Here is a 63424-nt window from a genome sequence, read left to right on the forward strand (position 1 = left end):
TAAGTGTACTTTAACATTTGAGATTCCGAGTCACTCTTGCTTAGATCATGTGAACTATATCATGAACCTTTTTTTGTATAATGCATCAAACGTGTTCAAATCAGTTTAGTTAAAATAAATTGAAAATAATCTAGAGACAAGCAACTCCTTTTTAGCTTCTGTTATGTATTTACCTCTCACACCTTAATCTAGATGTTAGTGTTCTCAGAGTTAACATGTCTCATGTTGCCATGTTGTATTTCTAATACCCAGCCTCAGTGTTCGCCCTGTTGACCCTCAAATCCAAACACCAATGATCTAGATATTCACAACATTCATAAGGAGATTCTTAAGGTCTTAAGTTTTGTTGTTTTTATGTTTTACAAAAAAAAAACTTCACATTTTTTATATTTTTAAATGAAAGTGACATGCAAGGATATTTTTCTTTAGTGATGTTGCTTCAGCAATCTCAAATACTAATTATTCTGGGAATTTTTATGGTCAAACTATGTGATTTTCCAAATGTGTGTGTGTGTGGAGTAAAATGACCTTGTTCTTATGATGTTGTCACCGTGAATCATTTAGGATTAACAACACAAATTGTATCGATAGCAGAAACAGTCTTATAACTTATAATTCTCACACGTTACCGCTAGTTTTACAAACGCAGTCTTCTTCAGCTCTGTTTATGTAGCTTTTATGAAACTGATTTTCCATAGTACAAGTAGAATTTAATTTTTCTTTGCTCTCCAGTATAAATGCAATAATTTGCAGGCTTTTTACTGAAACTCTCACAATGCAACACTCAATGCTCAGAGCTTCATATATCAACAGCTCTGAAAATATCTTCTTTTTTAAAGTAATGTAGGACAGGATCTCTCACTCTCTGTGTCTCAAAAAAACCCAACTAAACTGGCAATCACCACTAAACAAATGAAAGTAGTTTATGGCTTTTTTATCAGCTGCATTTCTTTCATTTATGTATTGATCCCATTGTTTATTGGTAATGCTTTTAGGTCACTGTTTTAGCATGTCTGCCTCACACTCCATTTAAACAGTTTAACAGATAGTGGGGTCTGGTAAGGAAGTTGGGGGGAAGCAGACAACTCCACAGGAAGAGTCTTTTTGTCTTTTCTCCACTGTAAAAGATAGCAAGGCAGTGTGAAACTTTCTTTGCGGGAAAGACAAAACTGAGAGCCATGCTAGGCTCAGTGAGAGACTCTGCTCACCCTCTGCCCCAGCGATGGCAGTCCCTCACCAAGCTCGATTTCTGTTCTTTGTCTTGATTAAAGAATGTTAGCTACCGCTCATCGCTTGTCTGCAGGCTTTATTAAACGGAAAACTTCCACAACAACCTCTAAACAGTGGTTTATGGCTTTTTGTCACCTGCAACACCATGTAACACTTGGATGTTAGATTCTTTTACCAGTCAGTGTTGTTAGCCCCAACCCCCAGGCTCCAGGTGTCTGAGCTCTAACCCTGGCTGCCAAATGTCCCCCTGAGGCCTTTGTGCCTTTTACCACCAGACTAAGTTTGTAGTCCTATCTACTAATATTATTTTATTGTTTTATTATAGCACAAGGTTCAGTTAGGTTACTACTTTGACTTCCTCAATTTGCGCACATTTCTGACCCGATACTTTATCAAGCTTTTACTCGAGTGTTTTTGACACTAGCAGCTGTACTTCTACTTAAGTGAAAATTGCCTGCAATTTTGCCACCTCAGTTGCCACTTTTCTGGAGTTTGTACACTTTTTATATTGAAACGTTCAACGTTTTACGTGTTATCCTTGATCACAGTTCTAAACAAGTTAACTTTCTTCACTTCAAAGTAACCCAAAAAAGAAACTATATGTCCAGTTCTCTTTACTCCAAACCTGGTTTAAGGCTATGCTGTTGTTGTGATATGGCCATACAAATAATATTAATAATAATATTTTATGGAAACTGTCACAATGTCACTCTCACTGTCAAAACAGGGTTGATCCATGTTTCTATGAACACTGATTAATATATCAACAACTCTGAAAATCCTTTTTTTTTTTTTAAGTAAAGCAGAACAGGATCTCTGTATCTCTAAAAATCCCAACAAAACTGGCAATCACCTCTAAACAAATGGAAGTAGTTTATGGATCTTTATCACCTGCAACACCATGTAACACCTAGATGTTAGACTCTTTTGCCATCACATTTGCAAGGGTTTATGTGTTATCCTTGATCACAGTTCTAAATAAGTTAACTTTCTTGACATAAAAGTAGCCCAAAGAAGACAAATATATGTCCAGTTCTTTTTTACTCCAAACCTACTGATCGGAAAACATTATGTGATGCTGGAAGTTTTCATCCTATCCACCTGCAAAACAAGTTTACCTGTAAGCCAACACATTAGACGTAAGCAAATTTGTGAAATTCCTGAACAATGTGCTTTGTGGAGTAGCAGTAGTACTAGAACTAGCACTAGTAGTCCTAGTATTCTGCAGCAACCAGGCTTCAAGAGTGATCACTCTTCTGGCTTTCAAATGGTGAAAACATGTCACAGTCTTAACCACAAATCAGAAATGTTGGTAAATTTAAAAAGGAATTTAAACGTCAGCTTTGACATAGACACAGACTTTATTAATGCCACACTCAGGAAATTCACATGTTACACATGATTTAGCTCACCTGCTAAATCCCCAGAGCAATAACCACATCAGCATCATTAGCCTGAGTGTTGATCCTCCAGGTGAGTGAGTGGAGTTGAGTGAGTGAGTGAGTGAGTGAGTGAGTGAGTGAGTGAGTGTGTGTGTGTGTGTGTGTGTGTGTGTGTGTGTGTGAGTGATCAGAGGTGAAGCTGCTTTCTGCAAAGTCTCATCAACAACATCTTTAGAAACAAACATCAACAACCAGGAAGAGTCTAAAAGCACTAAATATGAAACAGACCATTTACCATACCCAACACTGAGCTCCTGCACAGTCAGATGGAGTGAAACATAATGTCCCAGTGGTGTTCTGTTGGATTTAGCAGGTGAGCGTTGTTGCCAGTCAAAACCTTTTTGGAAACTCTTTACAAGAATCAATGTAATTATTTGTTTTACTTGAATCAAATGTATTGGTTTATATACCTGAAATAAAACTTTTTTTTGGAAACCCGTTACATCAAATAAAACTTTCTTGGAAAAGCATTGCAAGAATCAATCGAGTTATTTGTTTTACCCCATTCAAATCTATTGGTTTCATTACATCAAATTAAATAATTTTGGAAACCCGTTACATCAAATAAAACTTTCTTGGAAAAACTTTACAAGAATCAATGTAATTATTTGTTTTACTTGAATCAAATGTAATGGTTTATATACCTGAAATAAAACTTTTTTGGAAACCCTGTACATGAAGTAAAAGGTTTTTGATCTTGTAAGTTCTGGCTTTAATATTTTCAGCTGATAAAGTGAACTTCATACAAACTCTGTGTTAGAAAAATCAAACTGTGTCTCGTGCGGGTGTATTGTGACTGCTCCATCACAATGTATAATTTGACTTGTGAGGTACACACAACAAGGCCAACAAGAAAAAGTGAATTAGAGATTCATTACAAAATACAAAAAATAAAAATAAATAGTGCACAAATTTAAAACAAGCAAAACACCTATGCAAGAGTAACTACTAATGATTTACAAATACTTGTCATATACAACCAATACACTCAGAGAATTTTACCATATCAGTATAAAGCTCTCTGTAATTCCTGGACAGTTCGTGAAATAATTTAAAATTAAATCTGCACTTCAGTTAACTATTCTTTTTTAACAACAGGTTTATGTCTTAGATCTACGGATACAGCTAAAACACTCTGCTTGTATAATGCTGTATTCTCTCCCAGCTTATCCTTTTCTCACAACAGGGTGATTCCCAAAGTACGAGTCAATAAAACAATCACTCTAAAAACCAGAACAGAAAGATAAAGTTGCAAAATAAAAGATTAAGGATTGTGTTTTTATAGCATGTAGTAAACTATCCCCTTTTTCTAACACAGAGTTTGTATGAAGTTCACTTTATCAGCTGAAAATATTAAAGCCAGAACTTACAAGATCAAAAACCTTTTACTTCATGTACAGGGTTTCCAAAAAAGTTTTATTTCAGGTATATAAACCATTACATTTGATTCAAGTAAAACAAATAATTACATTGATTCTTGTAAAGTTTTTCCAAGAAAGTTTTATTTGATGTAACGGGTTTCCAAAATTATTTAATTTGATGTAATGAAACCAATAGATTTGAATGGGGTAAAACAAATAACTCGATTGATTCTTGCAATGCTTTTCCAAGAAAGTTTTATTTGATGTAACGGGTTTCCAAAAAAAAGTTTTATTTCAGGTATATAAACCAATACATTTGATTCAAGTAAAACAAATAATTACATTGATTCTTGTAAAGAGTTTCCAAAAAGGTTTTGACTGGCAACAACGCTCACCTGCTAAATCCAACAGAACACCACTGGGACATTATGTTTCACTCCATCTGACTGTGCAGGAGCTCAGTGTTGGGTATGGTAAATGGTCTGTTTCATATTTAGTGCTTTTAGACTCTTCCTGGTTGTTGATGTTTGTTTCTAAAGATGTTGTTGATGAGACTTTGCAGAAAGCAGCTTCACCTCTGATCACTCACACACACACACACACACACACACACACACACACACTCACTCACTCACTCACTCACTCACTCACTCACTCACTCAACTCCACTCACTCACCTGGAGGATCAACACTCAGGCTAATGATGCTGATGTGGTTATTGCTCTGGGGATTTAGCAGGTGAGCTAAATCATGTGTAACATGTGAATTTCCTGAGTGTGGCATTAATAAAGTCTGTGTCTATGTCAAAGCTGACGTTTAAATTCCTTTTTAAATTTACCAACATTTCTGATTTGTGGTTAAGACTGTGACATGTTTTCACCATTTGAAAGCCAGAAGAGTGATCACTCTTGAAGCCTGGTTGCTGCAGAATACTAGGACTACTAGTGCTAGTTCTAGTACTACTGCTACTCCACAAAGCACATTGTTCAGGAATTTCACAAATTTGCTTACGTCTAATGTGTTGGCTTACAGGTAAACTTGTTTTGCAGGTGGATAGGATGAAAACTTCCAGCATCACATAATGTTTTCCGATCAGTAGGTTTGGAGTAAAAAAGAACTGGACATATATTTGTCTTCTTTGGGCTACTTTTATGTCAAGAAAGTTAACTTATTTAGAACTGTGATCAAGGATAACACATAAACCCTTGCAAATGTGATGGCAAAAGAGTCTAACATCTAGGTGTTACATGGTGTTGCAGGTGATAAAGATCCATAAACTACTTCCATTTGTTTAGAGGTGATTGCCAGTTTTGTTGGGATTTTTAGAGATACAGAGATCCTGTTCTGCTTTACTTAAAAAAAAAAAAAGGATTTTCAGAGCTGTTGATATATTAATCAGTGTTCATAGAAACATGGATCAACCCTGTTTTGACAGTGAGAGTGTTACATTGTGACAATTTCCATAAATTGCAAATTCTCTGAACAGGTAGCCATGAAGCAGCCATTTTTTTTTAAGATTAATTAAACTTAATATTATTTGTATGGCCATATCACAAAAACAGCATAGCCTTAAACCAGGTTTGGAGTAAAGAGAACTGGACATATAGTTTCTTTTTTTGGGTTACTTTGAAGTGAAGAAAGTTAACTTGTTTAGAACTGTGATCAAGGATAACACGTAAAACGTTGAACGTTTCAATATAAAAAGTGTACAAACTCCAGAAAAGTGGCAACTGAGGTGGCAAAATTGCAGGCAATTTTCACTTAAGTAGAAGTACAGCTGCTAGTGCCAAAAACACTCGAGTAAAAGCTTGATAAAGTATCGGGTCAGAAATGTGCGCAAATTGAGGAAGTCAAAGTAGTAACCTAACTGAACCTTGTGCTATAATAAAACAATAAAATAATATTAGTAGATAGGACTACAAACTTAGTCTGGTGGTAAAAGGCACAAAGGCCTCAGGGGGTTGGGGCTAACAACACTGACTGGTAAAAGAATCTAACATCCAAGTGTTACATGGTGTTGCAGGTGACAAAAAGCCATAAACCACTGTTTAGAGGTTGTTGTGGAAGTTTTCCGTTTAATAAAGCCTGCAGACAAGCGATGAGCGGTAGCTAACATTCTTTAATCAAGACAAAGAACAGAAATCGAGCTTGGTGAGGGACTGCCATCGCTGGGGCAGAGGGTGAGCAGAGTCTCTCACTGAGCCTAGCATGGCTCTCAGTTTTGTCTTTCCCACAAAGAAAGTTTCACACTGCCTTGCTATCTTTTACAGTGGAGAAAAGACAAAAAGACTCTTCCTGTGGAGTTGTCTGCTTCCCCCCAACTTCCTTACCAGACCCCACTATCTGTTAAACTGTTTAAATGGAGTGTGAGGCAGACATGCTAAAACAGTGACCTAAAAGCATTACCAATAAACAATGGGATCAATACATAAATGAAAGAAATGCAGCTGATAAAAAAGCCATAAACTACTTTCATTTGTTTAGTGGTGATTGCCAGTTTAGTTGGGTTTTTTTGAGACACAGAGAGTGAGAGATCCTGTCCTACATTACTTTAAAAAAGAAGATATTTTCAGAGCTGTTGATATATGAAGCTCTGAGCATTGAGTGTTGCATTGTGAGAGTTTCAGTAAAAAGCCTGCAAATTATTGCATTTATACTGGAGAGCAAAGAAAAATTAAATTCTACTTGTACTATGGAAAATCAGTTTCATAAAAGCTACATAAACAGAGCTGAAGAAGACTGCGTTTGTAAAACTAGCGGTAACGTGTGAGAATTATAAGTTATAAGACTGTTTCTGCTATCGATACAATTTGTGTTGTTAATCCTAAATGATTCACGGTGACAACATCATAAGAACAAGGTCATTTTACTCCACACACACACACATTTGGAAAATCACATAGTTTGACCATAAAAATTCCCAGAATAATTAGTATTTGAGATTGCTGAAGCAACATCACTAAAGAAAAATATCCTTGCATGTCACTTTCATTTAAAAATATAAAAAATGTGAAGTTTTTTTTTTGTAAAACATAAAAACAACAAAACTTAAGACCTTAAGAATCTCCTTATGAATGTTGTGAATATCTAGATCATTGGTGTTTGGATTTGAGGGTCAACAGGGCGAACACTGAGGCTGGGTATTAGAAATACAACATGGCAACATGAGACATGTTAACTCTGAGAACACTAACATCTAGATTAAGGTGTGAGAGGTAAATACATAACAGAAGCTAAAAAGGAGTTGCTTGTCTCTAGATTATTTTCAATTTATTTTAACTAAACTGATTTGAACACGTTTAATGCATTATACAAAAAAAGGTTCATGATATAGTTCACATGATCTAAGCAAGAGTGACTCGGAATCTCAAATGTTAAAGTACACTTACTGATTGTACTTTTACTACATGAGCTAATGTAGATGCTCTAAAAGCACGCTGGCTGAAAAAGAACCACACGTTTGGAGAAACTGTGCTGTAACTTCTCATACTGTGAAGTTTTCTGACAAAAGTGAATTGAAAACTTATGCTGTACAGTTTACTAAGGGGTCCTTTGCTGGGCCATGTGCAATTACACAAAAGAACAAGTTAAATTTCACCATAACACTGACTGGAGAAAAGCCAAATTGGGATTCTAATTGAGATTACAACTGAAATCAGTGCTGTGATAGTTAGTTTAAGATCACAACCTGATTTAAAACACAGTCTAACATCAACATTCTTGCCCCTGAAAATAGGTCAGGGTGGCTGAAAAATGTACTTTAAAAATGAGATTTTCTTTTTGTTTCATTGGAACAGTAAAGTACCATTACAAAGAAATGAGTACACCTTTGTAGATATCACTGATATGGAGTTTTTCATGTTTTACATACAGACTTTCTCATTTAAACCATGGTGACTTAAAAGTTTAGCAGCAAGACACTTGTTTCCTTTGTTCCATCAAACATTTCTTTCAGCCATCTGTGTTTATCAGAGCGATATGTGACTAATTTTTTATTGAATCACCAGAAAGTACACAAATACAAGATTAAATATTTTATTTATTTATCAAAGATACATAATTACACATTGATACAATGAATAAGGTGTCTATAAAAATTACACATGGTGTAAGAAAAACATTATAACATACACATAAGTGTTTTAAGATAATCTGACATACTTTAAAAGCATAAGAATAAAAGTTTTTTTTTTTTTTTTAAAAAATCATGTTCTTTGATGATCACATTACATGTATCACATTTTTTAAAGCATAACGTAGGGTGTTCACAAAAACAGTTTTATGATTACTTTTTCCACAGTGCTTGTATGCCTCTTGCAAAACTATGTACTTATCACCATATGACATAATAACTCACGATTATGCAAGACCAGCCATGAAATGTCCGTCGCTTCATTACAATCATTTGTCCCCGCTGCTGCCCTCAGACCCAGTCTGTGGGGTAAAATTGCTTTTTTGGTGGTTCATAAAAAATATCTCAAAAAGCGATGTTAGTGAGGGGACCAGAAACACTGGGTTGCAGAGCAGTTGGTAAGGACTTGTATATTTCTGGAGAGTCTGCAAAAGCTGTCTTGCTCGTGCTCCTGATTGGATATGTGGAGCCCGGCTCTGATATCTCACTGGTGGCAGCTAAAGGTAGGCATGCCTTTGAGGCGGAGTTGGTCTCGGGCGCAATCTTTCAAACGAGCCTCACGGCATTTCAGGCAACCTCAGGCCGGAAACAACATCCGGTCACTCGCGGTCAAAATCCACGCAGAGCTGGTGTTTCGCAGGGATCAGGTTAACACATCTGGGTCTAAAAATATAAAGAAAAACAAAAAGAGTTTTAAAACACGCAAACTAGCAAAATATCAAAGGAGCATAACATAACAATAACAAGATGATATGAGATACCCGATGAGGCCATGATAGGTGATGTAGACATGTAATGTATAAACTTTTACGGGAGTTAAAAGTGGAGCTTATATATATTTTAAAGTGTATTGTACGTGGGATAGGCTCCAGCGCACCGCGCGAGCCTGAGAAAAGGATAAGTGGAGGCGAATGGATGGATGGATGGTGTATTGTACGTGTTACAAACCATTGTGATATTTATTTATTTTTTTAAATGAAAGGATTGACAGAATGGTAAAAAGGAAAATGCAAAAATGTAGTTAGAGAGGAAGATTAACACTTACCGAATGATATGCGGATAAGGAAAGAGACGCAAGTTGCTGTTGAAATCGGCCGCTCCCTATGCGAACTCGCAAGCAGTCTGAGCGGTTCCAGTTGTTGATACGTCTGAAGTCAGATGTGTTCTGGGGGTTCGAAGATAGTCTTAACCTGAGCGGGAGATCATAAAAATCGGACCTGGAGCGGATTGGCTAACCGGGGTGCGAAGGGAGCGGTGCAATAGTTATGTGATTGGCAGCGGGGCGCAGTGAGGCGGAGTTGGTCTAAGGGGGGAATTTTCAAACGAGGTAAGCAGCGCATTAGGGACCAGAGCGGGGAGCGAACAAGCAGGAAAAAATTGTGCTCTGCAAGAAGTTGTGGATCGGAGATTAAGAGCGAGGTAGAACTTAGAGTGTGGGTTGAATTTTAGAGCTTGCTAGTAAGAGGGAAGTTTTTGAAGGAAAAAAGAATAAGGATTTTCCCTGTTATCGAATATAAGGTTTTTGGGAATAGAGGGGTAGCTAACAAGTTATTCTAGGGGTTTTGGAGAAATCGCGGAGAAATTTTTAAAAAGAGTTTTGGCTTTGTTTGGCTGAGCATGAAGGGAGCCGCGGGGCGCTGAATTTGAGAAAAAAGACTAAGGATTTTTTCAGGATTTCCCCTGTTATCGAATATAAGGTTTTGGGAATAGAGGGGGTACCCTAACAAGTTATTGTAGGGTTTTGGAGAAATCGCGGAGGGTTTTTTAAGGAGTTTTCCCTGCTTATGTTTCTAAGGAGGGTTAGGGGATCGCGAGTTTTTTCTGAGTATGAGTTTTATTCTAAATCTACAAATGCATATAAATCGAAATAAAGTTTTCCCCCAAGGCATGCAGCATGTGTTTGTGGCCATACTGAACGTTACAAAAGCACAAGTTTAACTAAACAATTTTAATATGGTTTAATACATTTTTAAACACATGAGCACGGAGCCCGAGAGAGCACGGTCCGGAGACACGGGCGCGCCCCCGCGCGCCCAGACACACAGCCTCGGGCGCGCGCGGGCGCGTGCACACACACACACTCTGACCCGCCACCAGATGGCGTTTTTTGAGCATAAAAAAAAATAAAAATAAAAATTTAATTGCTTAAAGAAATAAAAGAATGCTATTTTGATATATAAGAAACTTTCTAAATAATCAATTATATTTTTATGAATATCATATTTTTATTACTTAATTACTTCCTACTTCCGGAGCTCATGAATAATTTAATTACTTCCGGACTTCCGGAGCTCATGAATAATTAATGAGCTCCGGAAGTAACCTGTCACTTTTTTTGACGAAAGGGGTATAATATCACTCTCTCCTGTCTCACTGATACTGATACCAGTACCAATACTTTTTAAGTATTAACTACATCATCAGATTGCTAATCCTGAATGAAGGAGTTTTCATGCCCATTAAGTTTTTTTCTTTTGTCCTTTGGATTTTTAATTAGTTAAAACCTGGGACCGAAATAAAAACAATAATCTAGCACATCTAATAGTATTTTAACTACAGTAATCAGACAGTATCTTTTTCACATTTAGCACAACAGGGTAATTATATTGAATCAAATCTGAGTCATACTATGTTTGGTATATTTGTTTCAATTCCTGTAATTGTTTTCATTTAAATGTTTCAGTCAGATAAATGTATTATATCAATGTTTTAGCATAAATGACACTTTATGAGTAAGAATCAGTCAGTTCCACTTTGAAAATTAAAGTAATATAACTGAAATATTACTATTACCACAGTTATCTACATAGATATTCTCTGCTTACTGCGTTGCTGGATGGTCCTGGTTAGCTGAGCACGTTTGCTTACTTGTTTGCCTGGCACTGCTGAGTCAGTGACAGTAAAACATAAAACACAAGAGAGGAGAAGCAAACTGTGGCTGCTCTGTGACACCTGAAAGCAGCAGCATTTACACAGACAGCCAGGTTGCCTCTTTGATGAAACTGCAGCGGTGCACACAGGAGAACAGAAACTGAAGCATCAAGCTCATTACACTCGTATTGATCAACATTGATACAAATGCTGGTATCAAAATGATCAATATTTGGATCGATCTGCCCATGATTACTATTTATTTGAGTCCAATAAAACTTTTTAAAATAAAACCGTATTTTTTAAAGTTTGTTAATGTAAATGCTTTGATCACTATGACATCCATCCAGGGCCTGATTATTTTCATGATAGGGTCCAAAGTCAATATCATTCCTCTGTTCTGTCTGTTCTTCAGTCATATCAACTCTTCTCACTCCTTACAATAAATTATAAATGAATTAATGTCTCCCTCTATTGGCCACCAGCTGTAAGCACGGTCCAGTGATTGGACTTGGAAGCTGTGTTCAGAGTTTGACATGGGAAATATGGGACAAGGAGCTATAACTTTATATCCACACTGACACTTAAAGCCCGTCACAGGACCGACCTTGAACACTGATGTCTCTCTGATGTGGAGAATAGATGACTTCAAATGTTCGGTTAGCAAGATTTTGGGTAGCAATGAAGTGAAAACAGAATAACTAAATGAACATATCATAAATAATGATAAGAACAGCTGTTAGGAAGCTGGAGTTCATGGAGGAAACCCACACAGATGCAAACTAAAATGAATGTGCATCTAAAAAGTAAAATATGAGAACTTACATTAAACAACGACTTGATGGTTCTTTGATAATAAATAAATAGCTTCAAATGTTCGAGTAACACATGTAGCAGTAAAGTGAACACAGAAGCACTAAATAAACAGATCAAACAGCTGCTCATGAAATTCCCGCTGTGCTCTTTGTCTGAACTCCTTGTTTCCTCTCTGCTGTGTGAAGTTTGATGAGAACATGAATCAATCATAAATCTGCTGAAAGGAAGACTTGTGGCTCAAACCACAGGCTGTGTTTCCTCTTCTCTATGTGGCTCAGTCAGAAATCAGGAGCTCCTTTAATTTCAGTGCATAAAAAAGTCATGAAGCAGGAGAGAAAGTTAGAAACTATATTTTAAGTAGTTTAAAAGCGATTTGATTTTGATTTATGTGTCACACACAGAGTTATCATGGTCTTGCTGAACATGTGATTGACACTGTCAAAATGAATCTGTATTACATGAAAGTACAGGCCGGAGAACCTCGAGAAAACTGGAAAAACTGCTACACAGTAAAAAGGCTGCTGAGCATCATCAGAGCAGTTGTTACTTCCCATCATGTTGATAGCTTTCGTTCATTTTGGAGGGTTTGAAGCTGTTTTAAATGACAATGAGTGCTTTTAAATAAATGAAAGCTCTCTTTCAGTGGATTCATGCACAACACTGAACAGCTGTAACATGTACTCTCAGTCTGACACACAACAACAACACACTTTATTAAATAAAAATTATTATCTAAGGGGAGAGAAACAAGTGAAACACACTAAACGATTCTTTCTGAAGGAAATATAAACTCAGGCATCAGGATCATTGCTTTGAATTCAAAACCTTCTCCTTTTCACTCAAAGTGACTTAAAGTATTTAAGAGACTTTAAAGAGAAAAAACAGCTAAAGAGCTGCTGTTAAGACTTTAGAGCTGTGGCTGAATTTGGATTTTGTCACAATCTGTGGCTGCAGACTCTGTGGCTCTTTGTAAGGATCCAAATGCAGACAATGAGAGACAAAATCAAAATTTTAACAAAGAAACGTTTTTCATGGCCAACAAACATGAACCAAATCAGGTTAACCAAAAATAAATAAAGAAAAAAAAACTAAGCTGGGAAAGCTAAAACTTAAACTAACAGAAAATGTGGAACACTGGGAATACCTTGAAACACCTTGGAAGGATTGAGAGATGATCAGTGAAGTGGAAACACATTGGAAAACAGCTCTGATGAACTGAATATAACGAGACAGGGAAGCCAAACCAAACACACTGAAAACAGGATGAAATGCTGTCAAACTAAAACAGGAAGTGTCATGGTCCTGAGTCTGAGGACTCAGTGGTTTGTGTTTCCTTATGCTTTTGTTCATTCCGAGTATGTATTCTGTTGTGATTTTGCCATTTGTTGGGTTTCTGTTCTTTGCCTGCCTGCTCCCACTTCTCTGTGTTCCCTCTGTCTGTCCATGGTGTTATTGTGTCTACTTATGAGTCCGCCTGTCAAGTTCAGTGTCCTGTCTGGTTCTCTGTCTGTTAGTTTCCTGTTTTATTGTGAAGGTCTCTGTCTGATGTGAGTGTGTTCAGTTTACGTTTCCCCTGTCCCGTCAGCTCTGATTCCTCCCAGCCGTGTTGCCCTCCTGTCTCTCATCCCCTGATTACTGGTGTGTGTATTTAAGCCCTGTGTGTTCTCCTGCCTGTTGCTGGTTCGTTTGTGTTACGCCGTGTCAGTCTGCGGTACCCTGTGGTCCACGGTGTCCTGTTCCTCGTCTGTGGCGCATCCCGTTGTCGTATGCTCCCAGGTCTGTTATTTTTTAGTTCTCCCTGTTTAGGTGTCTTCAGTTATTTGTCATGCCCCACTGCTTGTTTGCCACTACTGTTACGGTCGCTGACCTCTAGTGGCTCTCCCTCTGTAGAAGAGTTGTTTTTCTCCTTTTCTTGTGTTGCAGGTCTGCCTCATGAGCCGCAGCTGAGGTGTGTTCCAGCTCGTCAGCCACGGCATATAGGCTGCCATCCTAAACTGCCACACCCCCTGCCATTTTCCCCATGTTGCCAGAGCTGTGAGCTGTAGAGTTTTGGGCAGCGGGCCTTTGTGTGTATGTGTGTGAGAACTTACCCTCTGTGAACTTTGGTTTTTCTTTCTTTTATTGTGAGCGAAGGTGTGCCCTTATTGTGATAATTAGTTTGTCATTGTGGAAGCAGGTAGGGGTTCTCTGCCATTTTTGTTTCACCTGTTTTCTCCTGGTTTGGTTAGACAGGGAGCTCAGCCATTGTATTTTGTTTTTGGTTAGTGAGTACTTGGTTTTGATTTCTAGCTAAAAGGGGGTGTTTTGTTTATTGTTTTGGCCTTGGAGACCCTGAAGAAAAGAGCTTCCCTGTGTTTTTTGTACTGTAGTAGCTTTAGGCAATAAATCTTGTATACTGACATCTTTCTCCAGTAGTTCATGTGTTCCCTTTCACTTTGTGTTACCCCTCACTCCAGTCGACACTCCGTTCATTAACAACTACACCTTTGTAAATAAACCTCACTAGCATTTCATCCACTGCCTGCATCTTGGGTCCTTCTTCCAAATCCACACTGCTTGCCTCGGCAGCCGTGACAGTAAGGACACGAACGCACGAGCTTGAAGCAGAAACGGGGATAAACAAACAGAGACAAAAGACGAAACACAAGGAGAAGACAAAACACACTGACACTACTAAGACACACGGAGGGCGAGTGAGCAGAGACATGGATGACACGACACACTCTCACAAGCGACACAGGGATGAGACAAACACACAAGTGGAACCTCACAGACAACAAACCATAAACTGGAAATACAAGAAAACTCAGAAACATAGAACTAAACTCCTGGTTAAACTGCATAAACTTGAACTTAGACCATCTTCACACTTTCACAGAGAGACTCTCAAAAGCAAAATAACCTCAGAATCTTTGGTCAACGACCCAGCACCCTGACAGATTGACATTATTGTAGTCAGAGCTCTCCTCTGCGTCACCACGTTGCCCTGTTGAGGTGATCAAATGAAAGCATTTCAAAACAAACACCTTCTGTTCTCTGCTTAAATACATTTATTATCAGTGAGAATAATTACCAATGTACATTTTGCATTTCAAATCTCACATTTTGTGCACTCGTCTTATTAATGACTTTGAGCTGAATCACAGATGCGACATTGGCAGCAATGAAATAATAATCTTACTGATGTTAATGTTCCCTTCCGTGAATCTCTAAATTATTATGTTGGAGGGGTTTGTGTGTCCCATGGATCCCAGGGGCTGTGTTGTTGTTGGAGGGGGGGCCTCCTGGTAGGGTCTCCCATGGCAAATTTTATCCGGTCCCTCACCCAGGACCAGACAAAGAATAATAAAAAAAAAAACCTGAATGAAAGGAACAGTTCACTCTGCCCTTGAAAGGGTTAATGGAGTCCCATGAAGCAAGGCCTGGGGAGGGTGCCTAAGAGCAAGCACCTGGTGGCCAGGCATTGGTCCATGGGGCCCGGCTGGGCATAGCCCAAAAAAAGGACATGGGTCCACCCTCCTATAGGCCCACCACTCGCAGGAGGAGAGGGGAGTAGATTGGCGCTACGTCCACTGTACCGGTACGTCAAGATGAAGAGAGAACTGACCGTAAAAGTGAAGCTCTCAGTTTACATCTCTACCCTCACTTATGGTCACAAGCTCTGGGTTAGTGACCCCAAAGAACGAGATCGTGGATATAAGCAGTGGAAATAAGCTTACTTCGAAGTTTGGCTTGCTTCTCCTTTAGAGATAGCGTTAGGTGTTTGGCCATGTGGGAGGGGCTCAGAGTAGAACCACATTTGAGGTGGTTCAGGCATCTGACAAGGATGCCTCATGTGTGATGTTTTTCAGGCATGTCCCACTGTGAGGAGACCCTGGGGCAAAACAAGGAAATGCTGAAGAGATTATATCTCTCGGCTGGTGTGGGAAGCCTTGGTGTTCCCCCAGACAAGCTGGAGGATGTGGCCTCTCTGTTTAGGATGCTGCCCCCACGACCTGGTCCTCAAGTGTAAGAAAATAGTTGGACGCATGGACTTCAATGTTAAACACAGTTATTATATAATCATCCAGCTTCCACAAGCTCAATATTAATGAAAGTTTATACTTTACCATTTTCAGAGTTTTCAGACCTTCTGATTATCTCATAGCCACAACGATCACCTGCAGGTCAGAGAAAATCAGTCACCTCATGTCTGTGATGTTATTTTAAAAAACAAATATTATTGAAAATAACATTTATATTAAAAGCTGCAGCAGATTTAATAAGTACAGTCTTGTTGCAAACAGCAGCATAATATTATAACTGGATGAAAAACTAACCAGCAAGAAGAGAGGAGTACACTTGCTGCTGCTGGTGTTGATTGAAGGTCTGCTCATTAACAGCACCTTTATTAAAAATGTAAAATAAGACTTTTGCTTTTAAATGAACCTCATGATGCATTTGTGTCTTTGAAGGATAAAGAGTTTGTGTTAAGTAAAGGAAAAGGTCTCACTGTTGGTTGTTGTGCAGCGATACAACAAGAGCAGGAGAATAATAATGAGAGAGACTCCACAAACCAGTCGAACAATCAACCACACAGGAGATGAAGAGCTGTCAGCTCCTGACACAGTTACTGTGACAACAAACAATAAAGTTTAATTATACTTTATAATTCATAAAATCATTTTAGGAAAGTTCTCAGAAAATAAAGCGAGGTGACTTCAAGCCTTAAAACAAAACTCATTTATAAAACTCCATCAAATGTCTTGATCCTGCTCACCTTTAACTGACATCCAGCTCTGTGCTGACTCTCTTCCTGAGTACTGACACTTGTAGAAACCTTCATCAGACTTTGACACTGCAGAGATCTTCAGCTCCCCTCGGGGATCATTTTGAAGAAGTTTGTCATTGTGATAGAAAAACACATTGGAAAGTATTCTTTGTGTTCTCAAGCTGCAGCTCAGACTAACAGAAGCTCCCTCAGTCACAGGATGAACAGGACTCACCAGGATAGGACCATTACCATCATCTGTGACACAATCACACACAATTGTTTCAGTCACATCAGCTGCTGCACACTTTGAGAAAAACCTAACAAACAATAATAAGAACAGATTGTACAGATGCTCATCATGAAGATCTGATCTTGTGTATTTAAAAATTACTGTATGTGTTTTATTTTTCCCACATGAAATGACTTCACATACAGCAAAGCTGGGACAAATGTTCATGTGACGTCTAAATCATTAACATCAAAGTAGTAAATGTATAATAACATACTCTGTACAGTGATGTTGACTGCACTGCTGAACTCTCCTGATCCAGACTCACACCAGTACACTGCAGTATCTGACTTTGATGTGTTGATGTCACATGTGGATCCAGTCATTCTCCTACAGTCAGAGTACAGTCGGCCGTCCTCAGAGAACTTCCTCACTCTCCACTCAGTGAAGTTTCCCTCACAGGTCAGTGAGACAGAGTCAGAGGTGAAGTGTTGCACTCTGTCAGGACTCACTGTGAGAGACGCTGCTGAATGAACATCTGGAAACAACATGCAGTGAAGAGACAAAGCTCACAGATGTTAGGATCAACATATCACAGTGGAAATATACGTTTGACTTTTGTGTGGTTCACAGGAGTCCTGATAGTCATGCAGCCAGATTTACAGACTTTCAAATCATCAACATCAAGATTAAAAATAGCTGAGACAAAATTCCTCAAACTGACCTGCAGACCAGACAAACTTTGGTTGACTGTGATCAGTGTGATACTCTGGGTCTCCTCTTCCAGCTCTGCACACATATCCTGCTGTGTGTGTCTGTCCATGAATGATGTAGGAGTCCTGTGCAGTCCCACTGCCATCAGGTAGCAGCTCATAACTGGAGGATTCCTCTGATAGATCAGGAACAGCTTTATACCAGTAGAAGCTCCATCCTGCAGACGGATGTTCAACCTCACAGTTCAGAGTTACTGAGGCTCCAGGACTCAGCCATGATGGAGACACAGTGAGGACAGGACGGGGTTCATCTGTTCAACAAAGATTTTCTCTCAATCTTTCGTCTCTTAACTCTGAATTCAATGTCACTAAAAATGTTGGCTCACAAATATTTATGATGAACTTTAAGAGTGAGACTATCTAAACATGTCAAATATCTCAACATGTACTAATAAAAACACATTTTTACAAACTGTTTCTATTTCCAGGTTAAATGAACTATGACTCTACTTACTGTCAGAAACTGTCAGTGTGACTGAATCACTCCACTCTGTTGTTTCATGCTGTGAACTTTTCATTCTGCCCTTACAGCGATAGTTTCCACTGTTGGATGATGAAGCAGATCTAATCCTGTATTCATTTTGATTTGGAGCTTTTATCATGCTGTTTGTTTCCCACTCATAATCCCACTCAGTGTCTCCTCCATGGATCTCACATCTGACAGTGATCGTCTCTCCTCTGTATATCTCAGACCAGTTTGGATACAGAGTCACAACAGGCCTGTTTGAGGCTGTTACTGTTCAAGAAAGTACAATAAAAACACATGAATATCAAAAATGTTAATGCCTTTTGTTCTTCATCTTCCTCCTTAATCAGGAATTTATCTGACTTTATGTTAAACTGACCAGTTTTCCCAATCCTGACTGACTGGCTGTCCTCTGTGTAGTAAACTGGGTTTCCTCTTCCTCCTCTGCACCTGTAGAGTCCTTCCTGTGAGACACTGATTTGTCCATTTGAGTGGAAAACTGCATCTTGTGTGGTCAGGGCTTCAGAGGATTTCTCATCTCTGTACCAGTAGTATTTCCATCCAGATGATGATGATGGGTTCACAGAGCAGGTCAGGGTCACACTGCCCCCTACTGGAACAGCTGTGTTATCAGCTCTCAGTTTGGCCTTTGGTTTATCTGCAGTTCAGTTTAGAAAAAGAACAAAAGTCAATGACTGAATCAAACCAGTTGAAATAACTTGGTGGAAATATGGAAATAATAAATATCACATAACTTTAATGGTGAAGCTGCAACAAACTGTACAACTGTCACACAAACACAACACTAATCTTTCATATTTAATTTGCTGCATTTCTAAGTTAAAAACACACATGAGGAACAATCAGTGGATTTAATGTTTCTTAGTGGATGTGGTGGAGCAGCTGAGACAGATTCAGCATTTGTTCTGCATTTCATCTTTCATGTATTAGAGCTGCACAGCAGAGAAGTTACTCTCATATGTTTTGTTCTCTTCACTGTGAATAAAAAGCTGCTGTTCAGGTTTTTGTTGTTGGAATAAAAACTAAACATTTTACTGACCAACATGAAAGACAGTTATAAAGCTGTAAGAAAGAAGAAGTGCTTTTTCCTTATTTAGATACTCTGGATGAAAGATCTTACATGATACAGTCAGTGTGATGATATCACTCCACTCTGAGAAGAAATAGTCCCTTCTGCCCCGGCAGCTGTATCCTCCACTGTCAGACTCAGTAGCTTTGATGATTCTGTATTCATTGGATGTTGGAGGTGTGTTTAACTTGGCTGCTCTCCATTCATACGTCCACTGAGCTCCTTCACCTCCCTGAATCTCACATCTGACAGTGACTGTCTCACCGCTGTATATCTGAGTCCAGGATGGCTGCAGGGTCACAGTGGGCTTACTGGGAACTGTTCACAGACAAATATCCAGTTAGACACAAATAGAAACATAAAAATTCTGATGTTTAAAACATGAGAGTAATGTGAGTGAAAAAAAAAATCAACCTCAAACAGGCTACAGGTTTAAACCACACCTCAGGAAGTCTGACCACAGATAACTGTTTTTGATCACGGCCACATCCCACTTTGTAAAATAGCTACAATCAGCACAAAGACAGTCAAAACCAGGCCACAGGCAGGATTGTTTCATCAGGATGCACTGAGATATTTTCAAACACCCTGACCTGTAGCTGGTTTTTGATAGCATACTGCGCTACATGAAGAACTGTATAGCACAGCTGCACAGTAGCACAGAGGAAATAGCTCCACAGGGTTATACAGGTCACCCAGAGGATAGTCGGCCATCCTTTGCCCTCACTTGAAGACCTGCACAGCTCCCGCAGTCTCAGGAACACAAAGAAAATCCTTCAGGATCCATCTCACCCAGGTCATGCACTGTGTGAACGTCTACCTTCAGGCAGACATTTCAGAGCCATAAAGACAAAAACTAACAAACTAAGGAACAGCTTTGATCCCTCAGCCATCACCATGCTGAACACTGAACAATCAGATCCAACACAATCTATGGAACGCCAGGACTGCCATAATGAATTAATTAAATACACCATTAAATAAGTAATTAAATGTGGCAATAATTAATTAAAATTGGAATTAATTAATTAAATAAATAGTTATGACACATGTAATTAATTAATTATTGACACATTTAATTAATCCTTTATGTATTTCACATTTTAATTAATTATTGACAGATTGAATTAATTATTGACACATTTAATTAATTATTTATGTATTTTATATTTTAATTAATTATTGACACATTTAATTAATTATTGACACATTTAATTAATTATTTATGTATTTTATATTTTAATTAATTATTGACACATTTAATTAATTATTGACACATTTAATTAATTATTGACACATTTAATTAATTATTTATGTATTTTACATTTTAATTAATTATTGACATATTTAATTAATTATTGACACATTTAATTAATTATTTAATGATATATTTATTTATTTCATTTTGGCAGTCCTGACGCCTGGCTCTCATCTTGAAATAATTTTATCTGTCAGCCTCACCCATCAAACTCAGGGGGCGGGGTTAACGCTGCCCATGCAGCTTTTCTAACATTTGATTGGTTGCCGTGCAAAGTAAGTCAAAACAGGTCGATCCTAGATAATCGATTGCTTGTGTAGACTTAGGGCAGCCAGTTATCCCAGAATGCAGATCAAATCACAGGCAGCAATGGTGGTGGTGTAGTTTTAAAATACCCCGTTTTTCTGTCACCAACTACACTTTTAACAGTGTTTTAGCCGCGAATGTCGCAACGTATGTCTGGTCAGGTTGTCAACATAGAACATGTTTGCAAAAGTGCTCAGATGTTTTCAGAGATTTCACTAGCTCTGCTAACAATTAGCATGCAGAGTGCACCCAGGGGGTTACATTAACCGGTTTGTTTACATATTCCACTCTCCGTGTTCCACATGTTGCATTCGCAGATTCTCATTTTCACCGAACGATCGTCTCTTTCCGCCTGGTTTTGTGTCTCTGTGCTTCTGTAACAGAAAAAACGAGCTGACATTTTTCTCACGAAACCAGCGATCAGCTCAACAGACCCTCAGTTTACCTGCATGCATCCTCCTCCTCATCCGTCAGCTGTTTAACACCTGCTGCTAATTCAAGAAACACGCCTACGTTACCTGGTGATAGTCACAGTTTAACTGGGCAGCCGGTGCTCGATATAAAGCAATGTCAGCGTATTTTTCTGCACAAGATAAGTAAATATAGTGTTTTCCCCGAGCGCAGAGCTGCTGGAGCTTGTTTCCTTACAGAGCACTTTATAGGCGAACCAGCTTCATCAGCGGCTGATGTCCAATCACCGGCACACAGCTTTGAAACCTCAGCTGAGTTTTAGCTCTCAGTGGTTAAACGCTGGACTTCATTCACTCAGGTTCTGTCTGTCGGGTCACGTTTACTTCGCTGTTTTATTTACAACTGAGCAAATCGGTTTGGCTGAGGTTAAAGTTACGTTTCATAACTGCATAGTTTCACAGACGTTTAATGGTTCACTGGCACATGTGTTAGACTGAACTATTCGCTTTTCTTTATCTGGTGTGTTTTGGATTTAACAGTGAATTTTGAGGTTAAACTGACTTTTAAAATGTTTTTATACAAAGAGGAAAGAGAAGGCGCATTTCCACCGAGAGGAGCAGGGTTTGCAACAGCATGCTCATCATGAAGTCTGCAACCTGGACAGAAATATTATATCATCTGTTTTTTAATAGTTATTCAACTGTATTCTAAGCACCAGCTGTCTGTTAGAATGTGATTTTTTTTCTCTCTCTGTTGGCAGAGGTATAAAAGTGTGCAGGAAAATCTGACGTGCATGGCAAACTTCACCGACGATATTTAGGGAGGAATAATCACACATCAAACATAAATGAACCATTTGCCTGTCTCCATAATTGAGAGCATTTTCTCTTCTTATGTCAACACTCTCTCTCTCTTTTTTTTTTTTTTTTTTTGCTTTTTCGGTCATGTTATGTTTACCTGTCAAAGGCTTGTTACAAACTATGAAACACATCGTGCAGACTTCTGGATGTTAGAAGAAAACTAATACTGCTCATGAAGGAGACTAAAGGCAGGAAGGTGTCCTTTAAAACTAAACATGTTAATAGGACCTCCCTATTTATATCATAGTTTATGATATAGCACATGTATTTCAGTAATAGCCTGCTGATTTCAGTGTAGTGGTGAACAGTCACACAGCTCACGTAGGCGTTATATGTGATACTCCTTAACTATAATTTATCCAAGTTAACTTCAGTTAACCATTCAGACAGTTCTTTTGCAATGAAAAACATAAACACCCATGCTGCCGGTAGGTTTCCTCAGTGCCAGCTGTTAACGTTATAGCTGCTTATGCAGTAACCATGGTAACCACGGACTCTGAGCAGCTGGATCGACGGAGGTCAGACAACAATTTTACATGTATGATCTTAAAACAGGACACAGCCACTATACGTGCTGGCCTCATATCAGATGTGAAGGCAGACTGAGTCTATGTTTGACGTTTGTTTATGTCACGGTCCGCTGTGACAGACCGTGTGGAGAGTGCGTGGAGGACTCAGGTGCAGACACGAGTGACACGGGAGTAAACTTTAAACAAAAGCGAGCCTTTTATTGTGGCTGGTAACGCAAGACAAACAAACAAGAATAAGGGCAGCACAAAAGCAATAACTAAACAGAAACCTAAACTGGGAATGAATTAAGGTAAGGCTATGACTTAGAATACAACAGACCGGGCATGGAAACATGGAGGGTGGGAACACAGACGACGCGACACAGGCTGTAAGAAACACAGAGACTAAATACACATGAGGGATGATCAGGGGAAGTGGCCACACATGGGAACGCAGCTGATATACATGAACTTTAACGACAGGACAGGAGGGGTGAAACTGACTACACTGACATTCAATACAGACTTTCAAAGTAAAACAGGAAACATGGAGATTAGACATGACATGAACTAAACATAACCATGCAGACATGACTCATGACAGATAGACGCACGAACCAGGGAGACTCAGTACAGAGGAAGATGACAGAAGCGACAGCATGAACTTGACAACACAAGACACACGGACATAAACACATGAAGGGCAAGGGAGGCTATATACAAGGGTAATATAATTACAAATGAGCTGGAATAACTAAATGAACCTAAACAAACAATAAACATCAAAATAGACTAAACACAAAACACTGGGTCGCACGACCCAGGACCATGACAGTTTATATCTAATCTTCCTCTCAAACATTTAAACAGCAGCGAGTCTGCAGCTGAGGGAATACAAACTCAAATTGTCGGAACAGGTTTGCTCGTTTCTTGGATTCATTTGGTGATTTATTAAATGTATAACTGTTATTCTAATCTGCTGCTGAGTCTCTTACACTTTTCTTTATGCTGTATATTTTCACGTCTCTGGAATAGTTGGAAGTTAGATAGTCAGCTGGGAAACTCTGTGTTAACTCATGGAGCTGAGGATATCGTGGATGTGCTGACCTCGCTCCGTGGTGTACAGAGCGAGGTCAGCATGATTAATATTCACAATAAAAATATTAGCCGAACATCATGAAGTCTGTATGTGTTTCATAGTGTCGAACAACCTTTGTACAGTTAAAGCCAGCAGTTACTACATGACAGAAACACCAACGTTATCTCTTTTATGTGTTTATACACAGGTCACGCTGATTACTGAACAAAAACCCAAAGATCAGATGTTAAACAGATTTATTTGCTCTCTCTCCTCCTTAATCATGTTTTTAATGTTAGTTATAATTCAGAATTGGCGACTGAAACACGTAGGACACATAAGAACATCAGGAAATAAAACACCGATAAATATAACCTCAGTAAAAGAAGTCAGCGGGGGTTACTACAGCTGTGTACCGGGGCCTGCGCTTTGTCGGTGGGATTGCTTGCGAGGCGAGCGGGTCTATCCCACGCTTTGCCGTGAGACTGGGCAGACATCTCCAAAATCATCGAAGCACTTTTGCAAAGAGGCTGTATCTTGACAAACCGACCAGACACATGAAGATTAAACCACTACATTCTCGGCTAAAAAAATATTAAAACGGTATCTGGTAACACACAAACAGGGTTTTTCAAAGCTCAGTTCTGTTAGCTTCCACATGCCGGTTGTTGTGTGCTAGAAACAATGGCCACCAGGCCAAAGCAATGGTTTTGACTCGATCAGCGTTAACCCCGCCCCCTGAGTTTGATGGGTGAGGCTGACAGATAAAATTATTTCAAGATGAGAGCCAGGCGCCAGGACTGCCAAAATGAAATAAATAAATATATCATTAAATAATTAATTAAATGTGTCAATAATTAATTAAATGTGTCAATAATTAATAAAAATGTGAAATACATAAATAATTAATGAAATGTGTCAATAATTAATTAATGAAATGTGTCAATAATTAATTAAAATGTGAAATACATAAATAATTAAATGTGTCAATAATTAATTAATTACATGTGTCATAACTATTTATTTAATTAATTAATTCCAATTTTAATTAATTATTGCCACATTTAATTAATTATTTAATGGTGTATTTAATTAATTCATTATGGCAGTCCTGGCGTTCCATACTCAACTCTCATATACAGTGTTTACATTGTTACAGCACAGTCTCATGTTTACACCTGCAGGTACGGCTGGTATTTACATCAACATTGTAACAAAGAAACAATTGTTTTGTTGTTTGTTATTAAAACAAAATCTGAAACTTTTCACTGCAAGATCTCATTTTTCTTATTTATTTTCTTATTTAAGGGTTAATAAACTCACAGCTATTAGATAAAGTTGTTAGCACACATTACATAATGACCTCTTAGTCTGGTAGAAATAAAATAATTAAACTCACAAGTTTCCACAACTGTGTCGTCACTGCTGTCCTCTGTGTAGTAAACTGGATCTCCTCTCCCTCCTCTGCAGTGGTACAGACCTCCTTGTGAGACACTAATAACTCTGTTTGCTTCATTTCCTCTCATGAGCTGAGCTTTAGAAGAGACTGAATCACGTCTGAACCAGTCAAACTTCCAGCCAGCAGAGCCCTCCACAGAGCAGCTCAGTGTCACACTGCCCCCTGCTGGTATGACTGAACTTTGTGCTGTCAGTGTGGCTCTGGGTTTACTTGCTGTTGTAGTTACAGGAAAGACAAACATCAGACTGTCAGTTGCTTCAGGAAAAACTTTGTTATATAACAAATAAAGATTTCAACATAAAAACTCAATAGTAATTTAAAAAAAATCCAATTTATTTTTATTAATTTACAATTTATGTATTTTTTTAATTCAGTAAGTGCTTAATAGGTCACGACCCTGGATGATGGGTTAAGAAGATGGATGGAGTTCAATAATAGATCTCAGGTTTCTCAGTGTGATCATCACACTTGATGCAAACAGGCACCAACAGCACAAAAACAAAAAGTGTCTTCAAAGCAAATTTGATGAGAATCAACAACTGGCAGCAGCACACATGAGGACAGCACAGGTATCTCAGCTAACTGTTAGCCAGCCAGAGAGCCAGGAGCTAACACTGGATGTATATAACATGATGAAAACTTTATCAGAGTGAATCAAGAATCAGGTGAGACTGTTTTTATGCTCTGTCACCAAACTGTACTCCTAAATGCAGAGACAGGTGAACTATTAACTGTTAGCTGATCTGAGGCCAGTTGATTGTGGTCGCTCTTATTTTCAGATTTTTTTGTTAATCTGTTTTTTATTTAAATGTTTGTTTTAAGGATCATGATCATATAAATATATATGCATAAAGATGCATAACCAGTGCACAGTCAGCAGCATTTATCATTCATAATTTACACAGATGTTTTTCATACTGTATGCTATCCCCGACCCCAACCAGGGCTGTGATGTGATAACAGAACTCTTCTCTGTTGATGATCAGCCTTTTCTTTTTTCAGCATCTGTATTTTCATCGTCAGACAGCAGCTCTGCTCATTCTGTATTTATTGATCATGTTTGATCCACAACTTCAAATAAAGTATAAAAACAAAATAATTGTGTCATAATTCTGAGCTGCAGTGGTGGAAACTACACATGTGCAGGTACTGAAGAAACTGAGATCATCACATCTGTGTTTAATGTTTGTTACGATTTTCTCTGATTTTGTTACTAAACTAAAACAAAGAACAATATGACTCAATGAAATGTGTCCAACTTACATGATACAGTCAGTGTGATGATGTCACTGCAGACTGAAAGACTCATGGTGCAGCAGCTGTATCCTCCACTGTCAGACTCAGTAGCTCTGCTGATTCTGTATTCAGATGTTCGAGGTCTGATTATTGTGGCTTCTGTCCATACAAACAGCGACTGACTTCCTTCACATCTGACAGTGACTGTCTCACTGCTGTGTATCTGAGGCCAGGATGGTTCGAGGATCACGGTGGGCTTATTGGGAACTGTTCACATAAACACATCAAGTTAGAGATTGATGGAAGCATAAAGTCATTTTGAAGCTGAACTGATTTTATTGCTGCTGTTAAGAGTCAAAAGATTTACTGCATCCTGGTGAAATTTGAACTTGAAAATAATAAGATGTGTTTTTATGAAACAAATTAAAGCAGTTAATTAATATTCTGAGTAAAACCACAGAGTGACTGCACAGATCTGAACTGTCAGTATGACCTTGTTACTTCCTGTGTGTTTAAAAAAAACATTAAAACAAGGAAAAATCTGATAGAAATACAAATTTGTAATCAGACAAATTGAAACTGCAGGATTTAAACATTAATAAACGGATTTAAATCTTAAATAAAACGATGCACAAACAGAGAGACAGGGTGCGATTTAAAACAGTGCATGAAAATATCAGAGCAAAATTATTCATATTTGATAAATATGAAGAAAGGAAAATGAACCATTTCTCACCTTCAGCATTAACGTAGAAGAGAGAACCGAGCACTAAAGTAAAGATTAAACATCATCAGGATCAAACTGACAGAAAATCAAAATCAAAATGAACAAAAGTGTTTTTTAAAGATAAGTTTTCACATGACACAGTTACTGCTCATCAAAATATTTCTGTGCATAAAACACTATTAATATATGAACTTGTACACAACAATGAGTCAAGTGCAACAAGCAGCGATGTATCCAACACGATACTCAGACTAAACTGAACCAAGGAACCAGCCAACATTTGTCTGTAACTATCATAAACATCACAAATGTGCTTTGTTCAAACTCTCAGATAAACACTTCAAACCAGTGATACACTCTAATTCTCACACATGAGAAACACTTTCATTAATCAGTGCCATTCAAACAATGTCACAAATGTACTTACACAATAACCCCGTCATGCAGAGCAAAGAGTGCCCCATCCTCACATCCAGCCCTGCTGCACTCTGATCCTCAGCTGATCTCAAACACTTTGACTTTACATCAATAATAAAAAGAGAAGCTGCACTTAATACAGATAAGACCAGAGTGTTTCTTCTGACTGTGGCCTCTCTGTGCTTCCTTTCCTTTTATACAAACCTCAAACAGCTCCTGTAGCTTTGACCACAGCAGTTGTGTGACGTGTTCACATTTCCTGTCCACTGCAAACATGCAGGCTTGTTTCTTGTGTTTGCTTCTTACCTTCTGTTGTTTCAGGTCAGGTGACATATTTTACCAGCTCATAGTCATGTTTTATTATTATTTATTTTTATTCTTTTATGTGATTTGTGCAGTGTCCTGTGTGGTCATCATAAAGCTGAAATATTTTATCTCGAGTCATCTTATCAGCAAATGTTTCTGAACATCCACAGACATTTATTGTGCGATACATGAATGCTGTCTTCCCAAAATGTGTTGTTTTCAGTCTCTGGCCACCACACTCACTCACTCTCCAGGATTATCGATAGACAATGATCTCAAAATATTTATTTGGTTTCATCTGCTTCCAATATCATATCAAATATCACTCATACGAAGGTGCCAGTGTTCACATTTTGAACAGAAAATACTGACGGTTTGAAAGAGGAGTGAGAAAGTACATCTACAGGGAGTGCAGAATTATTAGGCAAGTTGCATTTTTGAGGAATAATTTTATTATTGAACAACAACCATGTTCTCAATGAACCCAAAAAACTCATTAATATCAAAGCTGAATGTTTTTGGAAGTAGTTTTTAGTTTGTTTTTAGTTTGAGCTATTTTAGGGGGATATCTGTGTGTGCAGGTGACTATTACTGTGCATAATTATTAGGCAACTTAACAAAAAACAAATATATACCCATTTCAATTATTTATTTTTACCAGTGAAACCAATATAACATCTCCACATTCACAAATATACATTTCTGACATTCAAAAACAAAACAAAAACAAATCAGCGACCAATATAGCCACCTTTCTTTGCAAGGACACTCAAAAGCCTGCCATCCATGGATTCTGTCAGTGTTTTGATCTGTTCACCATCAACATTGCGTGCAGCAGCAACCACAGCCTCCCAGACACTGTTCAGAGAGGTGTACTGTTTTCCCTCCTTGTAAACCTCACATTTGATGATGGACCACAGGTTCTCAATGGGGTTCAGATCAGGTGAACAAGGTGGCCATGTCATTAGTTTTTCTTCTTTTATACCCTTTCTTGCCAGCCACGCTGTGGAGTACTTGGACGCGTGTGATGGAGCATTGTCCTGCATGAAAATCATGTTTTTCTTGAAGGATGCAGACTTCTTCCTGTACCACTGCTTGAAGAAGGTGTCTTCCAGAAACTGGCAGTAGGACTGGGAGTTGAGCTTGACTTCATCCTCAACCCGAAAAGGCCCCACAAGCTCACCTTTGATGATACCAGCCCAAACCAGTCCTCCACCTCCACCTTGCTGGCGTCTGAGTCGGACTGGAGCTCTCTGCCCTTTACCAATCCAGCCACGGGCCCATCCATCTGGCCCATCAAGACTCACTCTCATTTCATCAGTCCATAAAACCTTAGAAAAACCAGTCTTGAGATATTTCTTGGCCCAGTCTTGACGTTTCAGCTTGTGTGTCTTGTTCAGTGGTGGTCGTCTTTCAGCCTTTCTTACCTTGGCCATGTCTCTGAGTATTGCACACCTTGTGCTTTTGGGCACTCCAGTGATGTTGCAGCTCTGAAATATGGCCAAACTGGTGGCAAGTGGCATCTTGGCAGCTGCACGCTTGACTTTTCTCAGTTCATGGGCAGTTATTTTGCGCCTTGGTTTTTCCACACGCTTCTTGCGACCCTGTTGACTATTTTGAATGAAACGCTTGATTGTTCGATGATCACGCTTCAGAAGCTTTGCAATTTTGAGACTGCTGCATCCCTCTGCAAGATATCTCACTATTTTTGACTTTTCTGAGCCTGTCAAGTCCTTCTTTTGACCCATTTTGCCAAAGGAAAGGACGTTGCCTAATAATTATGCACACCTGATATAGGGTGTTGATGTCATTAGACCACACCCCTTCTCATTACAGAGATGCACATCACCTAATATGCTTAATTGGTAGTAGGCTTTCGAGCCTATACAGCTTGGAGTAAGACAACATGCATGAAGAGGATGATGTGGACAAAATACTCATTTGCCTAATAATTCTGCACTCCCTGTATGTCCACTGTGAATGACCAGAGGTGGTGCCTTATGGCATCAGCTGTCAGTCACCTACAATGTAGTTTTGAGATCCCTTCCTTGTGCCACAACCCCTCCATGGTACTTTCCTCAGGTGACCTCAGTACGTTACATGATGGGGGGAGGCAAGGTCTCAAAGTGTTCTCATCCCAAATCTCTGGTGATAATTTTTGAATAAGACAGAAGTTGGAAATTCTGAGTTACCAGTCGAAAAGTTTTTTTGTGGAACACAACTCACATTTACCGCTTGGAAAGTCTGAGCAGACACACAGACTGTGAGTTAGCAATCCAAGATGGCAGCACTGAACCTAAAACAACAGTCAAACTGTAAACTTTTATTTGTACTGCCACTCTTTTGTATTTTTGAATCTCTAAATAAGCCAAACACAGAGCACTGATTAGGTTTGATTCATGAATGTGTTTTTTAAGTCCAAAAACTTATAGGTCTATAATGACCCACACCTTTTTTCAGAGCTTGGCTCATGTGATGTCATGATTAATTGTGGGTCTATGACCCACTTAAAGTAAAACCCTCACTAAGGTTAAAATACCTGAGACTCTTTACTGTTTTATTTTTAGAAGTCAAAGAGCCTCTTAGATGAGAGGTGACACGTCTTCCAGAAATGTAAAGAAGTTTAGTCACTTTCCTTCCAAACTTCTTAGACCACCATGAGCTGGATGACTGAGAACCTACACAGACATTAAACCAGAAATAGAAAGGTGGCACATAGATACAGTAGTTCATACTGTTGCCTCACAGCAAGAAAGTTTCCTGTTAGAATCCACCAGCTGGGCTGTTTGTGTGAAGTTTGCATCTTCTCCCTCCACCTATCTGACTTCTCCCCAGAGTCCAAAGTCATATATTATTATGTTAACTGGTGATTCAGGTGATTGCCTGCAGGTGTGAATGTGAACATGAATGGTTGTCTGTCTCTCCATAACCTGTCTAGGTGATCTTTTACACAATGAAAGCTACTATAGGCTCCGCCCACATTAGAGTCCAAAAGGACAACACAGCAGTGAATGCTTTAAGGTGTGGTAACTTTGTGATTGGCTAATCCCCTCCATATAAGAATGCGATGTACCTCAGTTTCTCACTTCTCATTCTCAATATACAGTCTATAATATTAGTAATAGTTAAAGCCTGCAAACACAGCATCTATCCTTATTCTGTCAAACACTTTCTTACAAAGGTTACAGTTAAGGTTTGTTGCAGTATCATCTACACATACTCACATACATGTTGATATCGAAGTGTTTTAGATTGTTGAACAGCAGGTGTGTTTCTCCTTCCCTCCACTTTTCCGTGGGTAAGGTAAAATACATTAAGATGTTACTTCATGTTTTTATGTTATTTGCAGTTTATATGTTAACATAAGTGCAAAAGTTTCAGTACATATCAATATGTTATGAGGCTTGAAGACAGCAAGTCTCTGTGATACTGCAGAGTCCAGCAGACAGTTTGGAGTCAAACACTGACGTCATCATCACAGGTGTAGGAACCATTTCTGTAACAGCAGCCAAACAGACACATTAGCATCAGTAAGTATAGATGATTTACTGACTCCTCTGCTGGTTACAAAGCAGTGATTATACTTTGGAGTTTTGTGTTATACTGTGAGGAACTGGCCTGTTTGGAAGTTGCAGTAAGAAGAAAACATGTCTGTATATGATGTTGTGGACAGAGAGAGTGATGGATGATTTTATTTATCTCAGAGATAAATGAACATTTACAGCACGTCCATGCAGAGACTCTTTTAAAGACATGAGTGTGAGAAACAAGCTTTTCACCGTTTCTCTTGATGCCCACATGCTTTATTTATTCTTTAGTCCAGCATGTGTCATCACCACAATAAAGCTACTTTTAACCTCTTTTCACACATTGTCATACCTGCACATTTCCACTGTGCTGTGTTGACTTTAAATAAAACAAACGTTAGACTTCAGGCTGAAACCACAGGCTGCATTTCCTCTTTTCTTGGAGGCCCAGACAGAAATTTTGTGGTATCAGATTTTCAGCAGATAAAAATAAACCAACAACAGTCTTTTCCACACATGCAGTCATCACAGTCTACTCAGAGAAGGGGGGTCAGAAAAGAATTAAAGGGTGACCGGAACCACTAGACTCACATGCCATATGTACTCTTGTCTACACGCTGAGGCATCTGTCAATTAATATTAATCTGAAACATCATCACCCTCCTTTTTTCTTCTTTGTGTGTGTGTTTGTATTCAGATTTGTGAAGTTGTGCCCTTAATCTTCATAACATCAAAATCAATAATCAAAAACACCAGCAAAGTGCATCATGATGAGACCCAGAATCAAAACATTACAGCAAAGCTGAATACACTAGTGTATATAACACCCAGCAGTGTGGTAAATTGTGCTGAGAGAGCATCTGCACCCCATAAGACCAAGAAGCCAAGAGCACCAGCATGCTGGGTGAGAAACATGCATGAAAGTCAGAACACCTCTGTCAGTGCGTTCACATGGCTAGTGGGTCCTCTCTGTGGCTGACTGGCTGTTAACCCAGTGAGTGAGAGTTTCTCCCACTGCATCGGGCCGTATCCTTCTGCTGCACTAAAGGACAGTTTTGCAGCCATGTAGCTCTGCTCATGTCATGTGCAGCCTTCCCACATCACATAATTTCTGGGCATGACTGTGGAGTCCAACAGAGCCTCCATGTCCCTCACCCTGAATTGACAGCAGACCTTCGGGGTGTGCCTAGCCCCATTTGGGCTTCACTCGTGGGGTCAGCTCCTGAGGCTGAGGGCTCTACAGTCTACAGCTCTTATATCAGTCATTGGGCGTCTCTGACATAAATATGCTGGAGCTGCAAGCTGTCATCCTGGCACTCAAGCAGTTTCTGTTGTGACTGTTAGGGTACCATGTTATCATCAAGACAGAAAGCACGGTCACAGTAGCCTACATCAACAGGTATGGGGGACAAGGGTCTCCCCTCCTCTGCATGATAGCTACCAGACTGTGGCAGTGGGATCACCCCGTTCTACTCACTGAAAGCAGTTTATGTGCCAGGACCATTGAACGTGACAGTGGACATTACAATATGTTGAGGGGGAGCCCGATCCAAGAGGAGTGGAGACTCCATCCAGAGGTGGTCCACCAGATCTGGAGTCGCTTCAGAGGGGCAGAAGTTTTTATCCCCCAGAGAATCGACACATTGCCATCTGTTCTTCTCCCTGCAGACAACTTGGTGCACTCCTCACCACAGGCTCTTCTCTGTGCCTTCCCTCCATACCCCTCCTCCAGTTATTCCTTCACCAGGTCCAGACCGAGGAGTTGATCCTGGTGACCCCTCTTTGGCCACACATGCTAGTTTTCAGTTATCCTGCCAGTCATGACCAGGACACCCCCGGAGCTCCCTGTTCTGAGGGACCTCCTGTCCCAGGTGAGGGGGTCACTGTTCCATCTTTTCCCAGTAGGGCTCAGGGTGACAGCCTGTACCCTGAGAGGGAGAGGCTCCATGCCTGGCCTGATCTAAAAGTGAGAATGCTGCAGGAGTTTTGTGCGCCATCCACCAGGACTGCCTACTGCTTCCTTCGGGGGCTGTTTGCCTCCTGGTGTGTGGCCCACCAGCTGGACCCCCACCAGACCACAGTTAACATGATTCTTTGTGAGCTGCACACTCTGTCGGTCCAAAGGCAATGATGAAGGTGACACAGGGGTTATCCTCCGGCCTAACCCTGGGTTGCTGCTGACGACCCCATCTGAATTTCACCTGTCCAAGTCAGTGGAGTTATGAATATTCCTCACAGGGGACCTGCACAAGGAGGCAGCTGGGAGCCAGGTTGCCCTGTGCCATCTCTGTGCTTTGGCACAGAACTTCTTGCTTATCCGGCCGTTCAGGAAGTCAGACCAGCCGTTTGTGAGCTTCCACTATGGAATTCTGGTCAGACCCTTGTCTAAGTCTCGATTGTCCCACAGGGTTGTGGAGGCCATTCAGCAGGCGTATGCCTCTTCGGATGTTCCCCTCCCTTCCAGAGTGCAGACCCACTGTGTCACAATATTAAAAATTTTAATCACTTTCAGCCAATAATCAATATACATATATTTTTTTAATTAAAATTATTAACCTATCACAGAGAGAGCTATGTGTGCATGCAGCTAAATTTGTCCACCACTACAAACAGTCACGTGTTAGAGAGCACAGCTCATGCAGTGAAAACCTTGTGTGCTGTCCATGGTGCTGAAATAATATCAGTTTAATGAATTTAATATGACTACTTATTAGTCGTGTGCAATACTGCAAGATTTGGTATCAATCTAATACCAAGTAAATACCAGGCCTATATCGCTGATACTGATACCAGTACCAATACTTTTTAATAATTACCATCATCAGTGTTGCTAATTCTGAATGAATTTTCATGACCTTTAAGACAGCCAGGTTGCTTCTTAGATGGAACTGCAGCAGTGCGTACAGGAAAGAAACAGAAAGTAAAGTATCGAGTTCATTACACTCGTAAGGAAAAAGAACGTGTTGGTTGACCAGGAGGACTGGGAGACTATGACAGATACAATAAATTATAAATGGATTATGTCTCCCTCTATTGGCCACCAGCTGTAAACACAGTCCAGTGATTGTACTTGGAAGCTGTGTTCAGAGTCTGACATGAGAAATATGGGAGAGGAACTATATCGGTATGTCCACACTGACACTTACTCTTATTTACCATGGGCCCACCAGCGGAGAATGTGGTTTAGAAAAGAAAAGAAGCTGAGATTTACAGGGATATTTGGTGTATTACGGTACAATCACAATAGTGTAAGCATAGTTTGATTTCCAAAAATGATAACACTTCGCCCAGTCATGAAGAATTTTCTTAATACTGTTTGTTTAAAGAAAATTTTAACATATTTAAACGATGCCTTCTCTGTGCGATTAATGAATGGTGAAATAAAAAATGTGATATAGGCTTTTAGGCAAGAAGTGCAAAACAAAAAAATAACTTAAAAACCTCTGGAATTAAAAAATGGTACAGAAAGAAGGCCTTATCTGTATAAGAAAAATTACCTGTACCGCGATGGTACGAGAGAATTTTCTTTTGCAGTTCGTCTGAAAAGCTGCACTTGCGCTTTGGCATCTTTTAAAGATCATCTGTTCCAACTGTGAGGCAGAACAACCACTCACAAAGCAGCAGCTCGGCGTGTGACATCACACATATGACCCATATGTGTGATGTCACACCTGTAGGCCTATAGAAAAACCCGGACATTTTCATCAGTCTCGAAAATCCCCTCGGACAGAACGTGAAAAGAGGACATGTCCGGGGAAAAGAGGACGGTTGGTTACCCTAGATCACACGCTATCGCTGTCTTAACACAGAAAAGTCAACTCCGGCTGGTTTTACCAGGGTGACTCGCACTACTGTATCTCTCGACCAGTTGGGCTAGAGAGAAACGGTTACTGAAAGATGAGAAGAAAAACATTACGAAACTTTACGGTGCATCATTAGAATGCACGGTCCAATCACAGGTAAGTAATGATGACACGTGGAGCACTTGGCTCTCCAAAATAGAGAGAGATTTGCAATATAAAAAGAAGGATATACAAAAAATTGAGTGGGCTAGGCTCAAATACTTTTTTGCATTAGTATTTTTCATATTTAAAGTTGATGTTGTATTACATTTCATTTATGTTAAATCTGTTTCCACTTAACTATAAATCTGAAAAAACAGAGTCTGTTTTTTCCCCACTGCTGTTCCACTGTCATACGAATACAATAAAGTATAACGACTGCCAGGTATTGAAAGCTGAGGATTTTCTGGGGGAAAAAGGGCAAAAGCTGTCACCTACAGTATGATTTCTGACACTTTTAGATTAATAAATAGGATATAGCAGACAGTTAGAAAAGACATTTTTATCCACATATAAGCATCACGGGTCACTCAGAAGAACAAAGACGTTTTGTCGTGATATTATTTGATTATTTTTAAAAGCACCACAATTATTTTACACACATCAAACTGTAAACAGCATAAAAGACACAAACATCACCTACAGAAAACAATTTGATCACACACAAAATGTTCTCTGTCATGGCCTCAGTGATGACATGAATAACATTGTAAAATCTGAACATTGACAATAAGTTTTTGTGCATCACAATTTGGAAACATGTATATTAACATAATTCTTATTATTTATTGTTACTTATATGAAAAATATGCAATAAACATCTCCATACAGCAAGCTTTTGTTAAATTCCCCAATTCTTTGATCTTTGCGCTGAAGGAAGAACAACACTCGGTGTATAAATGCTCAATCAACAATCTCTTTAATCGATACAATTCTCTTTATTCTATACAACACTTTGAGCATTACAAACGGCCAGACGGGAGATGTGGACAGGAGGGTATCTGGCAAAATCTCAAAGTGTCTGACCGTTTCTCACACTCTTGTAGCTTCAGCCTCCCTCTAAACTAAGCATTTACATTTTTTCTCTCTCTCAGTAAGTGTAAGTTATGACCTTGGCTTCCTGTGCAGTATGTTTTGTTCTTTCTAATCAGACAAATAAGGCTATGATTCTCTGCAAACAGCATTTCTTATAAATCAGCACTATAATGCATCATAAGACAGTGTAATATTTCATTCCTGTTTTTTCTCAGAACAAATAATCAACTAATTTTATTACATGTACATGGGGATTTTCACAGTTCAGCATCAATCATCAAAATCTGCTGGGGCAGTCCCAACAGCACACAGAGGTCAACAACCTTTGTCTTCTCGAAACTAGGCGCCTGCTAATGTCTCTCTATCTGCTGTCTCCCTTTCTCGTGTCCTTGCTGCCCATTTCTTCGCACACTGTGTTCTCCTTTCTGTCGCCTCTGCTTCTCACATACACCTCTGACTTATTCTCCCAATTCTGTGTGTCTGCTCTATGTGTGAGTGTTTAGCAGCTTGACCTATGGCCTACTTAAATGAATAACGAATATAATGCTTTACTATCGTTAATACAACTAAATCCCTAATACTAAAATAATCTATTCTTACACTTTAAAGATAACATGTAAAATTCAGCAGGAAGTGAGTGAACATCTTATAGAAATAAAACAAAGAGACTGAAACAAACTCACAGAACCAAATCATGAAATTGTGTCTTGATGGAAACAATGTCCCACACCATCCACCCTCCACTTATTACAACAGAAATAAACACAATAGGATTTTAATACAAAGATGAACCATATAATCAGTCTTCCAGTGTTGATATTAAACCAAGAGCATGTCACTGTTTACACTGACGTTGCTCATGTTGTTCGTGAGTCTTGAGTTTTGTTGAAATAATCTTTTTATGGACCTGAAACAAAATCAGAACAAATACGAGTTTGAAAGTGAAAAACAAAGAAATAATGTTGCCAAAGATGTGATGATGCTTTCTGACACGTTCATGCTTTAATCACACAGAACTGATCTCATCTATTTTATTCAGACATCACAACAGCAGCAGAACACAACTAAAGCCAATCGTATAAAAAGTGATTCAGCTCATCAGCTCCACAAACTTTAGCAATGATGTCACACATTTAACTGCACATGTAATCTGATTACTAATGACTCAGTGTCTGTAGAGTTCACATTTGCACCTGAGGCTGATTCAGGATTCACATTATTGTAGTCAGAGCTCTCCTCTGTGCCATCATGTCTGCCTGTTGTGATGATGGATTATTGTGTTTAATAACATGGAGACTGTCTTCCTCTAAAATGACACAAGTTACAAAAACATTCGACCAATTATTACATTTCATGTTTCTTGTACTCACTCCTTTTATCAAGACCTTCAAGCTGAAATCCAGATGTGACGTTGTTGTATTCATCTGCTGAAATAATGAAGTTTGATCAGTCAGAATAAATATTTACATTTCTTACAGCTCTGCTATTATCAAAGTTTATACTGTTTGTACCACTTCCAGTGTTTCCAGAGCCTCTGATTGATTCATAGACTGAAAGCTCACCTACATGTCATTGAAAATAAGAAAGAAGGAAGAAAAATATTATTTCTTTTTGTTTTTGTCACTGTTTGCTGGAAAACTGAGTGTTGAAAACTGTATTAAAGAGAAAAGTAATAATTTCTGGTCTCACCATGAAGAAGAGAGGAGTAAACCTGAGTTTCATTCTGGTTGGCTGTTTGTTGTGAAGCAGAGCTTTGATTGGTGCTCTGAGACTGAGTGAGACTGAAACAAAAAAATGTAAGTTTAATGAGGAATAATTCAAAGTTAGCTTCATTTAAAATTATATAAATGAAACTAAACTGCTGCACCAACCTGTTACAACAGGGTTCTGTAAAAAGCACAAAGATTATTACATCAGTTTGTTTAAAAGTGTCACAGCATTAAAATAAATTATTTTTCCTTTAAAAAGTCAATCAGAAAGTCTCTCACCCTTTATCTGTTTATAGCAACACATCAGCAGCAGCACGACAATAATTCCACTAACAAGTCCGATGATGAACGGAACGATAAATGAACTTCTTTCACATCCAAAACCTGAAACTAGAAAATGTCAGATTTTGGATCTGAAATCTTAATATAAAGAAACAAAAACTGATGTTTACATTGAGATTTTCTGTTTCCTGTCAGAAACTGTCAGCATGACTCTGCTCTGTGGTTTCATGTTGTGACTCCTGTTCTACACTACTTGCAGTCTTACTTGTAGAATTGTTACAGAACTAATTGTGAATTTATGTTGATTTGGAGATTTGCTGAAAATGATTGTTTCACATTCACACCTAGTCTCCCCTCCTTGGATCACATTCCTGACACTGATTCTCTAGACTCCACATTTTACATGACTACTCATATTCAACCATTTCCAATAAGAACATTATTACAATGCCAAAGAGGTTACCATGAGATATAATGCTGTTTGACCTTCATAGTAATCCTCAATCATCAATCTATTCAATATTGTTGCTGAATCCAAACTCACCAGTTGTGTTAATCTGAATTTCTTGGCTGTCCTCTGTGTAGTAAACTGGGTTTCCTCTTCCTCCTCTGCACCTGTAGAGTCCTTCCTGTGAGACATTGATTTGTCCGTTTGATGTGGGGACAACATCCACTGTGGTATTATCTCTGTACCAGTAGTATTTCCATCCAGATGATGATGATGGGTTCACAGAGCAGGTCAGGGTCACACTGCCCCCTACTGGAACAGCTGTGTTATCAGCTCTCAGTTTGGCCTTTGGTTTATCTGCAGTTCAGTTTAGAAAAAGAACAAAAGTCAATGACTGAATCGTGTACATACGGATGTTCACTGTTCATAGACACAAACTACATCTTTCTTGGCTGCTACCTCAAAGCAGATTGTGCGCTGTCAGTCCTGTGTGCTGCATGTGACTGAATCAAAACCGTTTAAATAACTAGATGTAAATGGTGAACATCAACAAATCTTGGTGATCTTGAAGAGATACAAATTGTACAATCGTTTTGATCAAAGCTGTGAAAGTTTTATATTTTCTTTGCTGTATTTAAAAAGTACTCTAAGATTGATTAATAAGCTGGTCCCTCTTTAGGACCTGGGAGTTTAAAGGGATCAATCTCAATCAGCCTCCTGCTAAAGGTGAGTGGCAGTGACTCAGAGTTATGAGACTGTTAATCATAGAAACAGTACCACTATTTTTGGTGGTATGTCTGTGTGTGTTTATTTATTTGATCAGATGATAGTTCAGAATTACTTTTATTCTTTTTATAGAAATTGTAGATCAATTGTTATTTGTTTGAATATATTATTTATTTATCCTGTTTATATCATTATTGTCCTCAGGTGATGGAGCAGCAGGTCAGCATTGGCGTCTCTATACCAGCTGAAAGTTCATGACACAAAGTGGTGACAAACTGTCTACAATGAGGCTACTATCAGCTGCAGCTCTTTGTCTGACTAACAATGTAACATGCTTTGTAGACCATTGAATTCATCCTGTGCTGACCATTATGACATTTGTCAAATGGAGATCACACAACAAACATGACTTACTTGATGCTGACAATGTGAAGGCTTCACTCCACTCTGTTGAAGAATATAAGTCATCTCTGCGTCGACTCTTACACATGTAGTCTCCACTGCTGGACTCAGAAACTCTGAATGTCACATCATTATTGTGTGTCCACTGTGTGGGTGTGCTGGGTGCTCTCCATTCATACTCCCACTCAGTGGTTTCACCTCCTTCCTGCACCTCACATGTCAGAGTGATCGTCTCACCTCTGAATATCTGAGGCCAGTTGGGTCGTTGTTTTACAACAACTTTATTGGAAACTGTTCACACATATTAACAGTTGAGATACAAACAGAAACATGAAATCAACACAGAAAACTTCACATTGTATTTTTGATAATCATGAGTGAATGTATATTTCAAACTAAATGACTGAACTCACAGGTTATCTCAATGGTGACATCATCACTTATATAAGTGTAGTAAACTGGGTTTCCTCTTGTTCCTCTGCAGCGGTAGATTCCTCCTTGAGATACTCTGATATCTCTGTTTTGTTGATCTCTGATTTTACCTTCAGAGGTTGTTTGGGTTCGTCTGAACCACTCATATTTCCATCCATCAGAGCTCTGCACAGAGCAGGTCAGTGTCACACTGCCCCCTACTGGTATGATTGTTGTTCCTGCTGTCAGTGTGGCCCTGGGTTTATCTGATGTTATGAAAAAGGAAACATATACATTTTTCATCCTCTTGACTAAAAATACAAGAAAATACATTTAAACTTTAAAAACTCCCCAGATGAAAGAACAAACTTTTTTCTCTGCACTTTAAGACAGTTTGATTTTCTGTTGCTGAATTGTGTCTATGTCAACATGATGCCAGAGCTGCAGTAACTCTTACATCACAAAGTAAGGATAGTAAAACTATTTGTCCATTTTCTGGCCTGAAGAAGTTACACTGAATGTAAACTAATGGAGTTCACTGCTGAAGGAAACACAATGATGTGTTAAGAGGGAAATGTTTGGTGTTTGTTTTATACTGTATAATAGAAAGAAGTCACCTTTTGTGAAGGTTTAAATGTTTCTTTTCCTTTTTAAAACTATATTTTTATCTGCTGTTGCTGTTATTATACATTAAAACACATACATGTAGTAATGATCGATTACAGCATTTGTGAGCAAAGTAACAGGTAAAATACAGCAGTCCTGGTTAAAGTTTCAAATTTCACAGCATGAAAAAAGTTTCCATAACAAAATTAATTAAAGATACTCTGTATTTTATACTATTTCTGAATATTTGAACACACATTATGAATAAATGCTACTGGTTACAGTGATAAAGCAGGGAGGTCTTCACTGATACAGTCAGAGACAGTAACTAACATCAAATATCAAAAATCACATCATTAATAATATCAGTAAATCAAACATATCCATCACTTATGTGATTCTACATTCACACACACACACACACTGAACTGGACCATCTTCAGGTTCTGTGAGTGACTTTAAAGGGCTCAATCTCAGTATCCTCCTGCTGGAGGTGACTAGTGGTGGAGATTATGGTAGTCATAGTAACAGTAACAATATTTTTATGTTTATGTTATATTTTTAACTTCCCTCCCTCGATTCTCCTCCATCTGCTGCTTTGCTCTGGTGTCTTTTTTGGAGTGAAGCTGGTGTGGCTCCAACCATAAATGTTTTCAATTGAGCTCTAAATCTAATTGGTCATCATTGCTTTTTGTATTAAACACAGTCATGTGTGTGTTTTATTTTAACAAATGGCAGCGTTTTATGAGAGGACAGGCCAGAATGACTTAAAAAAAAATACAAACTGTAGATTTATTGTTATTTGTTGTAAACTACTACTACTACTGTTATTATTATTATTATTATTATTATTATTATTATTATTATTATTATTATTATTATTATTATTATTATTATTATTATCTCTGTTTATTTCTGTCAGTATTGTCCTCAGGTGATGGAGCAGCAGGTCAGCATTGGCGTCTCTAGACCAGCTGAAAGTTCGTGACACAAAGTGGTGACAAACTGTCTACAATGAGGCTACTATCAGCTGCAGCTCTTTGTCTGACTAACAATGTAACATGCTTTGTAGACCATTGAATTCATCCTGTGCTGACCATGATGACATTTGTCAAATGGAGATCACACAACAAACATGACTTACTTGATGCTGACAATGTGAAGGCTTCACTCCACTCTGTTGAAGAATATGAGTCATCTCTGCGTCGACTCTTACACATGTAGTCTCCACTGCTGGACTCAGAAACACTGAATGTCACATCATTATTGTGTGTCCACTGTGTGGGTGTCCTGGGTCCTCTCCATTCATACTCCCACTCAGTGGTTTCACCTCCTTCCTGCACCTCACATGTCAGAGTGATCGTCTCACCTCTGAATATCTGAGGCCAGTTGGGTCGTTGTTTTACAACAACTTTATTGGAAACTGTTCACACATATTAACAGTTGAGATACAAACAGAAACATGAAATCAACACAGAAAACTTTACATTGTATGTTTGATAATCATGAGTGAATGTATATTTCAAACTAAATGACTGAACTCACAGGTTATCTCAATGGTGACATCATCACTTATATCAGTGTAGTAAACTGGGTTTCCTCTTGTTCCTATGCAGCGGTAGATTCCTCCTTGAGATACTCTGATATCTCTGTTTTGTTGATCTCTGATTTTACCTTCAGAGGTTGTTTGGGTTCGTCTGAACCACTCATATTTCCATCCATCAGAGCTCTGCACAGAGCAGGTCAGTGTCACACTGCCCCCTACTGGTATGATTGTAGTTCCTGCTGTCAGTGTGGCCCTGGGTTTATCTGATGTTATGAAAAAGGAGGAAAATTATATAAATATGCAGATGATTCATTAAAATTGCATAAAAACAATCAATCATACCTAAAACAGATCTGAAGATTTTCAGTTAGTGACTCTGGGTAAATGGATATGGCCCTGGGTCTATATGCTGTTATGAAAAAGCAGGTAAGAAAATATACACCTGATACAATGTAAATGTAAAATATCCTAAATTTTAAAAGATTTCTTCAAGTGACTCAAATTCCAACAAAACAAAATCTACACAAATATTTTCTTTATATTGTTTTTTTCTTTCCTTGCAGTTTAAGACATTTCAAATTTTCTCTGATTTCTGTCTCAACATGGTAACAGAGCTGCAGTATAATGAAGGGAATGAGACAGAAGCAGAGCACAGCTGGGAGTAATAGACTATGTGCACATTAGCATATGCTACTTCCGGTGGGGAAACTCCTGTAGGGCGCTTCGTTTCCGGTGTTATATTCGCTCCTTGTTTACTGCCGCTTTTTCCAAAACAAGTCAACCAAATTGATGAATCGAGGTGAGATTTACATTTCTCGAGATGTCTTGGGCATTTACGGAATATATATGTAGATGCTGTTCATAGACCTGTCGATATTTTTCCCCCGCGCCTCAGAGCAGAACAGAGAAAGGATTTAAATTCTATATTTCTCAGTATTTGTAAACAGCGGTCCCTCGTTTATCGCGGGTGTTATGTTCTAAAAATAACCAGCGATAGGTGAAATCAAGTAGCCAATTTTATTTTTTTGATGGTGGTAAACGTTTCGTCGACATTGTTGTGTTTGTTGGGGAAAAAGCAGTGTGACTGCACTTCAGAGTCACACTGCTAGCCATCGATGCAGCGATTGTGTACTGTGCAGCAGAGACGGCACAGAGGAGATCGTCTGCAGCGATCAGGACGCAGGACACAATGTGATGTAAAAAAAAAAACGTGCAAACTTGCACTAACAAATCTGCTAAACAGCGAGTTGAAAGGTGAACCGCGTCATAGCGAAGGACCACTGTAATTTTGAAGGTACGTCACAACATACCCTTCATAAATACTAATGTATAGAAACCCTTACCAGCAATCATTCATTTTTTGTGTGGCTTTTTTCACGGTTTGTTAACATGCTGTGTAGGTGTGTGCTTGACTAGCTGATATCGACATAACAGGGAAACATCTGGTTTAACTATTCTTCACCTGTAGTTTGAATGCTGAACATTTGCCTGTTTAAATCATAAGACCAGTCACTATACAGAGATGTGCTTCTGAATGTGGACGATGTGTCTTCTGCTGCAGTGATGCAGTTCTGCTTGTGTTGAGTGATGTAAACAACTGATTGATCTAAACTCTTTAAACGTCAAAATTGATCATTAGATTTTTTTATGACACACAGTGGTGAGTGTTCCCACCTTCTGCTCTTTGTAACTTAACGTGATCTTTCAGTTTTTGTGTTCTGGACATGATTTTGGAGGATGTCTTCGCAGTAGCGATTGACCACAAAGTAAAGCTACCAGAAATGTACAACCCCAGATCCTGTCTCAAACCAGGAAGTTATCATTTTCTCGTGCACAGGGTCTATTAGGGGGACGAGACAAGGGAAACAAAACTAGAAACACTGACATGAGACGCAGACCTTCAAAGTAAAACAGGAAACTCTAGACATGTAAACTTAACAGAGACTGAGACAGAACATAGAGACCTGAAACGTGGGACAGAAAGGCACAGAGTAAACACAACATGAACACATAAAACAAAACCTAAGAACTAAAACCATAACAGCCATAACTGATCCTGGGGTAATAATAATAATAACTTCAATAATCAAAACAGCAAAGGACTCAGAACATAAAACATATTATAAAATACCAAAACACACGAGACTCAAAATGCTGAACCGTGACAACTGGAGCATCAGGGGCCAAATCACAAAACACGTTTATGAACGACTGAGCCACACATTTAATTTCTGACTGATTAACATATTAACATTAAAAAATAAAAACAGTATTATCAAATATTATAACCCCATTATTGTTTATTATTTTTTAACTTTATAACACTTTATATATTCAGAAATAACTTGGCAGGTTGGGGCCGTAAATCACTTTGTAACATAAGTTTTTGTCATAATATTACCCCCTCTGATCTCCAAACTTTGGGGAATCCATGTTGTTTTATTTCTTATGACATTTTTAAACTCACCAGTTTCCTGAATGATGACTGGATCACTTTCTACTGTGAGTAAATTTGTCCCTTTTATACGTCCTCTGCAGGCGTAGATGCCGCCTTTAGAGGTCACAAGTTCTCTCTTTGATTCACCAGCTACTTTGGTCTTCTGGTTAGAGTAAACACTGGGTTCTCTGAACCACACATATTCAAAGTCAGCAGAGTTCTTCACATCACAGGTCAGTGTGATGTGAAGAACAGCAAAACTCAGTGAGATAATCTGCACTACACACACTGTTGATGTTTTCAGATCAGATAAACATGAAAAGAAAATCTACATGTATGAAGCCACAGCTCTTCAGTAAATGTACAGTTTGTATCGTGGGTGTGTGCTTGAGTGCTCACACAGTTAACATGGTTATATTAACATTTTAACCAATAAATCAATGAAATGTTTGGTTCATGATACAAAATATAACACAGAGGACGTCATTTAGAGCAACACAAGAAGAAGAAATCAGTTTCTCACCTTCAGTGTTTCCATGTCTGACTGTACTGAGCACTAAAATAATGAATGAAACATCATCAGACATTATACAACTGACAAAATCACAATAAATATATAAACTGAGGCTTTTTAAATCTTCACATGGCACAGTTATTACTCATCACCAAATATATGTGTTTCTATTAGCTGTGAAACCAGCTGGAAACATCTAGTCTGCTGTGTTGAAGCTGTCAGGTAAACAGGTTAAAGCAGTCATACACTGTAATTGTCACCAGTGAGAAACATTTTCCTTCATCACTGCCATTCAAACAGTAAAGGTGTGTATTGTACTCACAGAATAACCCCAGCAAACAGAGCAAAGAGTGCCCCATCCTCACGTCCAGCCCTGCACGCTGATCTGCATCTAATCTCAAAGGTTGCGACTTTGCCTTGATAAAGAGAAGCTGCACTTAATGTAGATAAGACCAGAGTTTATATTCAGCTCCTCCTTCTATCACCTCTCTGTGCTTCCTTCCTTTTACACCAACCTCAAACAGCTCCTGTAGCTTTGACCACAGCAGTTGTGTGACGTGTTCACATTTCCTGTCCACTGCAAACATTTAAGTTTCTTTCCTGTTTAGTGTTCCTACCTTTCTCTGTGATATACAAAGGTGCTCTGTTGCTTAGTTACTGACACACTTTGCAGGTCATAGTTTTGTCTTTGTTGTCATGTCCTGCCTCCACCCTTCAGTATCACAACTACAGACTCACTGATCTGTCTGACTGAATGTGAACAAATTTATCTTTGTCTCCTCTGACAGAAGAATATCCGACCAACATTCATCAAGTTTCTTTTCATCCTCTTTAACAAAGTTTGTTGCTTGGCTTTTTCTGCTCACGTTAAAGAACCTGATGTCTACAGACACACATGCAGTGCACAGATTAACCAGCGGGGATCAGCAACTCATGCAGAGCCCTCAGCTGAGACATCCAACATGGCTGACATCAGTCAACGAGCCTTCAACGATTCTTCAAAGATATTTTTACCAGTTTTCTAAAAGATTTGTGAACATTTTGAAAGGAAACTCAAAGTTTAATGTGTTAAAAAGAAACTTTAATGTTTCTATTTGAAGATAAACTGAGCAACAAATTGTACAAAAATGCCAGATGCAGCTAAAAAAGATTTTTTCCACCTCATGTGAAAAATATTTATTTTTTAGAAGGTTCAAATAAACACACCAGCTTTTAAAAAGTTTTCATTTTATTTATGATTCAGGCTTTAGAGGGTTAATATCTGAGCTTCTAATAAACAAATAAACAGAGGTCTGATATCAGGACTGTAATAAAATAATTATTCGATTTCTGCCTTTTTTCATTGATGTTGCCACAGTCTGTCACAGCTCCACAGCTCTTCCTTCTCAGTGGGATGTGTTAGTTATCTTCCTCACCTGCTCCAGTCAGCTCAGGTTGGCACATTTGTTCTCCATCCTCAAATAGCTGCACATAAAAGGACCGACTGTTCATCCACTCACTGAGTTACAGCACACTGAGGAAACTAGCCTGACTGCAGAGAATCACCCTTGTAGTTTATCCACTTAATCCAGTCTTCTTCTGTCTCTGATCTTCTCCAGTGTTCAACCTGCAAACCTTCAGTTGTGCAAACACACACCTGCTGTGGAAACACACACCTGCCTGTTCACTCTCTACTCATCTGAGCTCTGTGTGATTACATTTAGAGAAAGTTGGTCCTGTTTTAGCATCTTGTTTTAGATTTTAGATTCTTATGGTTTTCTTTTTCAGATAATAATAAATATTAACTATTAACAGTAAATTAGCAATCAAGGCAATTTACACACCGAGGTGTTATTTATAGTAAAATGAAGATCAGTAAATATTTTCTCATGTTTTAAGGAGTGTGAAAACAACAAACCAGAACGTGTAAAACTCTGAGCTCTGTATTCTGCCTGTTTAACGTCTCACAGTCTCCTCATCATCTGTCTGTGCTGTCAGAGCTAAAGCATGTGATCTGGAAGGCAGCTCATATTTAGCTTCAATTGTTCTTCCTCATTTTAGTTCTGCAGGCTGATGGAAATAATGAAGTCACTGTAATGTTTAAGTGCAGAGATGGTGCAGATAAGCCTGCAGCTATGAGGTCACCAACAGTTACAGAAATATTCACACGTTAAAGAAAAAACTTTTCTTAAAGTGCAAAAAATGAACAAAAATATGAAGAAATTTCATTTTGTTTTCAATTATTAGCTTTGAATAAATTAACTTTGGTGCAAATGATTGTTTGATTTACAGATTTATTACATTGATTAATGAAAAATGATGAAGAAGAGGCACTATTTTATAAAGATAACTGAATATTTGATTGTCACTACTGTTATTCCAGTACAGGCACATCATGTAAACATGTGTCTTGCACACAGAGGTCAAAGTGAAATTCATACTGTGCTCTTTGTCTGTGCTCCTTGTTAACTCTTTGCTGTGAGCTGATAACATAAAACTAAACATCAGCTACACTGAAGACTTGAGGCTGAAACCACAGGCTGCATTTCCTCTGTTCATGGTGACCCAACCAGAAACCATGAGGCCTGTCAGTGGATAAAAATAAGCCTGTGGCAGAAAAGATGGTGACCACCAACAGTCTTTCACACACATGTAAGCTGCTTAGAAGAGTAAAGACGTTATTCTTTGCAGTTTGATCTTGTGATACTGTTTGATATTAATTCTTGAATAAAACATAATCAATGCATTTCTTTGCAGATCTGAATTTATTTAAAATTTCTTTCAGTGTTTTAAAAGTTTTACATCCGTCATAAATATACAACATTTTTAATTTGCAAAAACTTCAAGAGATTTATTCAAAAACACAAACACAGGTCAAAAATAACCTGCACTGGTGCTCAACAGCTTTAAATGTTAGCAAATCTTTAACTGAGGTTGTTGAGTTTGACTGTGCGCTGTGTATTCAGACACATGATGGCAGTGCTGAGAAGTAAAACAGAAAGACTGTAACAGCAGCACAATAATCACACACTCAGAGTAAATGCATAAAACAACAAGAACAAAAAACACTTTCAGCTGTGATTCAGTCATTCAATTTATTTCAAACACATAACAAACTGAATTATTGCTGATCAAATAAACAAAAATACACTAATATAATAATCAAAAACACCGGAGCACTGAGGCCTCGATCCTGTAGGATAATATTTTAACTGGTAATTTAAAGATTAATTTAAATTAATCTAATTTAAAGGCTTAAAGAAAGATAACTTAAAAACATTCAGTCTATACCTTGAATCTCTGCTAAAGGGCAGTATGCTCACTTATATGGTGACACGATCTCCTCAGCACACTCTGTTCACACTCCAAAACTTTGCAGCATCCCAAAAACACCACAGTCCACAGCCTCACACCAGAACAAAGGAGAGAAGAAGAAGAAGAGCACCTGCTGCTACTTCCTTTTTTATACCCTCTGTTTGATCCCCTGGGTCCTAAAGCCATTACACTAATCACAGTAATAATAATGAGCAATAACACTAATAACATTTCAAACACTTTAACGACCTGAATTATTGCTGATCAGATAAAATAAAAATACAATAATAACAGTAAGTTATGAAGAGCTGTAAGAAGCTCACTTCTTTTTCATTAGTGGCTGAGAACCCGCATAAAGTTGTATTACTGCCACCTACACAGCTGTGATGGTAACAGCAGACTCCAAACACTGTTCGTCTTTCAGACTCAGAGTCTGTGCAGAATTTCTCTCACACCACCATTTATTAACCCTGCAATAAAACCTCTAAACTCTCTGCTTCTGCATCCTAATTCACAGATTTAATTAAATCAGGGAACACAGGACTGCGTGACATTTTATTAGAAGCTAAAATGACATAAAGTCAACAAATTAGTTACAAATGGTAACAGGACAAAATGAAAAGTCACCAGTGTAGTTGTAGTTGCTCTCCCACTTTATAGGACAAAGACATGATTGATAGTGAAGAGGGAAACCCATCTACAGCACAGCTGAGCTATTAGAGTACGGTGACCACTTGTTGACTTGTAAAAGACTATATGACATTTTTTATTTCACCATTCATTAACTGCACAGAGATGTTATTGTTTAAATATGTTTTCTTCATGTAAACAGTATTATAAAGGTTCTTCATGACTGGCGCAAGTGTCCTCTTTTTTGGAAATCAAATTATGGTCACCCTGTATTAGAGGATATGATCAGCACTGTTTATCACCGTCATGCTGATTTTGCAGAAAAATGCCAACCAGGCTCAACCCAGCTGGTTAAGTTTACACCTGACTGACCTGTGCCTCCTCCTCACTGTGACTAAACAATCAGACTCTGCAGGGTCAGACAGATGTTTTGTTGCTGTCTTGTTCTTGGTTGAACCTGTCTGGATTTTTAGCTCTGATGTTTGTGTCGTATTAATGAATTATAATACTGCTACTTCTCTGAGTCGTGCTGACCGTGATTGATGCAGAGCTTTAATTCTCTGTGATGTTCTGTCTCCATGCAATCTGTCATATGAGATTTAGCCCATGTACAAGTTATCTTTTCATTTAACTATCAGCACATAGAGAGATGATCTGATTAGTTTGTGGATAATTTCATACAGGAAACAAAAATCAAAAATAAACATAAAATGTTCAAATGTCAAAAGATTTTATTTCTACCTTCTAACTAAAAGATGCAAAAAAATGATCAGAAACACAAAAATATACATGAAATACATTCAAATGTATTCACTGCCTATGATATAATTCTTATTTATATAATGTAAACAAACACAGTTAAAGTATTTGTTGGTGCCCATATCAGTATTTACACTGCAAACACTGACTGTAAATTGTGCTGTCAGATACTAAACATCACATATTTCTCACTGCTGTTGGAACATGTTAGATACAGTCAAGGTTTATTACAATTTTTTTTATAAAAGTAACCGAAGATAAAGAGCATGAATATTGAATATGAATACACCTCCATTTGGTTTATACTGAATTATATGATATTATGATGTAATATTGTAACTGTACATAAAGCTGAGCATGTCTGATATTTGGGCAGCAGAGGAGCAAGAGTGGCTTCATAAAAAGCTTCTTCTTGGCTTTGCTGCTACAGCTCTCCTCACTGACCTGTAAGACAAGCACAAAAAGACAAAGTGATTTCCAACATGTAAAGATATTATGAGCTGAAGACATTTAATAATGTGAAGAATGAATCAGCCTGCATGGCAGCAGAATTACTGAGAGAGCTTCCTGATGTGACTTCAGAATAAACTGCTGCATCAGCTGCAGGACTTGATGTTCCTGTGAATGAAGAGAAGATCATTGAGAACAATAATATCATTAACCAGGAGGAAACTGGATGTGTCCACTAATGCAAAGATAAAAGAGAAGATTTTAAATAGCTGACAAAGTGTGAATACATAAATATAAATATTAAAATAAACAGATTTACATTGTAAGAGCAGATAAACATGTTGAACAATATTCAGTGGAGATGATGGCAGACTTTGCTCACCTTTGTTTTTCTTGGCTTTTTCTTTTTTGGGCTGTTTGACATCAGCATACATCAGACTGTCCTCTAAAAGAGACGTCAGAGCTCAGCACACATTTGTTCAGCACAGATATGATGACAAGAACATTACAGAGTAAAAAACATGAGAGAAACAATTTAGTTGGGGGACATATAGATGGACAATACCATACTGTACAATAACAATATCATTCTGTATATGAAGCAGACAAACTTACACTAAACTCTGAACGGCCCTCGATGTGTATAAGATTCAGTCTGCTGATGTGTAGTGGTCGTATGTAGTAGCTAAGCTTGGTCAGTGAATAACTAAACTCCATGTTGACCTATAATTACCTGCAATATAATGATGTGATGACACGTTCAAGTACAAACACTGAATGAGACTGTTGTGACTGTACCTGCAGCTCCTGTCTTCACCTCAGAGTAAACAGCACTCTGCTCTGCTTTATGATGCTTCTCTGTGAAGATGATCAGATTAATGAAAATAATTAAAACATTTAAAACACTTAAAAAACTTTCTACACCGAGTGTTTTGTGTACTCACTCTTCTTTCCAAAGTTTTGAAGTTTAATAAGAGAGTATGTGACGTCTCGCGGTTCATCTGCACCTGAAATGTAAGAATGTTTGTAAACACATCATATTCAATTTCATTAGTTGTGTTCAAATCCAGGACGGTCAGATATTTTCAGAGCATGAACCCATCATGGTGTTACTGGTTGTGTTGCTCTGATATGAAACAATAACATTTGTGGATTCTTTCAGTCGAGTTAAAGATACAATCAGTTTATAAAATCCTGTTTGTTTCTGATCTTTTGTGCATGTAGTCAGTTGGTTATTTGGATGTTTGTCCAGCTGGATTTTGATAAATGTTCTTTGAAAAGCTGCTGAGCACAAACTGAACCTAAGAAATGTTCCTGTTAATGGAGACTGAATGAAAAGTCAATATTAATAATGATAATAAAGATCGGTTTAAGTGCTGACCAGGATGAACAGAGTTGTGTTCATGAGTTTCATCCTGGTTGACTCCATGATTTGTGGAGGAGCACGGACTGTGACTCTCAGACTGGATCAACCTGAAACAGGAAATAAACACAATAAACTCAAAAGTAACTGATGTTTGTTTAAAATAATAATAAAAAAGTATTTTACCAACCTGGTGAAGCAGGAACCTGTGAAAGAGACAAATGTTATTACACATGTTTGTCATGTGAATTGTTCGATCAGAATATATGTATATGTGTGAATAATTAAAGTGTGTGTAGTAAATAAACTCTGTAATACAGCATGAAAAGAAGAGGCTCTTACACTTGGACTGTCTGCAGCGATACAACAAGAGCAGGAGAATAATAATGAGAGAGACTCCACAAACCAGTCCAACAATCAACCACACAGGAGACGAAGAGCTGTCAGCTCCTGACACAGTTACAAGAAACAATAATTATTCATTAATGAATTATATGTATTTATATATATATATATATAATTTTACAAAATTGAGCCAGGCGACTTTGAGACTTAAATCAGAAAATCGAATGTTGCCTCTCAGTCATCAAACTCATTTATAAAACTCAATCGCATGTTTTGCTCCTGCTCACCTTTAACTGACATCCAGCTCTGTGCTGACTCTCTTCCTGAGTACTGACACTTGTAGAAACCTTCATCAGACTTTGACACTGCAGAGATCTTCAGCTCCCCTCGGGGATCATTTTCAATAAGTTTGTCATTGTGATAGAAAAACACATTGGAAAGTATTTTTTGTGTTCTCAAACTGCAGCTCAGACTAACAGAAGCTCCCTCAGTCACAGGATGAACAGGACTCACCAGGATAGGACCATTACCATCATCTGTGACACAATCACACACAATTGTTTCAGTCACATCAGCTGCTGCACACTATGAGAAAAAGCTGACAAACAATAATAAGAACAGATTGTACAAATGCTTTTCATCATCAAGATCTGATCTTCTATGTTTAAAAACTGCTGTATGTGTTTTATTTTTCCCACATGAAATGACTTCACATACAGCAAAGCTGGGACAAAAGTTCATGTGACGTCTAAATCATTCAGATCCAAGAAGTAAATGTATAATAACATACTCTGTACAGTGATGTTGACTGCACTGCTGAACTCTCCTGATCCAGACTCACACCAGTACACTGCAGTATCTGACTCTGATGTGTTGATGTCACATGTGGATCCAGTCATTCTCCTACAGTCAGAGAGTCGGCCGTCCTCAGAGAACTTCCTCACTCTCCACTCAGGGAAGTTTCCCTCACAGGTCAGTGAGACAGAGTCAGAGGTGAAGTGTTGCACTCTGTCAGGACTCACTGTGAGAGACGCTGCTGAATGAACATCTGGAAACAACATGCAGTGAAGACACAAAGCTCACAGATGTTAGGATTCAAATTATCACAGTGAACATATTCTTTTGCTTTAATGTTTAAAGGTCAATGCTAAAAGACGCAATGTTCGTATAATTTTCACCTTCAATGCTACCCCCCCCCCCCCCCAAGAAAAAAACAAAACATCAATTTATATTTTTTTGCTGTTGCATTACTTCAAAAAAGATAGACAGAATCAAACTGACCTGCAGACCAGACAAACTTTGGTTGACTGTGATCAGTGTGATACTCTGGGTCTCCTCTTCCAGCTCTGCACACATATCCTGCTGTGTGTGTCTGTCCATGAATGATGTAGGAGTCCTGTGCAGTCCCACTGCCATCAGGTAGCAGCTCATAACTGGAGGATTTCTCTGATAGATCAGGAACAGCTTTATACCAGTAGAAGCTCCATCCTGCAGACGGATGTTCAACCTCACAGTTCAGAGTTACTGAGGCTCCAGGACTCAGCCATGATGGAGACACAGTGAGGACAGGACGGGGTTCATCTGTTCAACAAAGATTTGCTCTCAATCTTTTGTCTCTTAACTCTGAATTCAATGTCACTAAAATGTTGACTCACAAATATTTATGATGAACTTTAAGAGTGAGACTATCTAAACATGTCAAATATCTCAACATGTACTAATAAAAACACATTTTTACAAACTGTTTCTATTTCCAGGTTAAATGAACTTTGACTCTACTTACTAAACATTGACCAATTTAGAAAACAATGTGTAATTTTTCTGCATGTGAGACTTCGACTGCCTAGAAAAGTTTTTTTTTTTCAAATCAAAAATAGTTTGAATGCCTCATCTCTGTTTTCTGGTCATTACTGTTTTAATAGTTACAGTGCCGTGAACAACTTCTTTACTTTCTATCGGAGTGGGAGGAGAGTGTTTGAAAGAGAAGTATGTGTGTGTTTTTAAAGTCGTCTTACTACAAATATTATTAAAAAGTTATTTGAAAAAATCAAGTTCACACACAAAAGCTGACTGGAAGTTATTTTCTATCATTTAACATTTCATTTTAAATGTTGTACACAGCTACTACAACAGCAAAATAAAATGTTAAGCTGACGTTCATCACTTTCATGTATTTGTACAATTTTTAAAATTATAACACATTATTTGTTTTAATTCTTTTATTTATGCAGAGATGGGTGAACTGTTAACTGTTAGTGATCTGAGCCCAGCAGTAAAACTGGGACATCTGAGCTTCTGTTGTTTACCTGTGTTTGTTTGTTTGTTTGTTTGTTTGTTTTGTTTTGTTTTCAAATAAAGTGAGTGTAAAACAGCTGAATCACAAACAGAAACTTATTTTTAAAGAATCAACATAAACACACTTTTCTCCACAAAGTCGTTTTCTGTACATATGAGACTTTTTCAGGAAGAAGTTGGAATGAGTTTGATTTGCTTTCATAAAATCACTTTGAGGTTAACATGCAAATCAATGAGTTCAATAGAAATAAAATCAAAAACCTTTCTATCAAACCCACTCGTGTGTGTGTGCTTCAGATTAATTTTAATCTACGCCAGTATTTGATGAGATGATTGAATGACTTTTATTCTTTTTTTAAAGAAGTTTCATATTTGTTTTCATTTGTTGAGGAAGTTTGAAGAACTATATTTGTATCCTGTTTGTGTCATTCTTGTCCTCAGGTGGTGGAGCAGCAGGTCAGCATTGGCGTCTCTATACCAGCTGAAAGTTCGTGACACAAAGTGGTGACAAACTGTCTACAATGAGGCTACTATCAGCTGCAGCTCTTTGTCTGACTAACAATGTAACATGCTTTGTAGACCATTGAATTCATCCTGTGCTGACCATGATGACATTTGTCAAATGGAGATCACACAACAAACATGACTTACTTGATGCTGACAATGTGAAGGCTTCACTCCACTCTGTTGAAGAATATGAGTCATCTCTGCGTCGACTCTTACACATGTAGTCTCCACTGCTGGACTCAGAAACTGTGAATGTCACATCATTATTGTGTGTCCACTGTGTGGGTGTCCTGGGTCCTCTCCATTCATACTCCCACTCAGTGGTTTCACCTCCTTCCTGCAGCTCACATGTCAGAGTGATCGTCTCACCTCTGAATATCTGAGGCCAGTTGGGTCGTTGTTTTACAACAACTTTACTGGAAACTGTTCACACATATTAACAGTTGAGATACAAACAGAAACATGAAATCAACACAGAAAACTTCACATTGTATGTTTGATAATCATGAGTGAATGTATATTTCAAACTAAATGACTGAACTCACTGGTTTTCTCAATGGTGACATCATCACTTATATCAGTGTAGTAAACTGGGTTTCCTCTTGTTCCTATGCAGCGGTAGATTCCTCCTTGAGATACTCTGATATCTCTGTTTTGTTGATCTCTGATTTGACCTCCAGAGGTTGTTTGGGTTCGTCTGAACCACTCATATTTCCATCCATCAGAGCTCTGCACAGAGCAGGTCAGTGTCACACTGCCCCCTACTGGTATGATTGTTGTTCCTGCTGTCAGTGTGGCCCTGAGTTTATCTGCTGTTGTGAAAAAGAAGAGAACATAATGCACACCTGATACAATATAAATGTATAAAAGGTTTAAAAAAATCCTTTTTTTAACCCCCCCCCCCCCCCCAAATAAAATCTACAAATGTCTTCATTATATATATATATTTTTTTTTCTACAGTTTAAGTCACTTTAAATTTTTCTGATTTCTGTCTCAACATGGTGACAGAGCTGCAGTAATTCAGGTTGTAGATCTCTAAATAAGCACAGTATAAACATTTGTCCATTCTCAGGCCTGACTAATTCACACTGAATGTAAACTAATGCAGTTCACTGTTGAAGGAAACACAAAGTTAGGTAAAATGCAAGGATCTTTGCTAAAGTTCCAACACATAAGAAATACAATACTTTCAATGAAACATTTATTAAACACACATTTTTTATAATTCAGATGTATTTTAACAGGAATCATCACAGTATTAATCACTGAGGACTTACCTAATACAGTTATAAAGACAGTATTACTGTTCTTTCTATCATATGACCCCTTCCAATTACCAGAGCACTGATATTCACCACTGTGGCCTGTCGAGCTAATTTGTAATGTGTAGTCTTTGTGTGAACTGTAGGGGACATACTCTCGACCATCCTTGTTGATTGTGTAATACCAGTCAGTGTCTCTTCCTTCATTCATGTCACACTTGACGGTAACAAACTCTCCAATGAAATAACTGGACCAGTTGGGTTCAATAGTTAGCACAGCATCTAGAATCCAACACAAACAGACAATCAGACAACAGACAATCTGAAACACTTTATGCTCAAGGCAGAATGTTGATTGATTATTAATACTTTATTTATGTAGAGTCATACAGGTTGAGAATAATCTTTGCTAAATAAAAAGGAAGAAATAGAAAAAGTGAAAACTGTTCAGTCACCTTGAGCGTGTCCACTGCAGACGAGCGTACAGAGCACTGCAATAAAGACAGAAACTTCAGACATTATCAAACTAAAGACACTCAAATCATGTGAGTGTTTTGTTGATGTTAGATTTGAAATGTAACATAAATAAAACACTGTTGGTAATGATGTGTCTCATTTCTTGATCAATGGTGAGTTAATGACCTTCTTAAGGAACAATCCCACCAGGGTTTAAAGTGCAGTCGCTTTCTTACCAAGCGCCTTAAAACACTTGGAGATTTACATCTACTATGATCTGAGTCAGTGCACTAAAATAGAATCCAGTCTACAAACAAACATGGTGATAACAAAACATTAGTGTCCTAAAAACGGTACAGTCCATCCTCTTTGGGCAACAGATGAACGACTGGCTTCCAACAGGGAAATGATCTCCCCAGTATTTCCTTTATGTATTTGACTTTTCAGTACTTATCTCAAAATGTATTTTTGAGATCAATGACATCTCAAAAATTGATGTCATTGACAAATTGCAATGGGTCACTTCTCTCAACAAGAATTTCTCTAGAAGGTGATATATAATATAAGGTGGAAATAATGTACGTGTCTTCAACAGCAAACACCATTAAGCTGAAGTTAAACCTGCCTACTGGGAGGTTTTTTGTTTTTGTTGTTTTTAAATCTCTATTTATGGCTGGACGAGCTCTAATCTTCCTTTAGGAAGCAATTTTCATTTAGTAAGGAGTAGGATCAGTGTAGTACTCTTTTATACCTTGACTAAGGAAGCACTTTGGTGTTAGTCTGCATTAAAAGGCTGTTTAAATCTAGCACTGGCTTTAATCACTGCCGTTATATGTTTAATCAGTGTCTTCTATGATTGGTTACATTTTATATTAGGATGTCAAAAGCATCAAATTATCACTGATGGAGAAACAAACCTTTCAAATAAACCAGCTCCACTCTGATCTGAGTCAGTGCACTAAAATCTAATCCAGTCTACAAACAACCATGTTGGTAACAAACATTTGTCTTACATTATTTCAAAGCTTATTTATGATTTTAATAAATATTTCCAAACCTCAAGCACACAGATGTATGAATAAAGGAGAGTAAAACCAAACTCCCTCTACCTGCAAGCAAACACTGCTGGAACTAATTAAAGGTGTTTTTAACCCCTGATGTAACCTGTCTGTGCTCCGTCTCTCACCCTAAGACAGCTGGAAGAGGTGTTGCCTTGTAGGTAGCTATAACTGTTATAATTGTATTAATAGCGAAAGACATTGTTTTTAGTGTCCTGTAACCACACAGTGGTCTGATGAGTCTCAGTTTCTGCTCCAACATTCAGATGGTAGGGACAGAATTTGGCAGAACCAAATCAATCAAATCATATTAATTTCACTTTGATCTCCAAACAAACTACAGTGATTTCCATGTTTCCTTGTTTAGGCTGTGGGACTGTAACCTCTAAGGTTTACATGTTTCCAGTTTAAAGTTTCAGAGCCTCAGAAATCAACAGCAGCACTGAGACTGGACTCAATGATAAAATAGTTAACAGGAATAAAAATGTTTATTTTACTGCTCTGTGTGCTACATCATCAGATTAATGAGTTTCTACAGCATTCACATCTTGTCCTTTTTTACAACAGTGTTACATTTTAATGTTTTAAGTTTGATATTATTTAAAGATTTTTAATCACTATTTAATAATATCTCTGCAGCAGGTGGCACTATGTGTCCCTCCAAACTATCAAAGCGCAGCTGATTCACAGAAACAGGATTCAGCTTCGAGAGCAGAGTCCTGCAAATGTGTCGACTGTGTAGCCTTTTCATTGGGACAGAGAGGGGGAGGGACTTTCACCCACCCAACACATGCTATCGTGTATCCTCTAAGGTCCTGACTGCACGCTGTTTGAAGTTGATGATGTCAGCGTCTGCTGAATGTTCATTGGTTGGCAAGTGCAGCGAAATATAGCAGGAAAGGAAGAAGCACAAAAACACTTCAAAGGTCAAAAATGCACACATGCGAGAGCGTAAATCTGGCGTGCGATGGCTCCTTTATGCATCAAATTGTGCCTCAGCTGGAGGAAGCCAAGACAACACTATGGATATCAACACTGATGCAAATGAGCATCTTCATTCTGTTTTAGTATTGATTAACAACACAGTGTAGATATCTAACCCTACTCTAGATCTAATCTCTATGATAATAAAACTGCTCTGATATTTTCTGTCTCTGACATTTCACTGCAGATGTTTGAATTTCTAAAATCTGATTGTCTTTTGTTAACATTAAAAAGTAAAAATAAAAGTCTAATTATTTATTGAGCATCAAAAAGGAGAGAAAAATAACCATGTCTCAGCATCAGCATTAACGTAGAAGAGAGTAATGAAGTAAAGATTAAACATCATTAGGATCAAACTGAAAGAAAATCAAACAAAACAAACTAAATTAGGACATTAGTTTTAAGAGTTTAAGAGTATTTTTCTGTCTCTGTGCATAAAAAGTGTGTTTGACACATGAGAAAACATTTTTAAACTTATAGTTATAAAAAATGTTATAAAAGTTTAATTTAAAATGTATTAATATATGACCTTAAAGACAATGACAATGAGTCAAGTGCAACAAGCAGCGATGTATCCAACACGATACTCCAGACTAAACTGAACCAAGGAACCAGCCAACATTTGTCTGTAACTATCATAAACATCACAAATATGCTTTGTTCAAACTCTCACATAAACACTTCAAACCAGTGATACACTCTAATTCTCACACATGAGAAACACTTTCATTAATCAGTGCCATTCAAACAATGTCACAAATGTACTTACACAATAACCCCGTCATGCAGAGCAAAGAGTGCCCCATCCTCACATCCAGCCCTGCTGCACTCTGATCCTCAGCTCATCTCAAACACTTTGACTTTACATCAATAATAAAAAGAGAAGCTGCATTTAATACAGATAAGACCAGAGTGTTTCTTCTGACTGTGGCCTCTCTGTGCTTCCTTTCCTTTTATACAAACCTCAAACAGCTCCTGTAGCTTTGACCACAGCAGTTGTGTGACGTGTTCACATTTCCTGTCCACTGCAAACATGCAGGCTTGCTTCTTGTGTTTGCTTCTTACCTTCTGTTGTTTCAGGTCAGGTGACATATTTTACCAGCTCATAATTATGTTTTATTCTCAGAGACTTTTATGTGATTTGTGCAGTGTCCTGTCATGACATATGCAGCGAGGTGTTGGACCTCAACACTGAAGAAACCAAACAGCCACTTGATAAACGCACTAAATAACACAGATCTCTCTGTCCCTCGCTCTGCATCCTGTTATGTCATTTTTTCCAAACTCCCGTTTCTGCTTCCATGTCTGTTTCTTCCCTGGTCTGAGTCTCAGGTCTGTGTTTCTTAGTCTGCACGTTTCCTGTTTTATTTTGACAGTATCACCTTCTGTGTTTAGTTTTGCTTCCAGCTGTGTTTCCACTTCCCTCGTCACGCTCGTGTGGTGTGAGTTTTCATTCGTTCATTGGCAGGTCATCTTTTCACCGTGGGCCATGTTTCTGTTCATCACGAGTCACATCTCAGGCATTCATGTCATTCATGTTGGTGACATTTAAGTTTCATGTTCACTGTCTCTAGTGTTAGTTCTCTCCAGTTTAATTTACTGTTAACATCGTCCTAGTTTCCTTTCGATCTTCATTTATATTGTTGGTCCAACCTAAAGTAAACGTCTCAGTTTTTGTTCATTCCTGTCTCGAACATCTGCTCTTGCTCTTACACCACGCACCGGCCACCCGGCCGTGACAAAAAACTTTACACTGTTGTGTATTTTTAACTCCTTGAATGAGCCATGATTATGTTTGAACACTGATTAGTCACAACAACAAGCATCATACTGCACTACTATCATACCTGCATTGCTCTAACTTGCCAAGAACCAACACAAATCCTGTGTTTCCTGTCTTTTTCTGCAACTCGGGAGTGATGCCACGCCCGATTTCCAACTTCCAAGTTCGGAGGTATCTGGAATGCAGCACAATGACCCACTTTTCACACCTTGTCTCATGTCATGACACACATAATTAATAGTGGATTCATGACCCTCTTAAGGGACAACTCCCACTATGGTTGTCTGGCTGGGTTCTCTCTGGGTACTCTGGCTTCCTCCCACAATCCAAAGTCATATATTATTATGTTAACTGGTGATTCAGGTTGTTGCCTGCAGGTGTGAATGTGAACATGAATGGTTGTCTGTCTCTCTATAACCTGTCTAGGTTATCTTTCATATTATGACAGCTACTATAGGCTCCACCCACATTCAGTCCAAAAGGACAGAACAGTGAATACTTTAAAGTGCGGTTACGTTGTGATTGGCTAGTCCCTCCACATGAGCATGTAGTGTGTCTCAGTTTGTCACTCAGGCTATTGTATTAATCATAGTAAAAGCATGAAAACTCAGCCACCATCCTTCATTCTGTCAAACACTTTCTTACAAAGGTTATGATTAAGGTTTGTTGCAGTATCATCTACACACACTCACCAACATGTTCATGACCAAGTGTTTTAGATTCTTTCACAGCAGGTGTGTTTTTTCATCCCACCACTTTTCTTTTAGAAAGTTAAAATATATTAAGATGTAACTTCCTGTTTTTAGCTTATTTTCAGGTTATATGTAAAAGTTAAGTGCAGAAGTTTCAGTACTTATCAATATTTTAATATTGTAATGCTTCAAGATATAAAGTCTAAAAAGGCCTAAAAACGTGTGGACTCTGTGATACTGCAGAGTCCAGCAGACAGTTTGGAGTCAAACACTGACGTCATCATCACAGGTGTAGGAACCATTTCTGTAACAGCAGACAAACAGACACATTAGTATCAGTAAGTATAGATGATTTACTGGCTCCTCTGCTGGTTACAAAGCAGTGATTATACTTTGGAGTTTTGTGTTATACTGTGAGGAACTGACATGTTTGGAAGTTGCAGTAAGAAGAAAACATGTCTGTATATGATGTTGTGGACAGAGAGAGTGATGGATGATTTTATTTATTTCAGAGATAAATGAACGTTTACAGCACGTCCATGCAGAGACTCTTAAAGACATGAGCGTGAGAAACAAGCTTTTCACCGTTTCTCTTGATGCCCACATGCTTTATTTATTCTTTAGTCCAGCATGTGTCATCACCACAATAAAGCTGCTTTTAACCTGTTTTCACACATTGTCATACCTGCACATTTCCACTGTGCTGTGTTGACTTTAAATAAAACAAACCACAGGCTGCATTTCCTCTTATAAGGGTATCTGACTTTCAGTGGACAAAAATAAACCTGTTGAAGAAAAGACTTAACCAACAACAGTCTTTACACACATGTAGGCATCACAGTCTGTTCAGAGGAACAAAGATGTTATTCTGTATTGTCTTATTTATGGTTTAATCTTGTATTTTTACTGCTCATTGCTTCTTAAATAAAACAGATCACTGTATATATTTCAAGGTTTGGTAAAAAGTTTTGCATCTATCAAAAAAAAATCTACAGTTTTCTCCACCTGGAAGCAAAAACAAAGACAATGTATGATGTCCAAACCACCAAGTTAACCAGCAGATTAGGAGGAGGAAGCAGAGGGGCGGGGATCAGGAAGGTCAGGTGGTTATCAGCAGAATAGGAAAGAGCAAAAGAATTAAGTGTGGTGTTTATTTTTCCATTAAAAAAAGATTTGTCCACAAGAAAAAGTCTCAACACAACATAAGATAATATCACACATGTTGTGTCACAATATTAGAAATTATGAATCACTTTCAGCCAATTATCAAGAAACGTTTCACCCTTTAGCCACACAACAACAGAACGAGGATAATTAATATAAATCCACAAACAACAAATCTCTGAGTTCATGTTGTTTCTGACTCAGTCGATGTCACAGCTGCTCATTGATCCTGTTCTATTGCTTCAGGTTTTCCATGTTTGCATGTTGTCAGCTGATCTCAGATCAGCAACATGACACTGAATATTAATGTTGTGTGAGTGTGTGGTTTAGGGCCTCCATCCTGTGATAATAACCAGGTGTTGAGATGAGGACTCACTGAAATCAATTTATTTCACATACAGTTAGCAAAATGCAACATTTCTGCACATAGTGTTATATAGGCTATATCCACACAACACATGACAGGCACTGTGGGTTCAAGAGCACTGAGCATATTCAGCAAATAACCACAGATGCATGATGGGATATGATTTAATTTGTGTAAACTTCTGAACAAGAAACGAGCTGATATGTTTGAGGTGGACAGCTGACTGTAGTTTGTAGCTGCTGAGCTCAGTTCAAAAGAGTTAATGGGAAGGAAACACAGAGGCTCCAGTAATGATCACCCCACTGCCTCCTACTGGCCATTCTTGTTATTAAACCATTTTAAGAAAAAGTTGCCATATTAATGTTCATTTGTGAGCCCTGAATTTCTCACAGACATCAAAAACATGTTTTACCTCCTCTAATACACACGCCTTCATTTTATGCTCATGGCCACCTTTTAATGTCACAGAGGGGTCGATGCTTTCTCTTGATAAATCAAACTGCTGTGAAGAGGTACAAACAAACTGCACAGTGATGTTGGTGCTCACACAGTCCAATCATAACCATTCTGTAAGGATTCACTGATACTCTGTCAAAATGTGACACTCTGTCCTCCTTCACTTAATAGACTCTTAATAGACTCTTAATAGACTCTGGACTTCCAGACCAGCAGGTTTAGGGAAGTTACACACATACACACACATACTTGCACAACGCACAGACAAGGTGCTCTTTGTTTGTATGCATATGTCATATGTTAATGAACCTATGCATACTCATGTAACCTCAATAAAGAGCAG

The 63424-nt window shown here is 38.3% G+C and overlaps 2 protein-coding genes across 2 annotated transcripts; both read right to left on the minus strand.

Moving 5' to 3' along the window:
- Positions 1 to 15950: 15950 nt before the first annotated feature.
- Positions 15951 to 59425, minus strand: LOC146579901 (uncharacterized). Its single transcript, XM_085268025.1, has 25 exons — positions 59389 to 59425; positions 56577 to 56612; positions 56137 to 56403; positions 55404 to 55670; positions 55003 to 55281; positions 54830 to 54832; positions 42264 to 42527; positions 41869 to 42141; positions 40115 to 40387; positions 39698 to 39992; positions 38123 to 38211; positions 38006 to 38021; positions 37824 to 37915; positions 37646 to 37696; positions 37505 to 37558; positions 37328 to 37390; positions 26308 to 26547; positions 18453 to 18731; positions 18062 to 18337; positions 17559 to 17858; positions 17112 to 17372; positions 16612 to 16860; positions 16345 to 16464; positions 16172 to 16237; positions 15951 to 16012 (listed from the first exon to the last, which is right to left on the minus strand). Exons 1-25 carry the CDS (start codon positions 59423 to 59425, stop codon positions 15951 to 15953), a joined length of 4212 nt encoding a protein of 1403 aa, XP_085124151.1.
- Positions 50392 to 52955, minus strand: LOC146579902 (uncharacterized). The gene is made up of 9 exons (XM_085265887.1): positions 52847 to 52955; positions 52345 to 52592; positions 52054 to 52174; positions 51902 to 51917; positions 51659 to 51821; positions 51293 to 51356; positions 51147 to 51206; positions 50731 to 50793; positions 50392 to 50516 (listed from the first exon to the last, which is right to left on the minus strand). Exons 1-9 carry the CDS (start codon positions 52953 to 52955, stop codon positions 50392 to 50394), a joined length of 969 nt encoding a protein of 322 aa, XP_085122013.1.
- Positions 59426 to 63424: the final 3999 nt, after the last annotated feature.

Source organism: Mchenga conophoros, linkage group LG3 (genome assembly GCF_057382185.1).
Source record: "Mchenga conophoros isolate Kocher_MC1m ecotype Shallow Benthic linkage group LG3, M_conophoros_male_GT1.1, whole genome shotgun sequence".
Lineage (NCBI taxonomy): Eukaryota > Metazoa > Chordata > Actinopteri > Cichliformes > Cichlidae > Mchenga > Mchenga conophoros.

Bases quoted from the DNA above. Each gene is read 5' to 3' on its own strand.
- LOC146579901 (XM_085268025.1), bottom strand. From the start codon at position 59,425: ATGGGGCACTCTTTGCTCTGCATGACGGGGTTATTGT. The intron at 17,373-17,558 runs GTCAGTTTGAGG...TGTTGTTTCCAG, and splicing joins AAAGTTTGTCTGGTCTGCAG to ATGTTCATTCAGCAGCGTCT. The intron at 16,013-16,171 runs GTTAGTTTTTCA...TCTGACCTGCAG, and splicing joins GTACTCCTCTCTTCTTGCTG to GTGATCGTTGTGGCTATGAG.
- LOC146579902 (XM_085265887.1), bottom strand. From the start codon at position 52,955: ATGACTGGATCCACATGTGACATCAACACATCAGAGTCAGATACTGCA. The intron at 52,593-52,846 runs GTATGTTATTAT...ATTGTGTCACAG, and splicing joins AGTCAACATCACTGTACAGA to ATGATGGTAATGGTCCTATC. The intron at 50,794-51,146 runs GTACAGTCACAA...CGTCTCTTTTAG, and splicing joins GGTGAAGACAGGAGCTGCAG to AGGACAGTCTGATGTATGCT.